General features: G+C 48.9%; 1 protein-coding gene across 1 annotated transcript; it reads left to right on the forward strand.

Annotated features, from left to right (window-relative positions):
* The first annotated feature begins 30,454 nt into the window (after positions 1–30,454).
* Positions 30,455–53,947, forward strand: LOC129386548 (solute carrier organic anion transporter family member 4A1-like). Its single transcript, XM_055074617.2, has 8 exons — positions 30,455–31,204; positions 32,452–32,622; positions 37,278–37,367; positions 39,556–39,751; positions 42,164–42,311; positions 44,444–44,649; positions 49,188–49,252; positions 53,430–53,947. The coding sequence occupies exons 2-8, from the start codon at positions 32,511–32,513 to the stop codon at positions 53,741–53,743; spliced, it is 1,131 nt and encodes a 376-aa protein (XP_054930592.1). The 5' UTR covers positions 30,455–31,204; positions 32,452–32,510; the 3' UTR covers positions 53,744–53,947.
* Positions 53,948–72,089: the final 18,142 nt, after the last annotated feature.

A 72,089-nucleotide genomic window follows, 5' to 3' on the forward strand; every position in this document is an offset into this window, starting at 1 on the left:
CGCACGACTTGCACCATGCTGTCGACGGCGAGAGCTTTGTGTAGTGCTGCCAAAGGAGACTTCTTCCGGCTTTCTTTTCTTGCTTGCGCGGTGGCTCGTCATCTGCAGTTGATGCCGTTCTCGAAGAACACGCTTGATCGAGGGCTGTATCACCACTGAGATAGTTGCAAAGAGCGCAGTGGCGAAGTTAGTGTGTTTTGCGTTTGTCTCAGGGAGCAGCAGCGCAGCAGGTAGCAAAGAGCCGGCGATTACATGAGAAAAGCGGGAACGCAAGGCGGGAGTCGTCGATGGCGACGCAACGTTCTCATCGGACATGTTTTTTTTTTTCTTTTTAATTTACAAACATCTAAAAATTGTCCAGGTAAAACTTTTGGGATACATATTTTATCGCATATAGTTACAGAGCCCTAAAGAACATCATATATGGTTATGAAAGAAAGAGCTATAGATAGAGCTTGGTAAAAAGAAACTGAAACTGATTGTCTCACGGGCGTCATGCAGTCGACTGAAACAGAGCATACAAATTATGAGCCGGTTATGCGAAGTTCTCAGTGAATAAACATGTTCTTAGGAGAATGCGGAGCAAGCATGTAATTCGTTACTTGCTTAATTATTCAGTCTGTCAGAATATTCGCCGTTTCTACCGTTATTCGGCCCTCTTCGAATATTCGGGAATTTCCGAATATGCATTTCTCGAATCGAATACGCTTCGAATAAGGAAAATATTCGATTCGTATTCGAAATTTCGCATATTCGCACACCCCTAAAAATATCAAAATAAATAAATAAATATCCAAATAATTACTGTAGCCTGAGTATCACTCGAGGTACTGCTCAGGTGACATTGACATTGCAGTGAATGAATTTAAGGTACAGATTGTTATTGCCGAATAAAAGTGAGTCTACATATTCGAAACATAACTTATTGCTAGAAACGCTTTGCCTTGCGGATGTGTTCAGTAGTAAGTGATCAATCGGCCACGAAGTGTATTGCTAGGCTATTGTTCTATTAATGTTCTACTGAACATTTTTTTTCGTGCTACATTCTTTATTCTAGAGTCCAGAAACATCAACTGGAACAGCAGTGCATTCCGGCGCAACTTTTAAGTACTTATTTATTGAAACTAATATAAGGCGGATACAGTAACACACTCCTAACTCATTGTTTAAGAACTGATATTTTAATCTTTGTGTTTTATTATTGTATTGGCGATTATACGGCCGTCCAGAGGGCTCAGGAAAGGGCGGAGGCTCACGGGCTTCCCGTCCCAACGTGGGTGCGGCCCGCGACCCCTGCCGGCCACTAAACCAAGAGTGGGTGGGGAGGGGTTCCTCAGGACACAATAAAGTTATTTCCTCCTCCTCCTCCTCCGACGCTGCTATGAATCCCGGTTGGTAGAAAATGACCTTTTCTCGAATCCCCTATCTTTATTAATCTGAGAGAGTTACAGGAACTAGCGATATATATATATATATATATATATATATATATATATATATATATATATATATATATATATATATATATATATATATATATATATAAGTGCTATATTGTTACGAGTACGTTGAAGTTGGTGCTATAGTTTGAGCCTTGCATATTCGTGCTGTATGTACGAGGATTAAATGAAAAAAAAAAAGCATATGTAGTAGAGCCAACGAGATAAAACCATCACGGCGGCCATTACTGTTTATTTCTGTTCTAGAAACCTCCACTTGAGTTCTTCAGGATCATATTTTTCTTGCTTTTTCTACTTGCTAGTTAGCCTACACTGCTTCCCTTTTCTGCGTCACTGCTCCTTTGCTGATAACGAAGAACGTTTTGCTTATGTCTGCGCATTCTAGCCGTCGTTCATCCATGTGGCCCACAGTCTCGAGTACGACTTAATGTGCCGATAACTTGACCACTTGAAAAGGTGGACTCTTAGCTTCGCTTGCCGCTAGTCCCTTCCGAACGAGCACAAGGTCTTGAGAGTCCAACTTGTGGTATATGTCCTTGACGTCGCGTGTGAAACTGAAACTTCATGGCTGTTCTATATATGCAACGCTTCTGAAAGGTTTAGAAGCGCTCAGCCAGCAGTAATTTGCCTGCTATCCCAAGCTTTAATCGCAGTTACCTTTGGAACCTCATCGCAGGCAACAAAATACAGGCTGAGCCCAAAGCTACTTCTTGGTGCCCTGTTATGATGAGCCACGGCTGCTTCTAGGCAACGTTTCTAGCCACCCTTAAAACTTCAGTATATCGACATGAATTGTTTGAAATTACGCATCACCCTTTCCGCCATCCTACCGGCTTCGCTGACAACTTCATCCGTATGTGGCACCGGGAAAGTGAAATGTGCTTGTTATCTGTCTCTAATCGGCGCGGAGGGAATACGTTCAGTCTTCTTTGGGTGTAACAGTGATGGGTGACCCAAACGTGGACGTCGACGGGCGGGTAACACTGGCGTCGAGCATATATGTGGGGCTTATTAATTATTTCAACCTTATTTATTTATTTGTTTATTTATCACAAATACCCACACAGCCCTAGTGGGCATTATCGTAGAGGGTTAATAAGAAACGTAAAGTCAAAAATAGAACGTCGCAAAAGATAAGCAGCATCAAATAAGATTAATACTAAACATACAATCATCCTGAGTAAAGAGGAAGACAGCACATCCAATACCAAGCATAAAACGTCCCATTATAAGATTTATTGCGCAATGCATAAAACAGTACACTGCAAGCATTATTTAAAACAGACTCATGTTATGTTCCTTGCGGCAGATGAAAAATTGAGTGCAGACACTATGTCATCCCGGAGCAGATTCCATTCTGCAATTGTTCGCGGAAAGAATGAAAACTTAAATACATTCAGACGACTTTTTCTTCTGCGTGTTGATGTCGCGTGTTTTCTGCGATTATTTTTCTGCGTGTGGACAGCGACTTCCACCCCAGATTTTTCTTTATTTGAGAACCTCTAATTTTGTAGTCGTAGATGAGTATGACGAATCTTGCAGCCCTTCTCGCTCTAACTTATCGTCAAGAACATTTGTGAAGGAGTCCCACGCTGCGCGTGCGTATTCTAACACCGGCCTAATATCAGTAAGGTACAAAGTTTTCGTCAAAACAGTGGGCGCACACTTGAAGTTCCTCTGGAAAAGGTGTAAAAGGCGACACGCTTTAGCGCTTGTTATGTTAATGTGGGATGTCCAGCCCAATGTCGCAGTTAAAGTGGCGCCCAGGTATTTGACCTCGTGAACGCATTGCACTAAAACATTATTTAGAAAGTATGAACTGGATACCGTTTTTTTTTTCGTTGGTAAACTGAGCATGATAACATTTTGCTATGTTCGAATCCGTCTTCGATTTAGCACACCAAGAACGAATTCATTCGAGATCAAACTGCAACACACTTGTAGATTCGGCACGTGACACATGATGGTATACAACGCAATCATCCGCATGCAGTAAGACATTCGAAACAAGGCCTTCACTTAAACCGTTGATAAAAAAAAATTGGAGCACGCTTAAGCTTCGCCTTTAAGAGGGCAACGCGATAGCATTCAAAGATCCCTGACTGCTTCTCACGCTTCGCGGCAACTGCAGCTTAGGTAACCGTCAAGCTTACCGGGAAACGCTGGCGACGAAAGCTATGCACGAAGGCGAGCTTTCTGGTAGAAACGCGGCCTCTTGCGTGGGCCACGATGAATGGCTGGATGGATGGATGGATGTTATGAGCGTCACCTTTGGAACAGGGCCGTGGGTTACGCCACCAAGCTGCGGCACGATGCGATGGAGGCAAGCGCCATCAGGAGGTGTTACAAGGAACCGGGCGCGCCTCTTAATGGTCTTTGAGATCTGCGCACGCCGCAAATCTCGGAGGCAGTGGCCGCTTTATGAATTTTAGAAACGCTGGAAAGTGGGTTTGTGTTTGAGTTTCCGCGTAACAGAATTATGTTTTCTCGTATATTCAAGTCACAATCCGGCGCTATCACGTCTGTACGCGTTGTGTTAAGTCGTACTTTACGATTTTTCTGACGCAGTTTACTTTGAGACATTCAATTAGTTCAGTAACTTCTTTGTACTACATGGAGGGCCTGCGTGGTTGGGTATGCGTGGTTCGGTATAACTTTTGCCATAACTATGGTCGACGCTGGACGAGGACGACGGATTTTCTGCGATACGGAGCCTCTGAGGCACACCTGATAAAATATTAACCGTTCGCGAAGTCGCACCGTTCAGAGCCACTTTCTGTTGCCATTCGTACAAATAATCTCTAAGCCAACGGCAAAGTGAATCGGAAAGACCAAGAAAAGGACGTTTGTATAAAAGTAAGTTATACGGCTCTATGTCAAACACCTTTAGAAAATCAATGAAATTAACATCTATCTTTGTACTATTGTTAAAGCCGAGTGCAACGTCATGCATGAATTCAGTAAGTTGAGCGGTACAGGATAATCCCATGCGAAATCCATGCTGGGTCGGCATGCAACCAACCATGGTCATGAAGGTGTTTAATAAGACAAGAGTAAATAATATGCTTCAGAGTTATAAACTTCTTATCTCCAGATAAGTTACAGCGCTTGTATTTCCCAACTGTCGCATAGGCCAAATGGTACTTTGCAATTGAATGTAGCCTAAGGATAACCGTGGCGTCTTCCACTCGAACGCTCTCACTAAGTATGAAGAATAGACTTGTAAAAATTATGGGGTTTTATGTGCCAAAACCACTTTCTGATCATGAGGCGCGCCGTAGTGGGGGACTCCGGAAATTTTGACCACCTGGGGTTCTTTAACGTGCACGTAAATATAAGTACACGGGTGTTTTCGCATTTCGCCCTCATCGAAATGCGGCCGCCGTGGCCGGGATTCGATCCCGCGACCTCGTGCTCAGCAGCCCAACACCATAGCCACTGAACAACCACGGCGGGTTAACAGACTTGTACACGTTACAGAAAAAAAGGTAACCGAGTTACTTCTTTCAAAAGTAATTGTTTGCAGCTACCAAATACTGCCCTACGGAAGTAACTGAACAATTCGTAAAGAATAATTGATTACTTTGACGTTACTTTCCTCCCTACCTTTATGAACATTGCACAAATAAAGTAAACAGAACGAGCTGGCCTGGTTATTTCAGTGTATCCTTTGCAGCCCTTCACACGTTGTTTATCTTCACAAACAAGTGCTTTTCATAATTTTCTTTCGTCAGTTGCCCTCGTTTTCTTGTGAAGACATCTGCAGCCACACTTAAAACTCTCTCTATATGCGCGCTGGAGAAAAGGACTGTGTTGTAACGTACCAACACCTTTCGCACAAAACTGTGGTTACTCAGGGCCATATGATGCTCTGGTTTGGGTCCTAAATGAAGCGCAGCGCTTCGCTGTTGAGGAAGGCGCTTCGGGCACGTCAAGTGAAAATTTGAGAAATCGTCCATGGGTGATTCCCTGGCATCAACGTCCGCAATGGCCATCGCTGTCGAGCCATAGAAACGCCGTTTATATTTGTAGGCCCACATCGGGTGGACCTCGTCGCGGCGCTCTTCACTCATTAGCCATTTAAGAATGACAAGTAATGTACGGCAGCAATCGTTCACGTTCCTTGAAAATGTGGCCAGATGAGTAGTATTTTTGTTGAGATAGCAAGTATACCGACACTCCAGGCGAATTTCTGCGTCGGCGTCGCCGTGAGGTTCCACATAAAGTTCACGGGCCATAAAATCGTCGCGGCGCGCCGTATGCTGTATGTGCGAGTGAAGGCGTGCGAAGGGGAGCCAGCAATCGCCCCTCAATCTCGCACACGCAACGGCGGAAAGCGGGGAGGAAGCGCGCCGCCTTCAGTCGCGCGCAGGGCTTCGAAGGGAGGGTAGGGAGGGGCGGGGGCGCGTTGTATTTCGGGCGGCCGCGCGCGCCTGGCCGGGACACTGTATCTTGAAAGGCATCTCCGACGGGTAGAGTCCGCGCTGCGCTGTGTTTTCAAGGCGCATAGTTAGCGTTGACGCGAGCAGCTAGCTGCACGAAGATCAATTCGCTCGCTGCTGCGGCCGCGTTTCCTCACTGCAGCGTTTTGACAGCGCATTTCCGCGGTCATCGAGGGAGATGTGTTCATGTCGGCTTGTGCGCGCGTGAAACCATGCGTGTTAATTTAGCTATACTAGCGTACAACTTTCTGTGACAATGAAGGGAAAACTACGGAGGCAAAGCGCGCACGAGTAAGAACGCTTCCGAAAAGATTTCCGCGTTTTAATCCACGTTCGTTTAGGCTGGGGAAGAGAAAACATGAGCACCTTATTAGCAACAGTTAAATAAGAAAGAACACACCCCTGACTGTATAAGTTTACTTATGTTGCGGCTTTTCCCTAACGCGTCTGGGCAAACGTGAAACCGTCGCACGTGGTCTGTCGGTCTGAAAAACATTTATTTACATAAGTTTTGCACCAACACTAGGTGGGCTCCCCCTTACGGGAGCCCATTGGCGTCGGCCGCCGCCCGGGCCCGCTCGACCAAGGCCCGTTGGGCCATCAGGTCAGAGCAGCCGAGCAAGGCTGCCTCCCAGGAGTTACAGGGCTAAGCGCAGCAACCTCCAACTTCACCTACAGTCCCCGCCCACAATCATAGCACTTCAAGAAACACAAGGGCCCGCAAAACTCCTTAATTACACACCTTTCGAGATAGCCAATGCGACCTCCAGCAGAGTAGCCACATTGGTACACCGAAATTATACAGCCACGCTCCATCCACTTGATATTCCGAACATTGATGGAGTGCTCATAGAACTCCTTCCCCAACACAGACACGACACCAGTCTGTTTGTTCTCAACATCTACAGCCCCCCCAAGGGCCCTGCATCCCCGCTAGTAACGGCGATACGTGAAACCTTAGACATTTGCGGAAGGAACCCATTAGTAATAGTGGGCGACTTCAACGCAAACCACACTGCCTGGGGATACAGAAAGAACTGCCGGAAGGGTACCACGCTGTGGACGCTCATCCAAAATGAGAGGCTCTCGCTCCTCAACGATCTTAATTTTCCCACAAGGATCGGCAACAGTGTCCAACATAACACAAACCCGGACCTTACTCTCACTAAGCACATACCCAATGGTACATGGCTCAATACGCTAAACTCATTGGGCAGTGACCACTTCATCCTTAGCATCTACATCCCTACCCGTGCGCTCTCCAAGACACAACGCCGCCAAGTCGCCATCACTGACTGGGACAGGTTTCGAAGGATTAGAGCAGCCGCACCTGAAACCATCGATAACCTGGACACGTGGGTGCAGCAACTAATGGCAGATACCACAAGGGCCACATCCCAGGTACCAACCGCGTCAGACTCCGAACTCGCAGACAGTAGGCTATTACACATGTGGGAGGCACACAACAGTTTACAGAAACGCTGGCTAGCCAATAAGCACAATCGCAAACTCAAAACCCAAATCGCGGCCATTGTCAAGGAAATAGAAGAGCACGCAACACACCTAACACGCCAACAGTGGGGGCAGCTATGCGACCGCATGAGTGCGAATTTAGGCCTAAAGGACACGTGATCATTCCTGCGATGCCTGCTAAACCCCGAAAATAACAAGATCCAACAGCGCAGGAGTCTTTCGCGGCTGCTGCACAGCAACCCAGCGGAAGACAAAGCACTACTGGACTCTCTGCAAACCCTATATCTGACGGACAGCACAAGGGTCCCCTTACCTCCTTACACCGGCCAGGACAATTCAGAACTAGATGCAGACATCACTGTCTGGGAAGTCCGCGCAGCTTTACATAAGCTCAGAACCACATCCGCTCCAGGGGAGGATACTATCACGAACAAAGCCCTTCGAAACCTTGATGACAGGTCGATACAGGCGATAACCCAACTCTTTAACTCGCACTGGGCCGCAGGAACCCTCCCACCACAGTGGACCCATGCAAAGATAACCTTTATTCCCAAGCCAGGGAAGCCGCTAAATCTAAAGAACCTGCGTCCAATTTCACTCACTTCATGTCTATAGGTAAGCTCTTCGAACATGTAATACTAGAAAGACTCCAACAGCATATGCAAACACATAATCTCTTCCCTCACACAATGATTGGCTTCCGCGGGCATCTATCCACGCAAGACGTCATGCTTCAGCTCTCTGAAGAAGTCCTGCACCCCCGGCATGCCAAACGCACAAGAGCCATACTAGCACTCGACCTGACCAAGGCCTTTGACAATGTGGAACATACCGCAGTGCTGAACGCCTTATCCGATCTACACGTAGGCGGGAGAACTCACGCCTATGTCACAGCCTTCCTACAGGCTAGGACTGCGGCCCTTACTGTGGGAGAACTGACAACAGACAAGGTCCAACTGGGTAGCAGAGGCACACCGCAAGGGTCAGTGCTCTCGCCACTCCTCTTCAACCTTACTCTCATTCCCATGGTCAGGGACCTGGCAAATATTCCCAACCTCTCGCACTCCCTGTATGTAGATGATAGTACCTTGTGGACCACTACAGGCAGCATAGGCGACATGGAGGCGACCTTACAAGCAGGGGCCGATGTGGTGGTGGAGCGGGCTATGGCAATAGGTCTCGCGTGCTCCCCCACCAAGTCGGAACTTCTTGTTATTCACCCCCCGAAGAGTCGCACAGACCCAACTCCAAACCACAGCATCCGTATCCACATGAGGACGTACTCCATTCCAGAGGTCACACAGCTACGAGTGCTTGGCATGGTCATGCAGAACAACGGCAGACATACGGCGACCTTGAAGAAACTCACCACCACAGTACATCACACTATGCGCCTGATTAAGCGGATAGCCAATAGACGCAATGGGATGAAGGAGCATGACTTGAGAAAGTTAGTGCAGGCCTTTGTCATAAGCAGAGTACTATACTCCCTTCCATACGTACATCTCAACCGGGCGGAAACGGAAAAAGTGGATGCCCTTATACGTCAAGCGTATAAGACAGCACTTAACCTCCCCAGGCACACGCTAAACGAGCGCCTCCTTCGCATGGGGGTACATAACATACTTGATGAGCTCACGGAAGCCCATCGCACAGCCCAAATTGAGAGGCTGTCCTCTACCACCACAGGTCGGCACATCCTGGACAAACTAGGACTAATCCCGACTTCCAAGACCCATCAGACATGTCCTTTACCATCGTACATACAAAACTGCATCACTATTCTCCCCCTGCCTAAAAACATGCAACCCGTGCATCACGAGGCACGCAGGCAGACCAGGGCAAAAGCCCTCTACAAACAACACCAACACGACCACCTCACTGTATGTGTCGACGCCGCTAGCTACCCACAGAAACCAGCCTATGCCGTAAGTGCAGTGTCACATCAACTTGGTTACATCACAGCTGCCACAATACAGGCGCGCACGTCCATAGAGGCGGTGGAGGCTGCCATAGCGCTGGCCATCTCAACCACCGCTGCAGAGGTTATCCTTAGCGATTCCAAAACTGCAATCCGCAACTACTCGAAAGGCCGAGTTCATGAACCGGCACTGAAAATTCTCAATCATCAGACCCCCCTCAGACCAATTAAGCTCATCTGGGTGCCCGCGCACGCAAGCCATCCAGGCAATGAGATGGCCCATTCTATCGCTCGAGTAGCCGTCAACCGAGCCACGCCGTCCGATGACCTGGATAACGCCAGAGACCGATTGGTCGAATATCACGAGATCACCCTCCACTACCGAGAAATGCGGTTGAGATATCCCCCCCCCCAGATAAATCCTTAACAAAATTCCAACAAAGTACCTGGCGCCAGCTTCAGGCACAAACTTTTCTTTCTACAGCTTTTCTCGCCCTGGTTCATCCAGGCCTATATCGACAGGAATGTGCGCTCTGCGGCGCGCCTAGAGCCAACTTCCATCACATAATGTTCTTATGCCCTGAGCTCCAGCCACCCTCTGAGTGGCAACTCACCGACGTCGAGGGATGGGAGACCGCGGTGTCTAGCTCCAACCCAGCCGACCAAATACGGCTGGTGGACTGGGCTCTGAGGGTCGCCGAGGGCCACAACCTCCCGGACACCCTACGCGCTCCTGAGCCCCCTCACAAGTAATGTTGTAAAAAGGCTCAAGTAATAAATGTTTACCACCACCACCACCACCTCCCAGTCCTCCCGGGAAGGGTTGGGTAGGGGGGGTTAGATTTGGGTTTTTTTGACATGCCCATACCATGTGGAAAATTTCTGAGGACTTTTCCCCACAGAGCGGGCTCTCCCCCGTGCGGGGTCAAAGTATTTTAAGGCTGCCGGGCACAGCAGAGTTTTGGTATAAAGATCCTTCAGCTCTACCAATCTGGCCATGCCATCTATCCCAAGCCCTGTAAGGGTCTCACAAAGGCGGAGGAGCGCATTCTCCTTCGCACGTAGAAGCTGCGTCGATTCAGCGTCTGTTCCGAGCAACCAAAAGCACTGTCAAACGCTGCCGGTCTACTTGGCGCGGTAGCACATGTGCAGCAGCCACGCGCCCGTATAGCTTTCCCTTCATAGCCACCGAAATTTGTCCGCGAGTATAGTATGCCTATGTTAACAAGTAGTTTGTACAGCCGGTAAAACGACTATCGTCACTTCGTATAGCTGTCCACTAATTTGCTATAACAATCAATGCTTCGCCTCTCGGGCGAAACTGCGACTTTAAAAAAAATATATAGCTGTACATTATTTAGCCCTAAACATACTGCTCGTGTAAAAATAGGTGTATACAAGTGACGTATATATCATACAGATAGAAACATACGTGTTTAACGGCCAAGAAATTCTGTCTATATATATCAGAGAACTCATAGACTGCACTAAGCGAAGAAGAATTACGAAGCTGCTCTTACCGCCTATGAAGGGCGCCTAAAAGCCCTTGCAGGAGAGAGAGAGAGAGAGAGGGAGAGAAATTGATTATAAGAGAAAAGCTGAAAAGCTGACATGTTGGACTTCAAAGAGAAGAGTGCAAATCTGCAAGCCCGCCATGTTGAGATGATTGAGGTGTAGCTGCAGGACTCTCATTGGGGGTAGGGGGTAACCCATGTACATCTACATCCCTTTGGATACTGTTAGTTCCGGACAAATTCAAATACTCAAAGCTGCGTCGCCTGTTATACCTTGTATCGTGGAAAATGTAACTGGTTACATGTAATATATTGTTGAAGAAAACTAACTAAACCACAGCGAGGGCTACCCAGTAAACAAAGTAATCTTCAAATCCCTATATTACCAAAAGAAGAACGTAGTTGATTACAATTAACTAATTACATGTCATTCGTTGCGTACGAGTCAGATGGAGAATGATGCTGACTGTCACTTTGATGGGTAATTTGGCCATCGATCCCAATAAACATTTAGACGGAGCTTTTGCATCACTGAGACGGACAAAGCGTTCTATAATTTGCACCATCAAGTACGTCAGTGCTCTTGTCGTGTGTACGTTTGCCATGACACCTCCACCCACTTATTGTGCGCTTGATTTTTGCTCTTGTATCCATACACGCTGACTGGAAAGTACTTTACTAGGTTCAGGTCTTAAATATGTTGCTCGATCACAGCAGTGATGAAAGCTCCACTGTCAACCGACGCACCGACATGTTTTCCATTTACGTGCACCCGAACTTGCACCAAGTTGCCACGCTTTTCAAGAAATGTTTTGATTGTTACGAGTGGTGACCATATACCCGTTTAGCTGCTTTCCTGCTCTCCTTCTGATTTGCGATTTCTTTACTACATAAAACCGGTTCATTTTGCGGTTTCATGCTGGTGTACTGGCCATGTAACGGTGCCGCTCCGCATACCTTGCCGACGCTATCGTAAGTGCTCGCAGGTTGCTCATCATGAGAACGCTGCTCTTACATATTTTGTAATAGTTGTTATAAGCTGTGTGATGTTCGAAATCGAACACTATGCCGCATGTCTTCATGAAGTCCTATACATAATCAGCGGCCCTGGTAAAGACTGTGATAAAGCAGAGCCTCTTCTTCAGCAGTCTCCACATGTCAAATAAGTAGTGGAGAACGAGGTTCGAGCTGAGCTTGTAGGATATAGGTCTGTCCGAGCTTTTTGACTTGTTCCCGCCGAACGAAATTAGAAAGCTCCGTTTTCACTCATTCTACGGACACTCAGCTTTTTCAGGGGCTCGAAACCAGTGCCGAATCATTGCACTGCTTGCCCTAGTACAGCCTTTACAGCCGCATGTTCATCACTTTGTCGCCATCTTCCCGCCAGCAATTTTTGTCGCTGGCCTACCCGTAAAACTAGAACCATTCCTGGGAAGTGCCTGTGGATGCCTCGTCGTAAACGTCCGACCTAACAAATTTCGTAGGTGCCCTGCCAGGTTGCCTACAGTGACGGCCTCATGAGGATACGCTGTCAAGATACGTGACGTCACGGACAGCTTCAGCGGGAACTTCAAATGGGCGTCGACAGTATGGTGTTTTTTTATTTTTCCGTATTAAGCCTCCACGCGTGGTAATAGCGCTGCTTTCGCTATTCTAAAATAGCGATGCGTACTGTATGTTTCTCTTTAGTGTCCACTTAAGGCAACTAAAGTGCGTGGGAGGGAAGACTGCTTACGAACTTTCGCACATTCCGAGCGTTTTCAAGTGAGCAGGCTGTTCCGTACACGGCGCTCTTCGGAGGGCGTATCCAAAGAGCAGTCCTGGCTTCACCATTGTCTTGTCTCGGTTTGTACAGGACGGCGACACTTGCTGGCGTCCTATTTGAGGCGTATTCTATGGAGGCGCAAGCCCGAAGGCGTTTCCTCGGCGTCGGGTCCCATTAAGTCTCCAAGCGGCGAGGACCACGCGACCGTCCCGGCCTTCGTAACCGCCTCTGCCACGATGACGCCGTCGGGGGCGCCAGCGGAATCGGGCAAGTCGTCCGCCGTTTCTGCATCGACCACCAGAGAGTGAGACACAGGGAACGCATATTCTCAATGGTTTGTGGGAGTACGTGGCGTAAAGACCCGTGTAGCGGCCGCATCCCAAACTCTGAATGAGTACTCCCTCCTCACCCCCATTCCAAGAAAAAAAAAAAAACGCCCTTATGTTTTACGCGCTTGAGCCGCATTCCTACTTCTGGAGCTTGTAGGAATGTGAGTTTGCCGACTCGGCCGTGACCCCCAAGAAGACACCGAGACCGGAGCGTGCGAACTTTAACCTTCTTCCCCTAGGCTAGCTCTGACCGAATGGCGTTCCGAGCGCGCGTACGAGAGCTCGGGCCGTGCCGCGCGCCACGGCCATTCGTTCTCCGAGCAGCCGCAGCGAGACATGCCCCCATAAGGTGAAAAGAGCGACAAATCCAAATTTTAACCATTTCGAGTCAAAACAATTGTCGAACGCCGGTGAGTTTGATGCTTGCCGGTGCGATATTCTGGACACTGACAAATTCCGTCACTAGTCGTCACATTCGCCATCTTGTCAGCCTGTGATTGGCTCCCGACGCGAACGCGGAGGAATTCGGTGATACGCCAGAATTCAACAGTTTTGCTAGAATAGAAGCTCCGAAGTCATTGATCTCGCCGTTTGCAGTTCGATATAGCTTCATCTTCCATAAGCTAATACTTCAATGATGAAGATTATAACTAAGGCAATACAACAATTGTGCGTCGTTTCCCGCAACTTTGCTGGCGAAGTCAGTCTTGGGCAAGTTCGTCGCTTGACGGCGTCACGCAGTGTCACGTGCTATTCTAAAATTCTGTTCCTAAATATTTATAGAAAACAAACTTCGTCTTTAAATACTAGCGGGCGGAAGTTGGAAGTTTGAGGCAGTTGTAGAAATTGAGTTAATAAAGATGACCAGGAAGTTGCGCATGAACATACTGAATTAAGGCTTGTTAAAGACGTTGCTCAAGACATGATACGCTTTTACTGCGATTTCCTCGACCCTTTCTGCACAATGGCTGGCCATTCTGGCCGGTGCTCCACGCGTCGAACTGTACCAGCGCTGGTTTACTCGTCAACAGGACAAACACTACAGTCACAAGGGAATGGTTATAACGTAGCCCTTTTAATCACGTTGTTCGGACCTGTATATCTGTCTACCAGACCTACTCAAGAAACATTCTGTTGAAGAGGAGGAGGGACGCTCTGATTAAAGCCATTCTGATTATCGACAATGTTATCACAGCCGTCTTCCCGGGTTGAAAGTAACACACACACCTAAGCCATGTTGTACCCGCGCATTTTGCACTTACCGCGGTGTTATGCGTCTTACCCTTATAAATAGCGAGTATTCGTTTCCTGGAGAAAAAAGGTTTTCGAAAGACAAAAAAAAAAAAAAAAGAGAGAGAGACAGACAGAGAAACTGAGTTTTTGCCATTGTGATAGCTGCACACAGACTCATAGCGCATTTTTCTAAAAAAGGAAAGCGCACTATTTTGCAAACTGACATCAAAAGTGTTTACATTTGCGGAAAATTGCTAATCGTCATTTGCTAATCACCATTTGTTAATAAGCAATTGTGGAAATTGCTAACCTTTGCTTCCTTGTAAAATGGCCGGCGGGGGGGATTGTCCGAATCTCTCGAACGACGTGTCACACGAGAACAGTTGTAGTGTTTTCTTTTTAATCGGCACGCAAGGCCTATATGTGTCATATCACAGTTGTCCGAATATCGAACAGCAAGCCCGTGCACAGTCGCTTCCGCAAGAAGAGAACTGAGCGTTTGTTCGCTGCTTTTCTGTTCACAAGGGCGGATTAACTCATCGAGGGAGTAACTGTACAGAGGGAAGATCCCCAGGTGGTGAAATTTAATGCGGATCCATCCATTATATTGTCGACCTGTTACAGCTCCAGTGCTGCTTTGGGAAGATGGCCCAGTCACTTAAATTTTTCAGCAAGGTTGTGATCCGCTGCATTTGCATATTTTGAAGTGTAAATCGATACCACGTGCATTGCAGTTCGTGCGCTGCGCGTTATACGGCGGCACTGGGGCGATGACCAGCGTGTATATCCCTTAGGCATTATCGGTGAATCGATGTAATCCATAGCTATATTTTTAACGCGTAAATATGTAAAGCTGCACGCCCACACTTTCCGCCCCTTATATCTAATCTTTGCGTAATGATGGTGAAGGCCATGGCTGCGGTTATAACCATTGATCAAGGCATGCTTCGCAATCTTTGTGCAGACATGAATGCTTCTGTAGCAGATACATCTTATTGCAGCTACGTTATTGTTAAATTATAACGTCACACGGAATGCACGCAAAGAGCAATGTAGGGAACATCGTTGCCTAATATTAGGTGTACAGCTTCGGAGTGTTATCGAAAATGTGTTGGGGATTTATTATTTATGTTTTTTTGTTGTTGTCTCAGAGCTTCACTCTACCGTTGGCTCACTTTTCCCACTTGAACTGTGTTGTGTCAGCTTAAGAGCTCCTCTCCCGCTTTGCTAAATTTAGGTACTGACACAGCCCTTTTTTTCTTGAACAAAGAACTTCCGGCATGGCGACTGCGGTGACATCTCCGCCTGATCCGGAAGGAACATCGTCAGAGCAGGGCCAGCTGTCGAGCCCGCAGCAATCACGATCGCAGCGGACGCAGAGCCCGTCTCCACCGTCCGATTCACGTGGTTTCGAATGGACACCGGCGAAAAGCTCGTCGACCGGGAACACGCAGCAATCACGATCGCAGCGGACGCAGAGCCCGTCTCCACCGTCCGACTCACGTGGTGTCGAGCGGACACCGGCGAAAAGCGCGTCGACCGAGAACACGCACGCCGCCGAGCAGCCGACTTCGATGTCGAAAACGCTGTCGCCACTTTCGTCGCTTTCGCAGCTGGAAACAAGCCACCGGAGAACAAAAGAGACCGCCACTGAAAGCACGGGCGAATTCCTGATCTCGATGAGTTCGCCCCCGAGTTTTCCCGCTCGCGCCACGGAGGCAGAAGCCGCGAAGACAAAGACAGACGTCCTGTGCGGGCTGTTCGGCTTCCACCCGGACTTCCTGCAGAAGTACGGGACGCCCCGCTGTGCGCTGACGGTGCTGTGCCTGGTGTCGTTCACGCGCAGCTTCTCGATGAACGGCGTCATGATGGTGGTGCTGCCGACGCTCGAGCGGCGCTACCAGCTCATGAGCTACGAGAGCGGCATGATCCTGAGCAGCAACGACGTGGCCAGCTGCCTGACCATGCTGCCCGTGGCCTTCCTGGCCACGAAGCGCAACAAGCCGTGCTTCATCGGCTATGGCATCGCCACCGTGGGGCTGGGCAACTTGATCGTCGCGATGGTCCACTTCCTGTCGCCGTCGTATGAGCTCGGGGCTGCCGGCACCGACACGTGCCCCATGGTGGACGTCGAGTCCGCGTGCACAAAGTCCGGCAACATCAGGTGAGCAGCGTACTATCCGAGACAACTGCACGAGAGAAGCAAATGCTGGGAGTAACTGTTCGGCACTTGTTTCCGGATGTGTAGGAACTTAAAACCCATTCTGATGCATGCAGTGTGAGTACAGTTTTCCAACTGGATTTAATTTTGTATAGTATGCTGAATTTTAGGTGCGTAGGCTTTCGTGGCATTGCTTTGCAGCTTCTGACAATATATGCATGAAGCAACAGTTTACAACCCCCCCCACCCCCCCAGGCCGTCTTCCTGTACTGGAATCTAGATGAAACACCAACTTTTCTAGTGAAGAAAGACAAAGACACCCACCTAGATGACGAAGCACAAAAAAATTCGACGCTTCAACCCCTACACGGGAACCCTCTTCACAATGGTTGAATAAATTAAATATTGTGAACAAGGCTGTCGTGTGGTGTCCTAAACATCAAATTCTCCAGTATTTCACCACCTTCGTCGACGTCTGTTTTATTTTTCTTAATAGAGCGTTTTAGAATAGGGGCCCCAAAAGTTTGAGTGTTCAAAGAGTTTTGCGGATGTTGCTGTTGGAGAACGATGGATTGAAGAGTATTAGAATAGGGCTTTGCTTTAGCGGATAGCGTCTTGCGCTTGCAGCGCTACTACGGCTTCAAAGAAACGCTATTATAAATATAAAATAAAATACACATCTTATAACAAGAAGAGTAATTTTGGCTTCCTTATTCTCGCGTTTAATTACCATTCCGTTAGCAGCAAGAAATTTGTTGCCTCTGTGTTTTGAGTAACCAACTTTACATGCTTTCACCAGCCAAGTTAAGCCATGTTAGGCCTATATGAGCTATGAAAGCGACAGTAGAATTCGGTTTCAGCGGCGTCTCATGAATCTATCTTCATTACACACGTTAGCTTAAAGGAAACGATAACCGCAGTTACTTCTGCTGGCTTACGAACTTCACGCGCTACCACGAATCCAGCCTAGTTTGGTCTAGTTTCGCAAACGCTGTAAGCGTCTTGTGCATGCGCAGTTGCTTCGACAGTAGAGAGTTTCAGATTAGGGGACGCAAGCGGCTTGCGTACGCAAGAACTAGGGGCCACGGTAATGCGCATGCGCACACCCCGACGTAGGGGTCTGCGTATGCGCAGTACCGTCACCCCTTGTTCTGGCATACGCAAGCCGCTTGCATGCGTCCCCTAACCTCAAGCTTTCTACAATTTCCTTGGGGTCCCTATTCTAAAACTCTGATAATTCTTCCCCAACGTACGAGGTTTCGCCAGGCTGTCGACTTCATCACACTTTTTCAATGATTGATTTTGTATGTCATTCGTGCGGCACTGCTCGGGACAAATCGAAAGTGTAGATCCCATTTCGTGGCGACATCTAACGCAGGTTTATTTCTCTCAGGTATGCGCACATGAAATGAAGTTAGTTTATTTAATTGCCACCATGTACTACAACAACTTGGGATGGTACAGCAGATAAAAGCTGCATTTCGGCAGTTTGACGAGCCCACAGCCCTAATACAGCGCATACAATTATCACAAAACCAGCTTACACAATCAGTGAAATATAACAAACAAATAGAAGCTATAGGCAAAGTATAACATATTTCATCTCAGAGTAACATTGCTAAGATGTAGTAGTCAAGTTAAGGCATACATTTCACGTAGCCAGCTATACTTGCAAGCAAAAATATTTTCGTTGTCCGCGTTTTTTTCCCTGCTGTTTACAATTAAAAATATCAAAGTTGTTATGATAGTTGTTGAGAAGCTAAGACAATCTAAAGCGCAGGCACTGTTTGCTCGAATTCAGACGAGGTGTACTTGAAACCAAAGCCTGATCATGCCCTTGTTGGGTATAATTCACTATATTTTGCTCTAAGTGTGCCAGACGTTCCAGATTATGTACGTTTCTTTGCGTATCTAGTTCAAGTTTTACACTGATGTGATATCTATATAAGTTATGTATGCTAATTATCTGGCCTTTGTGAAAAAGATCGGTAACCCATATGCTGGTTTTAAATGTGAGAAACACACTTCTTTTTAATCAAGTGAATTCGGCGCAAATTAGAGTAAGTTGTTGTTCCCGTACACAGGTTGACAATGATTTATATACGAGTAGAGCCATGAAGTATACACGAGTAGTTCAATTCTTAAACTTAACTCATATCTAACATGACCTATTGCGCCGCTGATTTAAGCTGGTTTTATTACTAAGTGGTTGACATGGTTCTCCCTGGACATATTGGACGAGACTATAACGCCATGCAAGACACTTAAAACTGTGAACAGTGTCAATATTACGAGAGTTAAGAAATATTCCTTGGTGCAAAGGGGCTAATTTATTTTTCGGCCTATATGCATCTTTTTTCTTACCTTTATGAAATTACTGCTTAGCCGCCGTGGTTGCAGTAGCTGCTTTGGCGTTGCGCTGCTACGCCCAAGGGTGCGGGATCGAATCCCGGCCACAACGACCGCATTTAGATGGGGGGGGGGGGGGGGGGGAATGCAAAAAACGACCATGTGACCATGTGCCGTGCATGAGGTGCACATTAAAGAGCTCCAGGTGGCGAAAATTGATCCGGAGTCCTCCGCTACGGCGTACCTTATAATCATATCGTGTTTCTGGCACGTGAAACCCCACAATTTGATTTTTCATAACTAATAATAATAATAATAATAATAATAATAATAATAATAATAATAATAATATTTATTATTATTATTTATATTATTACATAAAGCTTCAGGCTTCAACGCTGGCGTCGGTGAGCAGCATATGGTGGTTCCTACATCTACTGCTGTGTTGTTTGTTGAAGAGCTCATCAGCGAATGCCTTTAATATATGCTGTTACGTTTCGCCTACAACGCGCGGTAATGCCGGCGCGGATGCAACGGACGCCGGGGCTTCGTTCAAAGCGGCGGACATTTTGGCCCGTTCGACGCCGCCGCAACGCCTCCCCGCCAAGCGTGTCCAGGCGTGTTTCAGTGGCACGTGTCTTCGTGTGTGCGTGTGTGTGTGTGTGCCCACGCTTGTCAAAGCGCGGCAGCCGGGGAGCGGAGCTCCCCAAGTGAGGAGCCAGGAGGTCTGTCCGTCGGCGGGTTGGCGATGCGTCACTACACTCGTCTCAACATGTCTCTCAGCTCGTCCGTGCTCCGCCGTCGCGTGGGCTCCGTGCTCCGCCGTCGCGTGGGCTCCGTGCTCCGCCGTCGCGTGGGTTCCGTGCTCCGCCGTCGCGTGGGCTCATCCCGTGACCTTCCTTCTGGCCCGCGACGCCGAGAGTATAAGAGCAGCTGCCCCCGGACGCCGAGAGAGAGGCTCCGATTTCTTCTGTTGAGTTACGTGCTCTCCCGTCTCTCCACTTCGGTCGACCTGACCGGCCGCTCTTTTGGCTATGTTAGAATAAACAAGTTGTTCTGTTACCAGTCTACTCTTGCTTTGCCGGGACCTTCGGATGCTTCCAGTGCCCCAGGCCGCCAGGCCAACGCTACCCTTGGGGCTTGCGACCCATTTGCAATAACGGGCGTCAGCACCGAGTCCCCAACAGCTGGTTGCCAGCGGTGAGATCGCGACAACGGAGGCCAGCAGCGAAGAGATGCGGTTGAATGTATGCTGAGCAGCACAACGACCATCCGGGAGCAGTGCAACGAGCCCTGTGTGATGACTGGTTGCCTGCAGCGGAACGACTGCGCTGAATTCTTGGCTGCGAGGTTTGGTGAGTGCGGGACTTTCTTCTTCTGAGTTTTGCCAGGCTTTTGTTAGTGTCAGAAACAGAGCTGGTAATTGTGGTTGTCATTGCTGCCGGGTTAGTTTGCGGCAAGACAATAGTAGACAGTAGAGAAAGCAGCATTCAGAGCAGCCATGGATTTGAAGTCGTTGCGCAAACCGAAATTGCTGGAGCTTGCAAGAGAGTTGGGTCTGGATGTCTCAGACAAACTCAGAAAACCAGAACTGCTAAGGGCTATTCTTGAGTTAGAAGCTGAGGATGACGAGCTGTCGGAATGCCTTGAGACCATTGAGGAGAGGGAGCGTGAACTTAAAGAACAGAAAGAGAAAGATGAGCGTGAACGAAAAGAACAGAAAGAAAAAGAAGAGCGCGAACACGCTTTGGAAATGAAGCGTCTCGAGGTAGAGATGGAACGCGCTCGTAATGGAAGTCAGGCACACGGTGCAGGAGAACGAGTATTGTTCAAAATGACTGACCTGATACGGCCGTTTAAGCTTGGAGAGGACATTGGTTTGTTCCTGGTTAACTTTGAGCGAACGTGCGAGAAGCAGGGGTTCTCTCGGGAAACGTGGCCACAGCGCTTGCTCACTTTGCTACCCGGCGAGGCGGCCGACGTAGTCGCTCGCTTGAATAGAGAGGAGGCAGAGGATTTCGACAAAGTGAAATCGAGTCTGCTAAAAAAGTACCGGCTGTCAGCGGAGGCGTTCCGTCGGAAGTTTCGGGAAAATGAGAAAGGCAAGAGTGAGTCATATACAGAGTTTGCCTACAGGCTTATGTCAAACATGCAGGAGTGGCTCAAAGAAGAGAAAGCGTTTGGTGACCACGAGAAAGTTCTGCAGTGTTTCGGGCTAGAACAGTTTTATAGTCGGTTACCTGAGAACGTGCGCTACTGGGTCTTGGATAGGCCAGACGTTAGTACGGTGGCTCGAGCCGCTGAGCTAGCCGAGGAGGGTGAATTTGGCTCCAAGTTTGAGAGGCCGAAGTTCACGCCCATGAGAAAGCGGTTCGAGACGAGGCAAGCGCGCGTGTGTTATACGTGCCAGAAGCCGGGTCACTTTTCGGCGCAGTGTCCGACCGAACGTGAGGAGACGGCGGCAGCCGAAGCCGAACGCAGAAAGCGGTTCGAGATGAGGCAAGTGCGCGTGTGTTATACGTGTCAGAAGCCGGGTCACTTTTCGGCGCAGTGTCCAGAAACAAAACCAAAAGTCGTGTTTTTGTCTTTATGCAGCACTGACGAGAACATGAAGCTTCTCGAGCCTTACATGCGAGACCTCCTCGTGAACGGGAAAGAGTGCCGAGTGCTTCGCGATTCCGCAGCTACAATGGATGTAGTTCACCCCTCTTACGTAGAACCCGATATGTTCACGGGCGAGTGCGCATGGATCAAGCAAGCAGTGGAAGCTCATAGCGTGTGTCTGCCGGTAGCAAAAGTGCTTATTGAAGGACCTTTCGGAGCACTTGAGACGGAGGCCGCAGTGTCATCTATGCTGCCCCCCCAGTACCCGTACCTATTTTCGAACAGGTCCGATCACCTCCTGCGCGAGAAGGGGCTTTTGTTTGGTGAGGCTAGCGTTCAGGCCTTAACCAGATCGAAGGTTCGGGAGCTCGCTGCAAAGGCGGTAGTTGCGGGACCGACGTTGTCAAACAATGAGAAAGGGTCAGAGGTGCAGCAAGCTGATATTCAGAGCACGCCCGAACTGAATAAAATTGCGCCTGTAGCGTTAAAGGCACCAGATACTGGAGAGGAAATTCCCGGTGCGGGAAAGTTAGAAGAGCTTCCGGTCGAGCTTCCGGGACTAGGCTCAGTGACGAACAGGAAAGACACCGATCAAGTCATTAGTGACTTAATAAGTAAAGCATCGCTGTCGCCTGAGCAGAAAACCGAACTACACCAGCTCTTACAAGAGTTTCAAGGTCTGTTCTCTGAGAGGCCTGGTAGGACTTCTGTCCTTACTCATGACATAGAACTTACCTCCCCAGAGCCAGTACGATCCAAGGCGTACCGGGTGTCACCCCGCCAGAGCGATATTATGGAGGCTGAGGTAAAGAAAATGCTACAGCTCGGTGTTATTGAAGCGGGTGAGAGTGATTATACCTCCCCTTTTATTTTAGTTGAGGTACCGGGCAAGGAACCTCGTCCTTGCGTCGACTACCGCAGGCTTAATTCCATCACTAAGGATCAAATTTATCCGATCCCTAACATCGAGGAGCGCCTTGAGAGAGTGAGTAGCGCTCAGTTTATTTCCACCCTAGATCTTGTCAGGGGTTATTGGCAGGTTCCACTTACAGAAGAGGCTAGTAGGTATGCGGCGTTCATTTCACCAATGGGGACATTCCGTCTTAAAGTTTTGAGTTTTGGTTTGAAGAACGCGCCATACTGCTTTTCAAGCCTCCTGGATAAAGTGTTGCGGGGACAGCAAGAATTCGCTTTACCGTATCTAGACGACGTAGCGATATTCTCCGCATCCTGGCCTGAGCATATGGCGCACTTGCGGGCAGTGCTAACCCGCCTGCGCGATGCGGGCTTGACAGTCAAGGCTCCCAAGTGCCAGTTAGCACAGGCCGAGGTTGTCTACCTCGGACACGTGATTGGTCGGGGTCGTCGCCGCCCCTCTGAAATAAAGGTGGCCGCTGTGCGAGACTTCCCGCAACCGCGCACGAAGACCGATATTCGGTCGTTCTTAGGTGTCGCCGGCTACTATCAGAGGTACATCCCCAGGTACTCTGATATCGCGGCTCCCCTAACGGATGCTCTAAGAAAGACAGAGCCGCAAACAGTCGTCTGGGACGAGACAAAGGAAAGAGCTTTTAGCGCCCTAAAGAGCGCCCTAACAAGCCAGCCTGTGCTACGATCGCCCGACTACACAAAAGGGTTCGTTGTTCAGTGCGATGCTAGTGAGCGAGGCATGGGCGTTGTACTGTGCCAACGGGAAAATGGAGAAGTAGAACACCCCGTCCTGTATGCTAGTCGTAAGCTGACGAGTCGTGAGCAGGCGTACAGCGCCACCGAGAAAGAGTGTGCGTGTATCGTGTGGGCCGTTCAGAAATTGTCATGTTACCTAGCTGGCTCGAGGTTTATCATTGAGACGGATCACTGCCCTCTCCAATGGCTGCAGACCATCTCTCCCAAAAATGGCCGCCTCCTGCGCTGGAGCCTCGCTTTGCAACAATATTCCTTTGAGGTGCGTTACAAAAAGGGGAGTCTCAACGGTAACGCCGATGGCTTAAGTCGAAGCCCCTAACGTGGGAATCAGCCTCAAAATTGCTTGTTACGGATGTTTTTCTTCCTGAGGCAGGATTTTTTTTAACTTATTGCTTTTGTGTAGTGTTTCAAAGTGATGATGTGCTTTCTAGTGCAATTTTCCGATTTGTGGACGCGTTCTGAGTGCTGCTAAACTACTGTAAGGAACTAGGCAGCAGTATAAAAGGGGAAAGAGCCTGGCAGGGCTTAGTGAGGGTTGTGCCGTGCTTGCTGACTGAGCGGTTGACTTTCGGCGTAGTTCTAACGCTTGCCGGAAACGAGAACAAAAATGTCAACTCTCCCGAAGTCACTTTGCAGTGTCCTGTGTGAACCTGAACGTGAGAACGAGGCCTTCTCTGTGCGCTGCGCTCAAGAAATGCCAAAGGACGCCCGACTTCGGTTATAAGCATCATCGAGCGACATCCCTCCGGACAGCGGATGCAGTCCCCTGACCATCGGGATCTCCTTCCCCCGGCGGGGCGGTCTGTTACGTTTCGCCTACAACGCGCGGTAATGCCGGCGCGGATGCAACGGACGCCGGGGCTTCGTTCAAAGCGGCGGACATTTTGGCCCGTTCGACGCCGCCGCAACGCCTCCCCGCCAAGCGTGTCCAGGCGTGTTTCAGTGCCACGTGTCTTCGTGTGTGCGTGTGTGTGTGTGTGCCCACGCTTGTCAAAGCGCGGCAGCCGGGGAGCGGAGCTCCCCAAGTGAGGAGCCAGGAGGTCTGTCCGTCGGCGGGTTGGCGATGCGTCACTACACTCGTCTCAACATGTCTCTCAGCTCGTCCGTGCTCCGCCGTCGCGTGGGCTCCGTGCTCCGCCGTCGCGTGGGCTCCGTGCTCCGCCGTCGCGTGGGTTCCGTGCTCCGCCGTCGCGTGGGCTCATCCCGTGACCTTCCTTCTGGCCCGCGACGCCGAGAGTATAAGAGCAGCTGCCCCCGGACGCCGAGAGAGAGGCTCCGATTTCTTCTGTTGAGTTACGTGCTCTCCCGTCTCTCCACTTCGGTCGACCTGACCGGCCGCTCTTTTGGCTATGTTAGAATAAACAAGTTGTTCTGTTACCAGTCTACTCTTGCTTTGCCGGGACCTTCGGATGCTTCCAGTGCCCCAGGCCGCCAGGCCAACGCTACCCTTGGGGCTTGCGACCCATTTGCAATAACGGGCGTCAGCACCGAGACCCCAACAATGCGTGCGTCAGTACTGAGACCTTAGGGTTGTTCCTGGGCAAGTTAAATAAAGATGATTGATTGAGTATTATTACTCTTATTCTTGTAAAGAACTTTATTTTCTATAACACCTCGAGCAAGGACAAGATGGTCGTGATGATGACATGTACAGATTAAGGAAGATGAGATGCAAGCATTGCGCTCATTATAATTTCCCCTTCTCGGCGGAAACGCGGCCAACTTCGCTGCAGAAGAGTAACTTGAAGGGCGTCGTACATAAGGCTTCAAACTAGATGCACGTACAATCTGTTTTTCATGGCAAACGCGATTGGTGGGAGTATACGAAGGCGCGAGACGCGGTAACACGGGAAGTTCGCTCACTTGCATTTCAAGGTCCACTGAAACGGCTAAGAGATTTGCCACACGTTCGCGCAGTGAAATTGTATAGTATAAGCTGTGCACGGAAGCGTACGGCGCGTCTTGCGTGGAACCTGAAGTGCATGCTTTGCCTGCAGAAACTTCCGGTTCATGATGATGGCGGGGCAGCTGCTCAGCGGACTGGGTGCCACGCCCATCAACACGGTCACCATCGCGTACCTGGACGAGAACGTACATAAGCGCAAGTCCAGCTTCTACATCGGTGCGTGCTTGTAACATCTTTTCTTATATGATCTACTGCTCGGCGAAAGCAAGCGTGACGCTTTAACTGTGACGTCATTCCACTCGGTCTGAGCGCAGTATTTGAACGCTTCAGGTAAACGCAAGGTCGCCTTGACGCTACTGAAGAGATTAATGGGCGCGAAAAAAAAAAGACGAAGACAGAGAGAAACTCGCTGCTTTCCGTTTGACAGTAAATTTCTATCATGCACCACATGAGCACGCATTTGCATAAACGGTGCACAATGCTGTTGCCTCGCTTCCAAATTTTAGGATTTCAGCTCCTCGCTGCTCTTTTTGCTAGCCGACAACACGATAACTGAGGCGTGCGAATCGAAAAACTTAGTAGAATCGAACATGTTAATAGTTAAGGGCCAGAAGAGAATCCACTCGACTCGAACATTGAATACTTTTCGAATAGTTTTCGAATAATGAAGGCTGGTTTTCACCGTTATTACAAACGACGTTCACATCCTGGTATTCATAACGTTAGTAAGTTTCTGCCATTACGTTGCACGTTATGAATTGGTCTCTATTAAAATCCCAAAAGAGCGTTACGAAAAAAAAAAAGAAAGCCACTTTATTTGTAGCATAGGACTCTTGGAACAGTGCGAAGCAGCGCAGTTTAACTGGTAAAGTCCGGCACCTAGACCGACGTAGCGTGCTCCACTACGTAAATTGTATGTTCTATGCATGCATTTTATCGTAGTTTTGCTCCCGTCTTTGTTTAGTTGCACAAATATCGAAGTATTCCAAAAGGATTTGAAAGATATTCATACTTAGGAATACCGACTATTAGATTCCTAGATGGAGTCGAATATGACACTAGTTGATTCGCTGTTCAAAACTTTTGTACACTCGCACACCTCTAATGATAGCAAGTACGTTTGTGAGAATTAATGGCGTGTGCGAAGTGTTTTTTCACGGAAATAAGGAAGATACGGAGTGTTGCACCTATCCTCACGAGGCCTAAAGTTCATTTAATTGTGTCAATATAATTTTTGTCATTTCTCGGTTTCCGTCTTGTTTGACGTCGTCGTAAAGCTATTTCTGGTCGTAATAGTTGGTTGCAGTGCTTGGTATGTTATTCAACGATGCACTACGAGTGGGGGCATGAAGCTTGGCATGTACGCGTCAGCGCTTGTTGACTTCATAGGGCACGCTGGGCGTGGCGTTACTGTACTGTCAGAAAATACGCTCTTTGTCAAACGTGTGCTGGCTACGGTACCTCACTACGGGTTGTTTTAAGGGAGCTCCAGTGGTACGCCATAAGTTCTTGTGCAATGAAAAAAAAAACTCTCGTGCTCGCCATTCAGATGTTTATGGTGTCATGCTTCACGTTGGGATGCGGTCCTACACAGCCCCAACCTCGAAGAACAGTTATGGGCTGTCCAACGGGCCCGCGACTCGGCGGAGGCTCGGCCTCTCTGTCCCGACGTGGGAGCGGCCCACTGCGCGCTAGTTCGCGCCCCAAAGGACCCCAATAAAGTTTTTCATCCATCCATCCATCCATCCATCATGGGCCGCACAGGAACCACACCACATAGTTGAAAGTCATGCATGCATGAAGGCGCGGGGCGGCCTGTATACATTTGACAAAGGCTCTACGAATGCATTTGACACTCATTGTTAGCATATCTGCTTCAGTTCAGATTTCTTTTAGCTTTTGCTAATGCTGGGAGTCATGCAAAAAACAAAGAAAAAGGAACGTGCTTCAGTAAGGTAACAGTTGCCCTGTGCGTCAAGCTTCTGTAGACAAATAATATATATATATATATATATATATATATATATATATATATATATATATATATATATATATATATATATATATATATATATATATATATATATATCGCGGTTCGTGCAGAAGAACCGTGCGCGCGGACCGTGACGAAGTGAGCGGCAGCGGCTCTATAGGCATCGGCTTCACAGTGCGTCGGCATCTTTGGCGGTGGCACGCGAAAAGGAAGCGTCATCGTCCCTGATAAGCGATAGACTCGATGCATGGTTGAGAGCACTGCAATACGATAGTGCGCGAGCGCAGTCACGTGGCTTCGCGGGCTATAGCTTTCCTTAAACGCTGAAAAAAATCGCCACGCAGCATGTACAGTCGCGGACAGAATATTACGGACCATGAAATCTAAGAAAAAGCTGAATATCTCCACAACCTCACAACGCAATCTGGTATTTGAATTTGGGCCTCGACTAGAATATGCTAACAACGTTGTCGTGGGCAGTTTTACTGGTTACTGCTACAGGCTGCTCGGGAATTGAACGTTTTCGAAGATCCCGTGGTCCATTTTATTCTGTCCGCGACTGTACGTTGCCACAGAAAATTGGATCGGTCGTTTCTGAACCCCCGCCACAGCACAGCGAAACGCACTTGGCCCGAAATTGAACGTTAAAAATTTCGCATAATTCATCTTAGTAAATAACTAATTTGGCGGAATATTAAAAAAAAATGCTCTAAGGAGCGCCACATGACGGCAAACCATATGCCATTAGTTTCATTCAGCTGCGGCTAACCACTTTTTTTATATCCTTGACGCAAGTTGCGTGAAACACCTTGTATATCTGACTGACTACATATGTTTGATGGAACTGTCTGACGGACTTACTATATATATATATATCTCCTTTCACCAAGACTATAGCCCAGCGGAAATGCGCGCTGCAAGCTATAGTCTGTATTCTTTGCCGTTCTTAGAGGCAGGATGTTTTCGTAAATCGCACGTCGTTCGCCGCTGCTTGCGTGCAGGCATCTTCAACAGCATGGCCATCATTGGGCCCTCGTTCGGCTTCATAGTGGCCGGCTACGCGCTCTCCCACTATGTCGACATCGGCACGGACGTCTCCGCGTACGTTATCTCTTCTCATTTGTACGCGCTGTGCGTGACATGCATCCGCAGTACATGATGTCGGCTCATCAATAAGCAATGCCTTTAGTAGCTGCGAGGTCGACGTAGGCAAACCTTCTGTGCTTGCGGGATGACGTTCACCGATGTTACGGTGACATCGCGCACGTGTCGAAACACACCTCTCCTAAACAGAAGCGGCAGAATGGCGTGAGTGTGATTGGTTGCAAAAGTAAGGACGGCTGGGCGAGTTTGAGTGGTGACAAACATGAAGGGGAAAAACAACTAGAGGCCGGCGCGTTGACAAGACAGCCGCAGGACTCCGCTCGCTCCTGTCGTATTTTTTTTTTTCTTTCCCCCATTCGCGAGGGACATACGCGCCATGAGGGACGGCTTATATAGTGGAGGGTTCCGAATTGGTTTTGACCACGTGGGGTGACTTAATGAGCACATAAATTGAAGTTAACTAGGGTTATCGGATTTATTTCCCGTCGGAATGCGGCCGCAGCGGCAAGGTATTGCACCCGCGACCTCTTGCTTAGCAGCGGAGTGCCATATATCCCACCTGAGCCACCTCGGCGGCCCACGACGATCATTATGCGGCCGTGACATTTGAAGAATATTGCAACTTAAGCAGCCAATTTGTTGTGGAAATAGATATAGAGTAGAATTTATTGACAGGAAGGACAGAGAGGTCGACCTGAGCAAGTGTGCTCTAGTCGGCTACTCTGCAATGGAGAAGAGGGAAGGGGAGTGGAAGTACTGGGATGGGTGATGATGATAAGAGAAGTGGTGAGTGCTTATATATATGAGACAGTTGCCCTGCTAGAGCCGCTCGTCTAGCTTGGTGTACTGCAGAAACTTCAACAGCGCTTTAGTCGCCCGCATTGAAGTTGCAGTGTCAGGGCCGAGAATAGCGTCCTCCGACAGTCGTTGCCTGCCACGCTGGCTAGGGAACTTTCCAACGTCCTTCGCTCCAGCATATATGCTGGACAATCGCACAGTATGTTTTCCAGCGTTTCAGGCGTCTGGCAGTGTTCACAATCGGGGCTGTTCGACTTGCCGATGAGGTGCGCATAGCGACGGGTGAAAGCAACGACCAGCCGAATCCTGTGTAGCAATGACGTTTTGCTCCGCGTAACCTTCGGAGGCAAACAGAATTTACCGTCTGGGTCGATCATATATAGGCGTCTATGGATGTTGCCACCGTGAGCTCTGTATGCCTTTGTAAGGTCCTGCATGAGTGCCTTAATCATAAAGTAGGTGTCAGGTCGCGAGTAGGCAATCAGTACTTCATCAGAGGAAGCAAAGGCTGATCTTGCCTCACTGTCAGCGAGTTCATTGCCAATCACACCACAATGACTAGGCACTCACGGAAAAGTGATCACGTGGCCACCTAACTCGGCACTGGGATAAAATTCGGCGATTTACAGAACAAGCAGGTAATATGGTCCTTTCTTTAAAAAGCATTTTAGCGCCTATAGCGCTGATTTGGCATCGTAGAACACTGTCCATTTATTATGTGCCTGCGTTCTCATAAAGTGAACAGCCCCCCTTATTCCCGCACGTTCCGCAGCTGTAGATGTCGATTTGTGGCCTAATTGAAATCGCCGAGTAATTCCAAGTTGTGGGAATATATGGGACAGGGTGAGCTGTTTCAAGCCAATAGAAGAAACGTGGGATTTCTACATAATGCCGGGTATCTGAAGCCTCACTAGTGGTCTCAATAATGTCCATGGAGGTGTCTCCGCGATGTTGGTGGCCTGGAACCTTGCAGGTATAATGCTTTCGTGACATGCCATTGCTTTAGAAAAAGCTCAGTCAAGGTTGGTTCTTGGAAGTGTTGACAGAGGATGGTGTGAGTGTCTGGTCAGCAGGCGAAGATAGGTTCGCACAGGTTCACAAGACCTGTATGTGTCGATTGGACAAGCCCGTGCTTCCGCTATTGTGTCCTTAGTTGACGTGCAGCGTGGCAAGCTAAGGCATATCCACAGTGCATGTGCCTGAAGGCTCTCCAGCGTGTGCATACAAGATGATCCCACGTTAGACAGCACAGCCATGCTGTAGCGTATGTCGCCCACAAAATGTGCCTGGTACACTTGGAGCAAACTTCATTCAGAGGGGCCCCATCTCACTCCAGATTTTACACGATCGAAGAACGTGTATGAAGTTGGTCAGTTTAGCCCTAAGCGCAGTAACATGTTTGGTCCAAGAAAGATTGCGGTCTATTATCACACCAAGAAATCTGCGGCGGTAGTGTTCAAAAAATTCAAAGGGGTAGTAAAGGGAACGAGCAAATTAGTTTAGAATGATAAAGTACTGTATCAAAGTCCTGTTTTCGATAGTTTCGCGGTAAGACGCTAAATACAACGGAAAATGAACGTTAAATTATCATCTTATGAACTTTTCGCGCTGAAACGCCAGTACTGATATATATATATATAGGGTGTTTCAGCGAACACTTTCAAAAATCTTTAAGAGTTGCCTGATATCACAATTCTAGTTCATGAGCTGGTCTACTCGAAGCGGCGAAGGGGCGAGATCTGCCTTTGTGTCATCGTTGTGGCGATTCTTTCGACGTAAAAAAAGAAGTTTCCGGTTCGTCGTTGAAGAAACAACAGTTTTGTAACCGTAAGGTTCCTGTATCACAATGCATATAGAGCGGGAGATGGAGAACACATGACTATGACTTGATCTGTAATAACTCAAGCGATACATAACACACTTGAAAAAGGTATGCAAACATGTAACTGTAGTGAAGCAACATTCGTTAGCGAAAAGAAGCAAAATTTTTGTAACCAAACTGAAGAGAGCAAATTACGTTACATCAAAAAGAAAATAAATGGCCAAACATTTAACATTTCAAACATTGTCAACGGTTCCCAGATAAGTTAACTTCACCGCGGTGCAGCTGAAGTGCTTAAGTTGTGTTCGGTGGCGTAGCCAGGACTTTTTTTTTTTTTTTTTTAGAGCGACGAGTGGGAAGGGGCACGCACTCGACCGAGGAGGAAGTAGAAGTGGGGAAGCCAGGGCGGGATCCTGGTAAACAAAATTTCAGGAGAGAGGGGGGAGTGCCCGGTATGCCCTACCCTGGCTACACACCTGGTGGTGCTAACTTAGCTTGTGTGAGATGTCCTTATGTTGCAGACTCGGCCTGAGCTCCAAGAGCCCCGCATGGGTCGGCGCCTGGTGGCTGGGTTTCTTGGTGGCCGGAGCCATGGGCCTCACGTTAGGCCTGATCACCTGCTCTTTTTCCAAAACACTTGCCTGGTACGCATGCGCCCACGTAGTGTGCTCAATCACCTAGTTTTGCGGTGTTATTTGACATGCAACTCATGTGGTGTGAAGTGTGGGAAGCCGGTCACATGGTACAGGTGTGTGTGTGCGTATATATATATATATATATAAGTCACTGACGGTCTGACGGCGGCCTACTCCAGACGAGGATCAAAAATGATTTTTGATGTTGTTGCTTGGTCTTGTTCGTCCCATCCTCTAAGTCGCACTCACCTGTTTTACAGAGATTATGTCCCCACAAATAGCCGCCTGATTTTTTTTTAAGCGATCCCCTTTAGATATTACTGCTTTACAGCGCCACAAGGGAATGCTCAAACACAATACTTACAGTATCATGCCGGTTTACCAACCGCAGTGATTGCTGTGTTGAGCAACGCCATCGGCCTCACACGGGAGGTTAACGTAGACGTAACATAGTGATTTCAGGTCTAGTAAATGCATGAAAGCGATGCCGATTGCACGCGCACTTATTTTATAACCATTGGCACTTAGATGTTTCAACGTTGCATTTAGTCGGCCGTACACAAGCACTCTTATGCTTTAGTTCTTACGTCAGGCGACCAGACAGTGAGAAGACTTTTGCAATTCACGCCGGTAATTTAGAGACGCCGCTGATCTTCTTTGAATAAAAATCGGTACAGCCAAAACACTTCGCGACAAGCGCACGCACTGCGGCTGGTGATCCGCGTCGCATGTTTGCGCAGTCAAGAGAAATTTCCGCATACTGTATTTGCCGCTGCCACCGAAAGGCTCGATTCCTCGACGACCTCTTATGAACTGAAATGACGTGAATTTCACAGTCAGCGAGCTAAAACACCTCCGAAGCGTTCAGTAGCACGCGATGGCAACACATTCAAGCAGCGCCCCGCCGTCTCGCGCAAGCCAGAAGGGAGCAATGGCTCGCCGCGCGCCCTTTGCTCCTCGCCCGATGAAAAGGTCTACATGGAAGCCAATTAGATTGAGCCGGAATAAATGACCGATGTTCTTGTTCAGAATACTTGTGTTCGAAACGCAATGGGCACACAACCGGCGAACCAGCATACCGAGACACGCTAGGATAAACTGGAACGTCGAATGTTCCGAGAGTTGAATGATCTCAAATCGGGCTGTGGTTCTAAAGAACGAAGAAACACGTGCATACGCAGTTTCTGCAGCTCGCCGTCTTCTTCGGCGTTCCGGCAGTTCTCCTGCCACAGTTCCGGTGTCGTGTTCTGTCGCAGAATACGAAGCTGTGCGCGCCGAGAAGAATGCTGACCAGTCGGCTGTCTCGTTGGTGAGCATGCTGCTGTCGAGCGAGTTTGGGCAGCGCATCAGCGACCTGCCCAAGGCCATTCGCCGGCTGCTGACGAACGTGCCCTTCATGCTTCTCTCGTTCGCCATGTCCTTCAACCGTGAGTATCTCGGAAACAACAGCTCATCACGTGACACCCGCGAGATGTCAAAAGAGACGTTTACTACATAGTATGCAACTCGCGCGCCTCGGTGGCCCATCTTGTTCTGTTACTGAGCACAACGTACGTTACTTACACTGCCACCGCGGCCGGGTCGCATTTTGATGGGGGCCCAAAGTAAATGCGCTCTTGTGGACTTAAGTGCCCAGTAAAGAATTATATTGTTGGCCAGAATATATATCCGGAGTGCTCCACTGCGCCGTCCGTCATAGCCCCTGTATTGTTTGGGACTCCAAGTGCCACAAAGCACTGCCGCGAACCTTTGTTCGCCTATTCAACCGGGGTTTGACATGGCTTGGTCGGATCCTTACTTAGTAGGCTTAGAGGGAGTTTAATTGAAGCTGTCACTCAGTATCAAGCGCTAAATGCAACCAGCGGGGACTAGTGGCCATGGCGAGAATCAGTAAATCACGAGGCGCTTTTAGACGCACTCACGCATGTCTAACGATCAATTAATGTTTCGATCGTCGCAAAGTGTGAGCTGCCACGCAGAAGCAGAGTTTTGTTGAAGAGGAGTGGTGAGGGCGAGAAGTTCTCATGAGCAATTCACATCTTCCGCGCAATGTGGTCGTCTTTCTTTTCAAAATTTCAGCTGTAATAGATACCGCCACGCACGACAGTCGCACTATGATCGTTCAGCTGACATTTTGAGTCGACATGATTTATGGAAGCGCTATAAGAAGCGGCCTCCATGGCTGGCAATCAAACCAGCCAACAGATGCGACACACCTATATATGTATGCGAAGTCAGACGAGCCGGTGCCCTTTCATAATTGCTACATTGTAGACCATATGGCAGGACAGCTTCTGTTATCCGTCAAATTTGCTGCGTGTAGCCACAGCGAGAAAAATCCTTTCAACGCGCCTCGTCTACAATCTACAAATCTACAAATCGGGCAATAAAAGTTTGCCTTTGAACTACCGCCCCATTTCCATCACGTCGGAGACCTGTAAGATCTGTAAGATCATGGAACACGTCATATACATTCATATAGTTAACTTCCTTGATGCTAACAATTTCTTTGACCGATTCCTGCACGGATTCCGCAAGGGACTAACTTGTGAAACACAATTGGCTATTTTTCTTCACGATCTACACTCAAATCTCGATATTAACATACAAACTGATGCAATTTTCCGTGATTTCTCAAAAGCATTCGACAAAGTAGCTCACCAGCGACCGCTACCGATACTTTCACGGTTAAACCTGCATCCTGCAGTTTTAACATGGATAGAACAATTCCTCATTAATCGCATGCAGTCGGTGTACGTCAGTAACAATGCTTCTGAATCCCTACCCGTAACATCAGGCGTCCCTCAGGGCTCGGTACTAGGCCCCCTCCTATTTTAAATATACATTAATGATCTACCATTATACGTGTCGTGCAAAATCTGCATGTACGCTGATGATTGTGTCATTTACCGGTCAGTTACTAACGATAATGATCAACTCGCCCTTCAGGACGACTTAAACAACATTCATAATTGGTGTCAACGTTGGTTAATGGCCCTAAACCCTACTAAATATAAAGCAATGTCGTTCTCTCGCCGTTCTAACCCCTTGGTATTTCAATACGAAATCACTAACGAACAAATTCAGTGTGTAAACAATTATAAGTACCTGGGTGTTAGCGTCTCAAATGATCTGGACTGGTGTGTGCATGTGACTAACGTTATCTCTTCAGCTAACAAATAACTTGGGTTCCTACGACGTCACTAAAGAAACTCGCCGCAGCATGTGAAACTATTAGCTTATAAGACACTAATACCACCCAAACTAGAATGCCCATCAGCCATTTGGAGCCCTCGCCAGACTTTCCTCATTACCGCCCTTGAGGCATTTCAGAATCGGGCCATCCGGTTCATTCACTCCGCTTTTTCATATGATGTCAGCGTAACTTCGTTAAAAGCGGAATCTGGCATGCAAAGCCTTTCTCACCGCCGTTTAATTGCCAGCTTATAATTACTTCACAAATTATATTACAGCATACTCAATCGTGCACCATATATCTTGCCACCATCACGCATATCCAATCGCATAGGACATTCCTTAAACCTAGCTCGTCCACGTGCGCGTACTATCACTTTTGCATCTTCTTTTTTCCCTCGAACAGCCTAAGACAGGAATGGCCTTGCGGACAACATCGTTTCTATACCCAGCTCATCTGCCTTCATAAAAGAAATCGCCTCGCATTATGCCTTGTAACATTTTGATATTCTTTGTTTCTCATATTCTTTGTAACCCAACCCTTATGTAATACCCCCAAGTGGGGTCTTTAAGGAAATAAAGTGAAAGTGAAAGTATAAACCAAGCCCGTCAATATTGAAGTCGCCAGAAAGCACTCACGAGTTTGATATAGCGTAATTCTATAAAAAGTTTCTATAACAGGAGGAGGAGGAAGAAGAAATAGATGGAAAGACAAGGAGGTTAGCAAGCTTCTGTAGCATTTGACTAATAAGGGGCGGGGGAAAGGGACACGTCGTTTGTAAGAAAATTTAGTTTGCCGAGAAGGACACTGATTGACTGTTATCTGAGCCTGCAAAAGTGATGAAATATTGTGTTCATTAACTGACCAGACGGGTCCGCACGCGTTGTGCTAACCGATAAGACCTGCGATTTCCTTTGTTTTCCCCTGGGGCCGTTCGTAGGACACATCTTAGGGCGCGCATCTCAGTGCGTGACAGTGAAGCCAGGGCCAAAGGAAAGCAGTTCTGTTTTACAGCAGCGCTTTTTTTTTTGTGAACTCTGGTAGGTTTTGATGCTTTCGATAGCTCAACCTGATTACCGCGGAGGTTACATTTATAACGAAGCTTTCTTTGTAGAGTACGACGGTTTATATGTTGTGGTCGGTGGTGTTCGTTGTTGAACTGTGGAAAGGAGGACGCGGACGGTAAGGAGGTGGAGAGGGGCGGCGCTGAGACGAGGAAGGTGGGAGTAGAGGTGTATAACGCGCACCGATTGGTTGGTGAAAGCGATGACGTCATGAGGTCGGGGCTGTGGAGTGCAGACAGCACGTGCCCAGGGGCTGGGATTATGCGCCGATGTTCCGTTTGTCACTGTGGCAGAGTGGACGCTTCGCTTACATCGATTCCTACAATGCGTGCAATCTACATGATTTTCTTGTACGCGCGGGAAAGCCAAGATAAGAATCTGTTTGGCGCTGTGCAGTTTCATCTATCAGCTGCGGATACGGTTTCCGTTCTTTGTAACCGTACATTTTGCTTTGTATTCTTGCTACAGCCTTGCAATGCGCATGTATTTTCTACATATGCAATCATTAGATATAGGTTAAATATAATGTAGTCAGATTGTGCCGCGAAAGCAGGCCGTGCGCTGGCCAGAGCGTTCCGAAAAACCAAGCGCCGGACGTTTGTGATAACGGATACATTAGCGAAGACGGCGGACGGCAGACAGCAGATGTTAGCGAAGACGGCAGATAGCTTTTAAGGAAGAAAAACTTCGTGAATTAGGGCCGTGATATTAAACATTTAAAATAAATAATAGTGCTCATAAACCGTAGAGCCGCTCGAGTGCAGCCATTTCAGTTTAAGAGGAGTGTGAGATGTTTTTGGTGGTCTTCGTAGTATACAATCATCCACGTGAATCCTCATGCTAATATTAGAAAGAAAAAAGGAAGAACTGTACAATGACGTCTCCTGCTCTTCAACATTCGAGAATTCGCTATTCAGAATGTACGTATGTGGTGCCGGCTTTCGTGTCGATTAGAGGAAGCCAAGTAAAGGCTACTATACTGCCTAAAGAATAATGAGCTATTGAAACTGTCTTGCGCGTAGCCATACACAAAACCTGATGGGGAGCCATGTGAATATTTATAATGCGGAGTTTTTTTGTGTGTGGGCGTTCGTGCAGAACGCTGTTCTTGTTGCAAGTATTGAGCGCACGACACACTGTGACACATGTCGACAAGAAAGCGCTTCCCTCAACGTAAATATGGCGCTGACTGCTGTCTTTGACGATGTGTCTCGGAGGGCCGGGGTTTGACGATTCCTCATTCGCCATGTCGTAGGGATGTTGGGCTCTGGGATCACTCCAGCGCAGCAAAACTTTCCAAGCGAAGCTATTTCCTCTTTGCCCTACTTTGGTGCTTGGTGGGGGCCGAAGCTTGAATTAGATGCAGAGACAGGCTCGGAAGAAGCGTCGAACGGAGCAGGAACATCTTCGATATGCAGCGTAGCGTGGCCCTTATGCAGGATGAGACAGTAGGGTAACCGGACCAATTCGTCTACGGGTATAAACAAGGACATACACAAACACAATATGCCGGGCAAGTTCGGTTAGGTACCCAGTGTATGCGATGCCCTGGTTTGTGCCAATTAAGCGTGTCCGCTGTGTTCGAGCACAAAGCTAAGCGGAATCGTTTTTCGGTGAAAACGGGTACAACTTCATCGTGTGCTCCATGCTTGCAAATGGTGGCTAACCAAGACAAGCCTTTATTAGAAACACCGAAGAAAGTTTCGCCTAAACAGATTCCTATAGCGCGTGGAATCCGTAGCTTTTTTTTAATTATAGAGACCTTCTTCTTATGCACTCTAAACACTATCTGATATTATTTTGTTGTATGCGCGATGTGCAGAGATGTTCGCCATCGGCATCACGTCGACGCTTACAAAGTTCTTCGAGTCTCAGCTCGGGATGTCGTCGGAAACCATCGCCTACCTTACCGGTAAGCTTGTAGCCTATTTTCGCGCAGTATTTTTGATTGGGACATGCCAATCTGAATTTTGCTGTGCTGGGTGGTGTCTCGTCTATATATAAAAAAAGAAGTCGCATGATATGCGGCTGTTCAGACCCTGCAGACATACTACTGTACCCAAGCAGCAATCATGTGGCTCCTGCAGAAGGACTCTTGCGCATTCGAACGATGCTTGGACGATGCTGTTATACACAAATAAATACTAGCTCATCATTGAAGTCACTCTTTTTCAGAATATTACTTAACAGAAAACAACAACAAAAAGACGAATGACACACATTGACAGACCTTCGAGGCCTCCTTATACATCCGTACAATGACGCAGTTAGGAAAAAGCTTGTTAAAGAACGCCTCACTATTTCCGATGGCAAATTTCGGTTAAGCACTGAAAGTGGTACAGCGCCTTTTCATGAAGCATTTTACCACGAGAAAGTTTCAGTGTGGTTCATTGTTGCGGGAGTCGAGAGAAATTGAAATGTCGCTTAGGCATGCTGCCAGGAAACGAACTTCATTGCCAACATAGACCGCCTTTTCCTCGACTCACGTCCCCAGGTGATATAAGGTGATATAAGAATAACTGAAATCACGCTTTAAAATGGTTGTTGCGCTGCTTTTTAGCGCATCTCGCTCCTCGCTTATATCCGGCGAATGACTTTACGGGAGGCACTGTATATACAGCGATTCGCCAGTTGTTCAATAGGCATTGTGGTCATGCTTATATGCTGTTGGCATTACGCTTTACCATATCGCTGTGAGGCGCTCATGTGGCGCTGCAGCATTGAACGACGCTTTGGATTATGGCCACATTGTCCTACCACCGTAATATTACAAACAGTGTGTTCTGATGGCCCGCTTTACGGGATTGAGGTGTCACAAAAGTACACGTCTGTTTGCACGTACTTCTGCAATTACTGAAGGCCGAGTGAGGTCAATCAGCACTCACCAGCGCACCACGCACAACGTCATCCACTCCAAAAACCACCGTCATTGCCGGAACATTTCGCGAGTTTCTTGGCAATCTTATTATGCAATCACCGCACAGAGTTGTCCAGTCGATGAAGATGTCCTAAAAATTGAACAATGTAAACACTAAATGCTACATCGGGCAAAATCCGTCCTCGCTGGAGGCTCCAAACAGCCAGTGCCAAGGCTATAGGTGCACAGCTATTTTATGGTCCTTTCGGAAGAAGGCAATTGCCTGCGATACAGAAAAAAAACGAACAAAAAAGAAAAACAAATTGCCATTTTGTGTTGCATAATAATTAATACACGATTAACACGGCACATTGACCTGGTGAGTTTTTGCGGTTTTGTGGCGTCGCGTGACAAACAGGCAAAGTGGGTGCAGTTTGAAAAAATTTGACCTATAGCAAAGGGCTAAGCGGCAAAGATATATCGTTGAAAGATATTTTTTTTTTCTGTTGTTGGACGTAATTCTGCATAACAACAAATTTCTGAGAAATGACATTTCTTCTTCCATGCGGGCCTTCCAGGGCTGGCGAACGCGCACGGTCGAATGTTTATAAATCAGCATTGAGAAATTTCGCAGAGATAGGTATCTGTGTGTAAATGCCTTGCATGAACCGGAAAGTTCACTGAAAGGAGTCCCCAGCTCTCACTTGTCCAGACACTGTCGTGAGTGCGTGTGCGTGCCGTCGTTCCGCATGGCGTCTGTAATCCCAAGATGTCAATGCTTCGCGATTAGGAGAATCAACACGGCCGCAAAACCTTTCAATCTTCACAACGCGAGTAGAACGAAACAAGGAATTCGTTTACATGAACCCGACAAAAGCAGGACGTTCTAGGACCGTGGCTCAGTCAACCCGACATATCGTCTACATGAATTCGTTCTCGACGGGCTGACGTTCTTGGTCATCCTGCGTCGAGGTGTGGTAACATTGCTTCCTAAACAGCGCGTCCGGCACATCATTGCTGAACGCAAACCGCTGACACGTGCAGTCGGCGTTTACATGCCCCTCTCAAGTGGTTCAGGCTGAGTCCATCTATTCCGTGCAGTAGGACTAGCTGGACCTTATTCGACCCTCGCACGGGAGCACGCCAAGCAAATCTGGACCTGCATTCGGAATAAGTTCTTAGGCTAAAATTGCTCGTAGGAGAAAATTTCAGCTAATCGGGATGTTGCACACTATGCGCGCAGGGCCCATCGTGCTCGTCGGCGGCGGTTTCGGCGCCATCTGCGGTGGCGCCCTGGTGGGCCGCTGGAACCTGGACTTCGAGGGCATCATGCGTCTCTGCATGTACAACTGCTGTTTCTCGTGGTTCGGCGTGCTCGCCTTTCTTTTCAGCAGTCCGGAGAGCACCTACGCGACGCCCGAGGGATACGTCGGCGCACCGTGAGTTCCGTCGGGCGCATGCGGCACACGCACGTTCCGAGCACGTTATATATCGAGATGACTGCACGAGCGTACACCCCTCTCTGGGCAATTGCCCGTGAGTAAAAAAAAAAAAGTCCGAGTGCTGTCATTTTTCTGCAGCACGTGGTAACGCAGGCTTGCACGCTTTACAGAGGTCTTTACAATGCATAGTAGACTGTGTATAGGTACGCTCATGGTAGTGTCATTTTGTCATGTTGATCCTTCTATTCCCTTTCAATACATATTCCTAGGGGTGGGCAGCGCAACCAGGACGAAGGACAAAAGGAAGTACACGATACGAATTTCATTTTATTTAATTCCCTTTCAAGTTTTCACTGATCACTTGGCCAATTGAATTACGGATCGAAAACGCTGACTAATGCAATATAAAGCATCTTCACGTCGCGACGGCAGGTGACGAAGGTGCTGGAGAAGGGAACATGTCAGGAAAGAGAGTACAGTAAATGATTGCCGAATGAGCAAAAATTGGGGAACAGGACGGACGCCACACAAGGAGAGACAAGCAGAAAGATCGAACGCAGGATATTTCTACAGGAGCGAGCGGGATCTCGCATGCGTGGTATGTGAGATCCCGCTAGCTCGTGGAAAATGCCACGTAAGGCATACGGGACCCCACGTAAACGACCACGCACGGGAGCATCGGCTGACAAACAAAAATAATGAAGTGGTCATTTTGCTTCCACACTGCGCTGCCTGCGCCTGTGAGGCGCAATTTCATCTTATCAAGATACTAGCAAGAAGCAAGAACGCGTGTGCCCGATAGATTTTGGAAGCATCTTTTGTCAAAAGAAGAGGTAGCGCGTTTGTGTAAGTGATACATCTATATCTCTATTCAGTGCGAAATGCCTTTTTTTAGTTAATCAGATGCTTCAGAAAGTTCTGCGAGGATGCGGGGAAGGGTACCTATCTTTATGTTTCTATGCGCCTGTGCATTTGGGCTCTCTTATAAAATGCTATATTTTGTAAGGCCCCACATTACAATAAACGAATTGGTAGTCTGCGCTCGATCTTAACTGTGGGTCTATTCTTGTGTGATGTCCCGTTTCCAAATTTTGCGCATTTAGCAGTCAGTCGTTAGAATGAACCAACTAGCCTTCCAAGACATTGTAAACGGAGTAGTGTACTACTTGTAGTGTGAATGGAAATTCTAGCATCTATATAAGAATATTTATTTAAGCGATTTTACAAACGAAAAAAAAAAGAACACTTAAGCAGATGGGGCATTCGCCTGTTGTCATACTAGTTCCTTACTTAACTCGCGGTGCTAATTTAGCCAACAGTATCCGCAGCAGAAATTATCCGCACCGCCCGTATTCCCGATCGCAGTAGCCCCGCTCCTCGAATGAAATTTTTACAGTTTCATCAAGGCAGTGAGAATATTACGTCATCTGTTACAGGGTATTCCGGTCACAGTCCCTGGCTGCCTGCTATGACGTGAAATGAATACGTGAAATACGCGTAGGTAGCATACTATGCATAATCTAAGTGTACAAGAGCCGTGTTGCGCTATCATGTATGCCCAAGTTTATGCGATGAAAAAAAAAAGACCTAATTAACAGTAGAAAACCTTACAGCGCCAGCTTGACATCGAAAGTACCAGCCCCCCAACCCTCCTGCTCTTTTTCGTTTCTCTTTTCTGTTTGCTGCGAGCGACCACTTTGTTTTTTCTTGAGCAACCGAATTTTGAGGATCAATTCAGCCCACCGAATGAATATTCATGGAGACCCAAATGTGTCATGCTGTGGTATTCGTTAATAAAAAATAAAGTAGTCCTAGCATAAGTACAAAGCATGCGTTCGCTATGCACATTTAACACCGCGAATCTGTCAACAATTCACCTTGAAGTATCATATAGGATACTTCAAACACCTTCTGATGCGAGTCGCATTAGAATGGAGAAAGTCGCTTCACTGCTATCCCTGGATAAGGAGGCGCGCTAAGGTCAAAGGAACTGTGAATGAGCCATATTGGAACAAACGCGTGAAAAATTGAATAGGAGAGAAAGGCCGGGCGTGACAAAGTACTTTTGTGTCCGTTCCGACTTCGCTTTTGGTTTCCCATTTTTAGGGATTTGTTCCAAGATATATATTTTCCAAGACACCCCAGCTGTGATATACTGTGAGGGATTATACAGATTAACTCTATCGCATGAGCTTATAACTCTATAGACTAAGCTTTGTATACTCTGTTTGCTTCAGTTGTTGTTGCATGTTTCGAAAAATATTCACCTAATTGCAACTCGCTGCTCGGGCTCCCAGCTCACGGTCACAGTAGGGAAGAGGATGCAAATGGCGGAGCAATTCCTTCCATACCTTGCGTCCTAATCGTTTGCCACATCGTTCTACATTGGACTTAATTGCTCGGGTGCAGGAAACCGACGAGTTTCAACTTCGGGTGCAACGTCGATTGCAACTGCACGCTGAGCTACGTGAACCCAGTCTGCGCCGCTGATGCGGTGGTCTACCTGTCGCCGTGCCTTGCAGGCTGCCGGAGGGAGCTTCAGCTCGACAGGTTGAAGGTAAAAACACGGTTCCCAAGAGAGAAGAAATAATCACAAATGGCTATATAGAGCATTGAGCTTCTAGCTTTTCAAACTGCCGTAAAGGGTATTCACTTCCGCTGCATGCCCACCTGCGGCTATTTAGTTGATTTCACGTGAAAGCTGCAGTAGTTCACCTTGTTACACTTGTTCGGGCGTAACTGTCTAAATCGGACCTTGTGCGTTGATACCATGGTGCGTCGCGCCCCGTTCGTCGAAGCACCACCTAGCATTGCCTGCAATAACAATGCTCCTGCTTGTGTGCCTATATACACGCGAGGCGTCTTTTTGCATAATTGGTTAAAGAAGACTCCTTCAATCTACGTATCCCGGGTAAATAATGTTGTGGGATGCCATTATCTAGCTCGTGATATTGTTTAGCGGTGCGTTAAAGAAATGGATTACTGCTGCCGCATTAAGGCATATGCGGATGTGCCTGTATGATCTTGCCATGAATAAACACCGTCTAATGCACTACAGGTGAATTTACCGCTGGTTAGCTGTACTCGTGAACCAACCGTCTCTAGAAGTTGGAGCTTAGTATGCCTTATGCTAGCAGGAAACGCGGCACTGTTACAGCGCCCATCATACATCGGCTATGACACGAGTCTGAAGATCGGCATTTTCTTACAAACTACAAAAGTGAGTGCCCACGTTTTGGAATTTCGTGTGCTCGCTAGCTACGTGACAATACCGTGTCGAGCCCCGCGGTCGACTTACCCTGACTTGACCTGTTTCCTGGTCCACTGTCATTCAATCTGTGTACTGATTGATCGACTGGATCACTCAGCTTAATGTCAAAACGCAAGATACGCCTTGTGATAGCCGTTGTGGAAGGCTTACGATTAATTTTTGCTACCTGGGATTATTTACCATACGCCAAGAGCGCTGTAGAGGATAATGTTATTGCGATAGCAAGTAATTATATGGGCACTGCAGTCGGATTTTTGCCGTCGCCGTGATGTTCTGTATAAAGTCCAAGGGCGATATAGCACCGTCGCCGCGCACCCTACGCTGTATGTGTGAGGGAAAGCGTGCGAGGGGAGCCGACGATCGGCAGCTGTCTCGCACGCGCGAGAGAGGAAAGCGGGGAGGAAGCGCACCGTCTTCTGTAGCGCGCAAGGCGCTGATGGGAGGGAGGGGGGCGGCGTTTTACTCCGGCAGCAACTGCGCATCGCCAACACCACCAAGATAGCACAAGGCCTTCTCACTCCGATTCATGACGTCATGTTACCTGGCCCGACTGCCATAGAATCTAATGGGGATGCTCCCAAGTAGGCAACAGTGATTTTGACGTCACCGCTTTCTTCACGCCAGCCTTGTCAATGGAAATTTCGGGCCAGGTAGTGTGACGTCATGGATCGGAGTAAACAGGCCTTGGGCTATCTAGGTGGTGTTGGTATTGTGCGGCAGCGCGCGGTCGCGCGCGCCCTATCTTGAAAGCGATCTGCTTTGGGGCAGAAGTTAGGTGCACCGACCGCCCATACCTTTGTGCGTGCTGTGTTCTCGCGCGTAGTTTGCGTTGAAGCGATAGACAACACGAAGGTTACTTCGCTCGCTACTGCTGCCGCGCTTCCTCACGCCAGCGTTTTGACAGCGAGTGCCAGCGGTGATCGAGTGTGTGTGTTTGCCTGTGCGCGCTCACACCGTGCTTGTTAATTTAGTTAGTAAGCGAATGTTTGCAAGTTTATGCGGCCAACAAAACTACTATTCTCTGACATCTCTGGCCTCCTTGAAGCCCTTGGGTTCACCGAGAGCAGGGGGAAAACCAACATGTCCGCAATTGAGATTAGTATAAAATGCGATTGGAAGATTGGTGGAAGAAAACTAGGGAAGCGACAAGCAACGGAAGTGTACAAAAGCAAAGTTCCCAATAGGGGATCAGAAAGTTTGGTGATGGGAATTCTTCGCGCTTTTTTTTTTTTTTGAGGACAGGTAGGACATTAGGCAATATAATAACAAGGGCTTGGCGGCGCAACCCACCGCCCCGTTCCAAAGGGGACGCTCATAGCATCCATCCATCCATACATCGAGTTGAGGTGGGGTGTCTTGAGTGGAGGAGCATTCTATAGATTACGGGGATCGAATCTCCCCTTCGCGCGCGCCTGCAGATGTACAGCGACTGCTCGTGCGTGAACGGCACGCTGACCAAGTTGGCGGGCGTCAGCACCGAGCGACTCCTGGTCGAGGGCGTGCAGGCGACCCGTTCTCGCTGCCCCGTCGACTGCCCTCTGCTCTTGGTCTACCTGCTCGGCGTCTTCCTGTCGCTGAGCTCGACCTTCCTCAATGCAGCGCCGGCCACGGCGGCGACAATCAGGTGCGGGCAGCCGGCCCCTGCGTCCTCTTTTACTCGTAGTGACCGGTTGGTATTGTACGCTGTATGGTGGAGCAGGGGGGGGGGGGTAGTATCGGAACAGGTGGTGTCCAAATCCACGTCCCAGTGAAGACTCTCCCCTCTGCGTACCAGAAACACATCTCCAAATCTACGCGTTCGTGGGCTGCATGCGCCAGACGTAATTGCAGAGCCAGAAACACCTCACGGCCGCCATGTTTTAGACGGCACCTATAGCGGTGTTTAATGTCGGTGGCAAGGATCAAAGCAAAATAAACTAGCAGAAAGTATGAATCAACAGTGGCAGAACAAGGTAACTTGACCCTGAAGCCATTGTTCTGACTAGACCATTTCGTTTTGATAAGCGCACTCGTAAGCAGACAAAAGTCCCCTTGTCGAAGCGCTCGGTTCAGGCTGAAGCACCCTTTTTTCGGCCATTTATTGATCACCTCGAGTCTCCGTATACCTTTGAACCCTTTGTCTCGATCGGTTTGATCGATGAGGTCTAACATCCTTAGGTAACGCTACTGCTATGATAGGTGCCGTTGGAGGGGATAGGAGGAGGAGGGAGACGGGTTTCGGAATAATTTTTTACCAGCTGGACTTCTATAGCTTGCACAGAAACACAAGTACAGGAATGAGTTGACCTTCGGATGTCGTGAGCATGTAGCCGTCGCGACCGGGCATACAACCCGTCACCTGTGACCTTGTGCTCAGAAGCGTATAGAACGCCATAGCTGGAGTGTTTGACAGGGGCGAGTCGCCGCAGACGATGTTCACTCGGGTTTATTGTTGACGAAACTGGTAAACAGTGCTCGCAAACGTTGTAATATAGATGAAACTCACTGAAAAACACAGCCTCTGCGCAAAATGTGAGCCCGAACGAGCCAGAAATTGAGCAGGAAGTGTCGTGTGCAGCAGACACTAACAATTTGTGCAAACACTCAGTACACGAGTTAATAAAAGTGCCTCGCGCCTCGTAACATTGTATACTTAGCAGACAACGTGACGGAAGCTACGTTTGCAATGCGGCCATAAAAATCTGACTCCGCATACTCTGCAGTACGGTTGTACGTTTCTTTATGACGTTTTTTTCTGCGGAATTCGTATATTACAACTGCAACTTGTAGACGTATAAAGTTGCGTGGAATCCCACATTAATTATGCACCTCCTTGCTTTCAGTATGTGACGTACTATGCTTTGGTTGCGAGCCCTGAGGGTGCATTGTGGCTGCTGGTCGCAGAAGCGTGTTGCTCAGCGCGTTCGGTGGTGCTTCAGATCGGTGATGCCTTCCGTGTCATAATTATGATTGGATCGGAGCAAACTTTCTTTCTGCCTGCAGTTGGGCGCCATAATTGTGAAAAGTTTGGTACATAAAATTATGACATAATGCTACATCGAACTTCTAAACGCGTACCCGCATCTTTCCTTTACAGCTGACTCGCTACTTTCTGGTCGCGAATGCGAGCACCGAGATAAGTGTCGATGTGCTTCTTGGTGTTGCCTGCTATTCTACGCCAAAGAGAGACACGTTGCCAAATGCGCGCTGGTCTGGCGTGTACAGGACAGTCCAGTTTTACTCTGTAAAAAACAGACATATAACAAAGGACATTGAGGATCCCACGTGACCCAAAGGCCTAGGAGCGTTGTGTACGAAAATGCCCATCACGTCGCATCAGCATATCAGTATGGAAAATTGAGCGCTGGTATATGTTAACTAGAACATCAGTGCATTCTGGCCACACAGTTCGATTATGTGTTCCTCAAAACTGGAGATGAGCGCAGGATTTCTGCCACATGAACATTACTTCATTACTGATTGGCTTCAATTCCGCAGTTGAAACTTGTGCTCGAATTATTTATAAAGTTAAAGAGACCCTGAAACGGTTTGACAATATTCTGCAAATGTGCTGAGCCTTTAGGGTAGGACCTTCTGATCATTAAGTGACACATTCAAACGCTCCGCCTAAAGCGTGCAATTTGTTCTAAAGTTTCAAAAATGTACATCGCTACCGATCGCAGCGGCGCCACTACCCTGAGTGTTCAGCCGCCTCGCTTACAATTTACATAGTTAGCACAACTGACGTCAGTTGGGCGAGCTATACGATTGCCTAGCCAGGATCCGCCATCGATAATTTTTCCATCATTATGGTGAAAAAATGTTGTTCGTAATCGTTGGAATGTTGGTTAATTTGTTTCCATAATAAACTAACAGAAAGAAAATACACAGCAATTCATCACTACACTCAAACACTTCTGGCACACAGCAAGTGTTGACTGCCTGTGTTACAACGTGCTCCGTGTGATCACGCGAGCTGCGCGGTCAGTGTTGTCTCGACCGAGGTTTCTCTTGGCGAGGACCATGGGTCGATCGCTTTTGTTGAGCTGTGGGGTGCAAATCTAGCGACTGGCGACGTGTCAAACTGCGACATCGTGTCCCCCTGCAAGGCAGCAGACGAGCGGAGTGGCTGCAACACAGCGGACTGTCGGTATTCGATCGGCGCCAGGATCTACGCGTTTGCGGCCGTCAATTTACGCTGGAGGAGTACTACCATTACAGAGAGGTTTAGCGTGCCCGGTATTCCGGTAAACACAAACGGACAGGACTGGGTGGCTGCACCGCGCAGGGCATTCACATTTGCGCCTCCGCTCGTCCGGAAAATGTCCAGTCCGCTTGCGTTTACCGGATGAGCGGAGGTGCAAACGTGTAGTCACGGTGCAGTCTCCTGGTGGCGCAGAGTTCAACCAGAGAAACACAGGGCTAGTATTGCAGCAACCAAATGTATTCTACTTCGCTGCTGGTGTAAATTTAGGCAGTGGCGTAATCGTGTTGCTGCCGAAAATTTTCGACAGCAGCAAAGTAAAATACACTTTGTTACTGCAATATTAGCTGTGTTTCTCTGGTTGAGCTCTGCGGCGCCAGTTGGCTGCACCGCGCAGGCCGTTCATGTTTGCACCTCCGCCCATCCGGTAAAACGCCCAGTCTGCTTAGCTTTACCCGGTTGTACACGCTGGATTGGCTTTACCCGGTTGTACACGCTGGGCATTTTGCCGTATGGGCGGAGGCACGAACGTGAGCGGCCTACAGGATGCAGCCACCTGGTGGCACAGAGCCAGAGCTCTGTGCTCTGGTTGAGCACAAAAACAGAGCTAATAGAGCAGTAACTAAGTGCATTCTACGTACTTTGCTGCTGGCGCGAATTTTCAGCGGCAGCGTTATCGTGAACACGATGTTTTGTAAATGTTTTAAATGTTTTACATTTGGCTACAGCAATATTAATTGTGTTTGGCTGGTTAACGTCTGCGCCATCAGGTCGCTGCACCATGCAGGTCGCTCACGTTTAAGCGAGAGCCCCTTGATCACAGAGATGATAGTAGTAGTAGTACGGAGGGGCTTTAGTTTACTCCTCTGCCCATACGTAGAAGCGCCCAGCTCACCTTCGTTTATCGGAATACCGGACACGCTCGGCGCTGCGACAAAACACTTGGAACGCACGATGCTTTGAGAGCTCACGTTTGGGGTCAACGGCCAGGCGGCTGGTGGAGAGATAAGAGAGGCTTCGCGCGCTGGCTCCAAGACAACCGGAATTAGACGACACGACATCCCATCATGACACAGAGCCAGTGAAGGCGGAGCTTAGCCCCGATCACTTGGCGAACGAGTTGAGGAGGAAAGGCATGGCTACGGAGAAGGGTAACTTGTAATCGTCCGTAGCTGTTTTAATATGAGATGCTACACTTAAATTTTGGCGCGAATGTTTTGCTGTAGCTGCACCCTACGCGTATACAAAATTTATTCAAACCGTTTCAGGGACCCTTTAATGCGTGAAGCTTTCTTAATAAGCTAGCATTACTGTGCAGTTCGTCTTGTAATTAGCATTAGCTACTTCAAGTAATCCAGCTGATGCAACAATATTGCGATATATGCTACAGAATACTTTCAATAAGCTTGTTTTTACACATCTGCATTATTATCTGCAGTTCTTCTGTTCCCGCCCGCAGTAGAGTTGCATAGCCTCCTAATCTTCGGTTAAGTGTCGAAAGTGTGTCTTCACCATCCAGGTGCTTTCCAGGCCAGGTGATGGGCCATGAATACAAACTCCTGGAGTTCACTCACCCACTTCGCAATTTTTTTGTCGAGGAGCGAGTTTGAGAACCATAGATAAAGGCTTTTGGTGGTCGGTAAAGCGCCTCAAGCTCCTGCCGTCCAAGCAGAATATCGAAATAGCGTGCGGCCTATCAAGACTGCCAAACCTTCTTTCTCCGTAGTCGAGCGATTGAGTTTGTGCTTTCGAAAATATGTACGACTAGTATTCCACAAACTTTTGTTGCTAGTTCTGTATCCCTTTGGTAAAACACGGGATCGATCGATCGATCCATCCATCAATCAATCAATCAATCAATCAATCAATCAATCAATCAATCAATCAATCAATCAATCAATCAATCAATCAATCAATCAATCAATCAATCAATCAATCAATCAATCAATCATGTATGCATGAACGTGCGCTTTCTGCAGGTGCGTCCAGCCCGCTGAGCGGTCACTGGCACTCGGGATCAAGACCATCATCGCAAGGCTCGTGGGTGAGTGCTTCGACCTGAGGACTGGTATAGCCTACAGCCGCGCTCTTCCATTTTTACCCTGTGGCTTCTCGGTGAACGCTGGCGTTTGCTGGCCCTTGCAGCGCGCGTGAGCTCCAACAAGCGATTGCATGCGTCGCTGAATGGTGCCACGGAGATGAAAAAATTGTTTTACTGCAATCTCTGCCGCTGCAGGCATGGATAATTACAGCGGAGCAAGGTATTTGACATTCCCGGAGTGTTTTTAGAAACTGAGCGTGCACTAAAGGTGTTTCAGGTGGCCATTATATTCGTGCAGCATACGGATAGTGCACGTTTGCTTTGTTTGGAAAAATTCGGAACGCCGCATTTGGGACGAACCGGCTCGCAAGATACTTATCACGCGACAAAGGAACAGTGTAAACTAATATGAAGATGACGTGGAGGCCTAACGATGTTGATGCGTTCTGACATGGCGCAGATCGTTTCAATGCGAATACGTGCGCCCATGCTTCTGTGGGGATTTGTTTCCCCTGCGCACGTATTCGACTAAAGGAATTCACGCAGTCACCCTCCCCCGATAAACACAAATGCATTTACCTAAGGTAAACCAGTTCCCCTATTATTTTGCACTGTATATAATTAAGTTTAGTGAAACAATTTTTGGCTTCACATGCTGAGTTTTCTTTTCTGGTTTTCTTATTCTTGATTTCTTGCAGTTCCTCCATTATTGTCATTTGAAGGATGCTTTATTAAGTTTAGAGATTTTTGTGGCACTTATAGTGGCACACACACAAAAAGAAGTGTTTTAGCACTACCTTTTCATTTATTATTTGAGCTTAATACTTTAAAATTTTTTTGGTATGAAGAATGTTTTATTTACGAATCAATCATTCTACGTCCGTCTGCCTTTCCATTTATTTTCTGACATTTCTCCCCGTTAGTTTTCCTTTTTGCCCTGTCTTATTCTGTGTCCCCTGCATGCACGATGCTGCATGTCGTTTGTTATCTGCTTTTGTGATATGCTACGCAGATATGCTTTTTTTGAACACTGTGCGTTTGCCAAAGACTTTCAATTAAAAAAGAGAGAACAGAACTTCGCACTGCCGTCCAAGTATGCGATAGCATATACTTATATTGTGGCAGAGTACAGAGATACTGTACATCTGTATACCGATGGCTCTGTCACACCATATGCCTCCACAGCAGCCTTCATCATTCCGTCAGCGCCGCATGTGGCTCTGTTGTCCCACTGCTTGACTCTTCCCGAAAGTGTAGCGGGAGCCTGGCACTGTTTCAGGTAACGTGGGACCCGAGCAAAGCTGCTTTGTGGCTCTGAAAGTTCGCTCGAGAACAAACCGCCTGCCCCCGCTGCGCGCTTGCAAGCCGTGAGGCAAGACGGCTGTAATGCACCGTGAAGCCCTGGCAGCTTCACGGTGCACGGTCCGCCTTTGTGACGGCGGTTGCAGACCAGGAAGGCAATACCGCAGAGAAGTACTCCCTCGGACAGGTGGAGACAATGGAGCGACCCTCTGCGCCGGGTGTGACTTACATTCGCACGGGCGCCTACCATTGGCCGAAAATGACGCCACCAGAGCGGGTTCGCCGATTGGCCGAAAATGACGCCACCTGAGCGGGCTCGCCGATTGGCCGAACGTGACGTGACTTCGAGACACCGAAGGGGTTAAACGCCAGAGACCGGTAGCAGCAAGGAAGCATTCCTTCATTCATCTCTTTCGAGCTTCTTGCAACGGGCCGCAGCGTCCGAGTTGCTGCCAGCCCGTAATGACTTTATGACTGTTAATTTCTTTGTACTCTGACTGTAAATAATGTAAATAAACCTCCACTTTTCATTTCAAAGTCCTCCTCAACCTCGGCCAACTCCCGCACCCAACGGCAAGGTCGAAAATCTGGGGGACAGCAATTGGGATTGTCCTCCAGATCCAACAGGCTATAGAAATTACAGAGCGTCTCGAACACGCAACTAGAAATGGCCACAATGTCACCCTTCAGTGGATACCCTCACACTGTGGCGTGATCGGGAACGAACAGGCAGATGCTGAAGCGAAAACTGCTTTAGATAATGCTTGTGAAGTACACATTCCGTTCTCACGAACAGACACAAACGCCCTGCTTCGTCGCGTAATACGCAACCGCACGTTGGAACACTGAACCCAACCAGATAGACGACACAAGCGATTACACAAATGGGACCAAGAAATGAAGTTTCGTAAGCCTCACAAGTTAAAAGAAGTCACACGAGCATGGTGCACCGGATTCGCGTTGGTGTCGCATTCACCAACCGTTGCCAGTGATACTAGCCCAAACTGTGAATACTGTGAGGTGCCAGAAACACTTGAACATTTATTTTTCGTGTGTCCCGCGTACGCGCAAGAACGACAGAAACTTCTCTCTTCCATTGCAACGATCCATATATGAGATACCGCTATCAGACGAGTTTCTTTTAGGTCTTTGGCCTAATGCAAACAGCGCAGCCCTGGTAACACGTGCCGCTATAGCTTTTCTCCAAGCCACTGGGCTGGACGCACGGCTTCAGAGATGCCACAACTCTGTGAATTTGTATATACGCATCTCTTCCTTATACCATCATCATTCGTCAGACCTTTCCCTACCCGTCCCTTTTCTCCAGTGTAGAGTAGCAGGCCAGAGCAAGTTATAGCTCAGGCCGACCTCTCTGCCTTTCTGTAAATAAATTTCTCTCTCTCTCTCTACAGCTGTGCGCCGTGCTCACATTCATCGAAGTGACCTTTTGATACCTCGCATCTCTCTTGCGATTTCTTGCGCCCCGAGAGGCGACTGCGTACGCTCAACCCACACCTCAAGTTCTCGATTAGATACGTCCAAAGCGGTTCGAGTCGCCCTAAAAAATGGCATAAAGAAATGCCTTACCGATGGTGGTATCGTACCACTGTCTTCCAGCATAGCAGCGCTATGATCTATTGCAGCCCTTAAAGGGCCCCTCACCAGGCCTGGCCATCTTGAGCTGACAAGCGCAGAGCATAGAATGCGCTCCAACGATCGTGTTTGCAAAGAATTACATCGCTACGCGACGCGGAGAGGTCTGAAGTTTCAATCCGAACGCCGTTTTTTCCTTCTCCTCGCGGCCGCTGCGCTCCAAGCCGAACGATGACGTACTCGCGTCCCTGCGCCTACGTACTCGCGTCCGCAGTGTGACGTCGCTCGTGGTGACACGTCACTTCGAGAATTATTCGAGGCACCATCTGTTATTTGTGTGATATATCGCTTGAATTGACGAATTGAAGTTTATAAAAATAATAAAACACACAAACGGAATGCCTGCGGGTTCTTTTGTTTTACTTCGCGCCTAAGCAATTAAGAGACGTACTTCCGCTTTGACCGCCTGTTCGCACAGTCGTGTGGTCACGTACGCAGGTACCGAAAGTGTGCCATTTTCTACTGTGTTCCAGCGCGTGATCATACTGTGCGATCCGCTTGTTATGCCTCAATATTCGTGTAGCACTGAATTATACCGTTAGTCATGTGTCCTTGGGCACAGCGCGCAAAATCGTGCGCTGCGCGAAATCAGCCAATGACAACAACTCGTGTGCAACGCCGCAAAAAAAAACAAAAGAGAGGAAAGAAAGAAAAAGACAAAGAAGCGTGGAGAAAAAAAATGGGAAGACGGGGCTCTTGACGTATACGTCATGCGATCCTCGAGGTCCTGTATGGGAGAACGCAGGGAAGGAATTCCGCTTGTGGAGGCTAGACGGGGCGAGCGGAGAAACTGTCGCTATGCAGTGAAGCTCGGCTCCTGAAATCATGGGTTCGTGGCACTGAAATATTTCTATCTGGGCTATTAATGAGCCGATTTGAAAAATTTTTGAGGCAGAACGCACCCTAGAGGACACGTAACAACTTTCAGCGTATAACCAAAATTTGCTATGGATGGGGCCTGGTGAGGGGCCCTTTAAGCCTACGACCGATCGCACGCATGCTTCTCTCAGGCCACAGACTCGCTTCGGGACGTCTGACGACTGCGCCACTTGCCAGTTTGTCGCGTTATTCCCTCGTGATAGCTAGCTCTTTGAGACGCTGCGATAGACTGCACGGCCTTCGAGATCGGCCCACATTTTTCATACCTGCAAAGTGTATGTGGCGTACTCCTCTAATGCGATCGCATGTTATGATGCGTCATTGGAATTCTCGCCCACACTGATAGGTTCCATCCCGGCTCCCGTGATCTTGGGTGGCATCATGGACGGGATGTGCTTGGCTTGGCACCGGCCGTGTGGCTCGAGCGGCAACTGCATCGCCTACCAGAACGAAGGCATGGCCCGGGGCATGTTCTACGCGCTGGTCGCCATGCTCTCGATGTCCATGCTACTATTCTACCTGTCTCTGCTGGCGCACCGCCAGAGAGCCCGGAAGAGGGAGGCCGCCAAAGCGAAGCAGGCCCCGTCCGTAGGGCCCGGCACTAGCGCGCTCAGAACCACCAAGGAGACTACGGACGCCTCGTCTCCATTTCCGCGATGAGTGACTGCAGAGATGCGGTTGCGGTCGCGCTGTGACCCGCGCCAGACGACACCTGGCCGTTAGACCGCCGTGTGGATTTCGAATTTTCTCTATACGCGAACTGGCCTGTACCTTGGATGGCGTCTATATCTCTGCCAAGCTGTCTACGATGAAAGATTTGATGCTGATTAAAAAAAGAATAGAGAAAGAAACAGGCATTAGAAACTGGCGAAAAGACTGGTGCTTGAGCTAGTTTGGTTTAAATGCAGATTAGAACGGTACACAGATGCAGCACAGAGAAGGACCCCGAAACGCGGCACGGGCAATGTACTTACACACACACAAACACACACACACACACACACACACACACACACACACACACACACACACACACACACACACACACACACACACACACACACACACACACACACACACACACACACACACACACACACACACACACACACACACACACACACACACACACACACACACACACACACACACACACACACACACACACACACACACGCACACACGCACACGCACACGCGCACGCGCACGCGCACGCACACGCACACGCGCACGCGCACGCACACGCGCACGCACACACACACGCACGCACGCACGCACGCACGCACAGTCATGTCATAAGAAGCCAACACTGACACCAAGGACAACATAGGGGAAATTACTTGTGCTGAATAAACAAAATAAACAGTAAATTAATGGAAATGAAAGCGGATGAAAAAAAAAATTGCGGCAGGTGGGGAACGATCCCACAAGTGCGAAGGTTCGATATATATATATATATATATATATATATATATATATATATATAGTCATATGAGAAGCCAACAAACACTGACACCAAGGACAACATAGGGGAAATTACTTGTGTTTAATAAATGAAATAAAGAAACCATAAATTAATAGAAATTAAAGTGGATGAAAAAACAACTTGCCGCAGGTGGGAACCGAACCCACAACCTTCGCATTTCGCGTGCGATGCTCTACCAATTGAGCTACCGCGGCGCTGTTTCCCCATCCACTTTCTTGGGTATTTATGTGTACTAGTAGAACCCTGGGAGTGTTAGCCAGCGCCATCACTCACATACCTTGGCGGCTGACGTGGAACGTCTTTCTTGCCGCAGGCGTCACGAGAACGTGATCTTTTTGGGTGAAGGCAACTGGTCAATAAACTCACACATGCTACCTGAAGGCATCAATGTTGCCGGATTCGAGACCCTCCGCCAACAGCCGTCCTTCTATTTGAAATGGACAACAGGGGACGCCCACTGACTGCAAGATGGCTCGCTCGATAACATCTTTAGTCAACATCTTATTGACTTCCCGCTGTATCATTTGCCGTTCAGCATGTGAAACACGGTACGGTCGGCGGCGTATCGGATTGGCGTCTCCGGTGTAAATACGGTGGGTGATCACCGATGTCTGGGCTAAAGGGCGGTCATCCAGGTAAAAAATGTCGCAGTAAGTTTCCAAGAGACGGCAGAGGTCAGCAGCTCGTGCCGGAAGATCAGGCGCAGTCATCTTGCTCAGTTCGTCTGTGAGAATTGGTGAATCGGAGGTTCCTGTAGAGAGCGACGGAATTTCGGCGTCAAGAGCCGATGTCTCGCAATCGTTCACAGGCTAGAAGTCACCCACAGACACGCCTCTGTGAAGAATTTGAGTCTAGCAGTTAAAATTAAGGACAGGGAGCGAAGTCTGATTGCCTGTAACGGTGAGCGCGGTATGGGGAACTGTCAAATTTCATTCAAGCAGTACATCAGCGGTGGGACATAGCACAAAGACGCCGTCAGGAAAAGATGAGAACGACAGTAGAGTGACGTACGTTGTGGATTGAGGCGACAGGCGGATGTCTTCGGGAGAGCATAGCTATGGTTGTGTGACTGGTGGACTATAGAAGCCGTGGCGCAGTTCAATGTGAATGACATTAGACGTGCAATCAAAGATGGCTGAATGAGACGATAAAAATTCTAAGCCAAGTATAACGTCGTAAGGCATTGTTCTAAAACGGCAAAAAAAAAAAAAACAGTTCTGAGGCGCCCCGCAATGCCAATGCGAGCAGTGCACATACCAAGCACGCTAGGCGTTCCTTCATGGGCGACGCGGAGGGTGCGTGATGCAGCGGGTTCGAGAACTTTGTTCAGGCGTCGGAGCAATCGGGCACTCATCACGGATACGCGCACCAGTGCCAATGAGTGCTAGGACACTGACGCCATCGAATAAAACGTCCATCAAGTTCTCTTTGGTCAGCAAAGTGATCAGAGGCTCTTGCGGTCGAGTCCTCCATGCAGTGTCACCTCCGGGAGCTGCATCGCTTAGTTTTCCAGAGACGGGTGTCGGGGCTGCATCGGGGACGGTGGGCCACGAGCCTGCGGCGATAGGGACGATGGTCGAGGAGTTGGTGGCGAACGCGACTGGTGACGTCGGAATGACGACGAGGGTCTGTTCCAAGGAGCATGGGCGTCATTGTTGGCTGTTAATTGCAGTGCCAATGGAGGCTGGTAACGACGCTCGCTCTGTTTGGATCGATAATAACTGGTGAATGGCGATCGCAGAGGGGAGGAGACAGTACAGTTGTTACAATGGCGAGCAACGGGACTAATACGCCGGCAGATAAAACAGATTGGCCGATCGTCTGTGGTTCGCCCCACCGCTGCATTTCGGTAGCGTGCAGGATACCGCGCACCAGTCGACAGACCTGGAGCATGAGACAGCTGTGAAGCGGCAACGGCGCATACACAGAATGAACTCCAAGATTAGCGAGTTCTTCGTGGAATATTGCTTGGGCAAATGGCGCTGTAGGCAAGTTGTTCGGCTCACTGGGGCGGGATAAAAGCACTGCCGGAGCCATGGCTTCAATTTCCCGACGCGCTATCCGTGTCATGTCGTCTGGTGATGATGGTCGCTGCATTCATAGCCTGTCGTCAGAAGAGGATGTCGCAACTGTGTACGGCAGACGTGCGAACGGCGTTGCAATCCGGCGGCTCTTGGCCTGCTGAAAGTGTCGACAGTATTTTATGATGTCCTGTAATGTTTCACAACTTTTGCACATGAGCAGGTTGAAAGCATCGTCAGCGATCCCCTTCAGTACATGCCCAACCTTGTCTGACTCAGCCATATCACTGTCGGACTTACGGCACAGAGCCAGCACGTCCTGGATGTAAGAGACGTATCATTCTGTAGATGTCTGGGCGCGGTCTCTAGTTCTGTGGTAGCGGTGCCCTTCCGTCCGGCGGGACGGCCGAACAAGTCCCTCTGATTTTGTTTGCACGTGTCCCAATGGTTAAGCTCTTCCTCGTGGTTTTTATACCACACCCTCGCCGTGCCTTGTAGGTAGAGGACCGAGCTAGCCAGCATAATTGTCGGGTCCCCTCTGTTGTGGGCACTTATACTCTCATACGTGGCGATCCAGTCTTCCACGTCGAGGTAGTCGGTGGCGCAGAACGTTCTTTGATCCCGTGGTTGAACCAGCAAAACCGCCGGGATTGTAGGCGTTGATGTGGGCCTCGCTGTGTCGAGTCCTGTTTCGTCCGTCCTGTTGTCCAGTCCGAGGTGACGACCACTGCGGAATCCCGGTCACGGCGGCCGCATATCGATGGGGGCGAAATGCGAAAACACCCGTGTACTTAGACGTAGGTGCACGTTAAAGAACCCCAAGTGGTCGAAATTTCTGGAGTTCTCCACTGCTGCGTGCCTCATAATCAGAAAGTGGTTTTGGCACGTAAAACCCCATTATTTAATTAATTTTTAACGCCCACTGCGGAGCTCTGTTGTTGTTTCTCGTGGATACACCGCAACCCTCGCCAATTTGTTACGTTGCAGAAGTCACATATAAAAATCTATTTACAATATTTACATGAGAGACAGCGATGCATAAACAAGATGGCTGTCGAGACCGATTCTACCTCTACACGTCAAATCGTCTTCAGACTGGCGCATACATATATATATATATATATATATATATATATATATATATATATATATATATATATATGGGAGAGTGCCATCGAGTGACTGATATTTTGAAACTATTTGGAGAGAGTGGCTTTGATTAGCCCTTTACGTGCAAAGTACCGGAAAATAAGGAGTAAAAGTTTTTTTTTTCCAGATTTAAAGTAGAAGTTTCTGACTGGAGTTATTATCCGTGATCAGCAACAGTCCGTCCTGAGTTCTGCTTCCTGCCACTATAAGATTGCAAAGAACGGCATTATCGTGTCTTGCCTGTGGCCGAGGGTAGATACCACTGCTTTTAAGATCATGGTCATCATCATTATTTTTGTGCCTTCATATGTGACAGAGCGAAGAGGCAAGAACTCTATCTTCTGTGTTTGGTCACCCGCACGCGAAGGATAAGATGTACCTGATAAGACGTATGCTGTCTGCCTCCGTTTTTATACCATAATATATATATATATATATATATATATATATATATATATATATATCCTAATATGCCATGGTTGATTTGGATGTTGAGTAATGAAAGATGTGCTCGTTGCCCGCGGTTTATGTTCATCTTCTCTGTACTTTCTTTTTCTTTTTGAATGCGAGGATAAATGCCTCAGGGCATACAAGGGTATGTGATGGGGGTGAATAAGGATGATTAAATGAATGAAAAAAGATTTGCTGACTTAATGAAGTCCAAGACTGTACTTTCTTTCTATCCATGTGTAACTAACAAAGGAACGATGGAACACGGAGCGTGAAAAAAAAACACACCCACCCACACACGCAAGCATTCCCGCATATACAGCGGAACGCACATCCCGCGTACACAACGGAACGCACATAGAGATTACGGATTCTCATTTACCTGCCGCTGGTATGTCTAAGCGTCTCATAGTAGCGCGCAATACAGGATAATGACATCGTCACGATCTGATTAAGGACGTCCCGCAGCCCAACGCGAGGGTCAAGACGCATGTTTAAGGTGGCGTTTAAGACAGCCCACAACGTAACCTATCTAACCAAACCTACAAGAAAGTAAACGACGCTTTGCCATGCAAACTCTATCAGAACACCTGGGAACTTCGTCATCCCGGTGAAACGACAAACTTACGAGGAAAAAACATCATGAGCCATTCCACTCTGGGAAGGTGGATGACCAGCGAATCTGTTTAGCACACGACACATAATGGCATAGCATTTTGAACAAAGGTACGAACACGTTTATTCTCGTGATCGATGGTCATCGTGACGCACACACATTCTCGTATTACGTCAATCATTACATGCGTGCGTCACGTGAGACAATGAATGACTTGTCAGGTGTGCATTATATAGGAAACAAGTGGAGGTGTGCTACGCCTGTGGCCGCCTCGGGCATCGAGCGGACGTCTGCCCCTCGCCGGACGAAACTATGTGCAGGGGATGCGGCATCGCCAACCCGGACGAACAACACAAGTGCGACCCCAAATGCAGGCTGTGCGGAGGCCGACACTTCACCGCTGCCAAGGAGTGCAAGCAGAGGTACCAGACGCCGTACCTCGTCAGACGCAGGCGCCGGGACCGATCCCGAGTCAACAGAAGCAAGTCTCCGGCCCTCGCCATGGGCGAGCGACAACTCCCGGCCGCCGCCGGTCCCTCCGCGCCTCGCGGGAGCTCTAGATCCAGGAGCCCCTCTCCACCTTCCGGACGCCGTTCCAGGTCCAGGGGCAGATCCCGGTCCAGGGGCAGATCTATGTCCAGGGGCAGATCCGGAAGCCGCTCCAGGAGCCGCTCTGTCTCATGGGCCCGGTATGGGTCCAGTGCCGGCCAGCAGAGGAAGAGAAAGTCGACGCTATCGTGGGCAGATATGGTTGCTGGCGGCGCCCATGCGAGATCCACCCGGGGCCCACGCGACCCGCTTCCAGAGCAATCCAGGGAGGCAGAGGTAGCGCGCCTTATGAAGGAAAACGCGGACTTAAAAGAAATGATCAGAAAGATGGCTAGCGAAATGATAGAGATTAAGAAATTAGTAATCAGTCAGAATGTTACATCCAACGCGTCGGCGCCGACCGCCACAGAAGCACCAGTTCCGGCCTGCGACTCGGCCGGCGCCGCCAAGCGTAGGGCAGTTTCCAGTAAGGACGATTCAGATTCGCAAACTTATGAGATCAAAGGCATGCTGGCCACGCTCACTAAGAGCGCGCAGCAGTTAGAACAAGGCTTAGCACAGGTGCAAGTCGCCCTAGGAGACCCGAGGAGAGGCCTAGGCGCGCTGGCCGATCGCATGGACGCCCTCGAGCGTCTGGTGATTCCGAATAATACGTCCGTAACTCCGACGCAGGTCGTTGTTCCGAACGCGTCGGGGACTCAAATCAGGGCTACGAGCACATCGGCACGTCAGAGTGGGTGGAACTTCTTGCGTGCACCTCTGCTTATAGCGGGTACCCCGGACAATTTATCTAATCATGGATAGTGCCAAAGAGGAGTTCAAAATTTGGCAGTGGAACTGCAGGGGGTACTCCAATAAGAGGGCTCCTTTGCAGCAATATTTAAGGTCGCTACGTAACAAACCACAAGTAATAGCATTACAGGAAACCCTCGTCTCTGCCGCATCCCTCTCTGGTTATCGTGCCGTCTCCGTGCAGGCCGAAGGTCGGGGAGTGTGCACGTTAGTTGACAGGAGGCTTACACACTTGTCTCACGACCTGAAGCTGGTGAGTTGCAAGGTCGAATACGTGATGGCGGAGGTTCTGCTCAATACGAGACAACGCAACCAGCGGAGAAACAGCGTGTTCATACTAAACATCTACAGCAATCCTAGGGACTCGCAACAGCAGTTCAAAACGATACTCAAGAAGTCCGTCGACCTGGCCGGCACCCATCCCTTGGTCGTCGTCGGAGATTTCAACGCACCGTACGGCGTGTGGGGCTACGTCTACGACACGAGCAAGGGTCGGGGTTTGTGGCAGAACGCCAACGAAATGGACCTCACGCTCATCACGGACAAGGCGTTCCCCACCCGAATCGGCAACTCGGTTAGCCGGGACACCACCCCCGATCTGGCGTTCGTGAAGAACGTCAAGGGAGCCGAGTGGAGCAACATCGCAATAAATTTTGGTAGCGACCATTATGTGCTCGAGACCCGCTTCGAAGTCACCCGAAGTAAATCCAGACAATTCACTGTCACGGACTGGGACCTTTTTCGCAAGCTCCGCGGCAACGACAGCGCACCCGTCCCAAAAGACCTGGAAGATTGGTGCGAGCGAATCAAGAGTGACGCCGAGTCATCCACTAAGAAGATCGTCAGCGACCTGGAGGTAGAAAAGATGGACAGTAGGCTGGCCCATCTGATCGAGGCCAAGCAGGCGCTGCTTTTGAGATGGAAGGGACAAAGGTTTAACCGAAGACTGAGGAAAAAGATCTCCGACCTTAACAAGGCCATCGAAGATCACTGTCGGACCCTCGGCAAGCAGCAATGGGACGAGGTCTGTGACTCGATCGACGGGCAGATGCGTAACGGCAAGTCCTGGGGCATGCTTAAACATCTTCTCGACGAGGGCAGCACCAGATCCAGTCAGAGGCACACGCTCGCCAGAGCCTTTCACGAAGCTACCGTATCCTGTTCCGGAGACGAGCTGGTTGCCAAGCTCATGGAGAAATACCTTCCCATAAAGCATGGCGACGAGGAAGACCGGTTTCCCGACTACCTCGGACCAGCCCGTCCGGAATTGGACGAAGACTTCACCGTGGGGGAAATTAGGCAAGCCATTTTCGCGCTCAAGGGGAAGTGTGCGCCAGGTGCCGACAGAATCACCAACAAGATGCTGCGGAACCTTGACGACGGTTCGATCGCATACCTCACCGAGAAGATCAACGAGACCTGGAAAAACGGCAGCGTACCAGAGCAATGGAAGAGCGCCAACGTCGTCCTGATCCCCAAACCCGGCAAGGCTCCGAACGTGGACAACCTCCGACCGATCTCTCTCACCTCCTGCGTTGGGAAAGTGGCGGAGCACGTCGTCCTCAACAGACTAAACAGATATCTCGAAGAGAACAACATCTATACTTACAACATGATTGGCTTTCGTGCCGGCCTCTCGTCGCAGGACGCCATGAAGATGATCAAACATCAAATCATCGATGGCAGTACCAGAGACACCAGGGCCCTGCTCGGACTCGACCTCGAGAAAGCGTTTGACAACGTTCTCCACGAATACATTCTGGCCTCCGTGGCAGACCTCAAGCTGGGCCCCAGACTATATAACTACGTCCGTTCGTTCCTGACGGGGAGGAAAGCGAGGCTGCGGATCGGCGACTTTGTCTCCGACGAGGTGCTCCTGGGAGCACGGGGCACGCCGCAAGGCTCGGTCATTTCGCCTGCTCTCTTCAACATCTGCATGATCGGCCTCTCGAGGAATCTGGCCCAAGTTGAAGGAATCAAACACACCATCTACGCAGACGACATCACCATCTGGTGCACCGGCGGTAGCGAAGGGCAAGTGGAAAGCGCCATGCAAGAGGCGGTAGACGTCACAGAACAGTACCTGCTACCCACCGGACTCAGATGTTCCCCGACCAAATCTGAGCTTCTCCTTTATAGAAAAGAAAAAGGCCGCAGACCCAAGGGCTGGAAACCGGTCTCAGAAAGTGACATTCACCTGTTCACTCGGAGCGGTGACCCGATACCCAGGGTCGACACCATCAGAGTCCTGGGTATGTTCATAGAATCACGCGGCGGCAACGGCACTGCGTTACGCAAGATAATTGCGAAAACCGACAATGCTTTTCGCCTCGTCCGAAGGGTCACGAACAGACATCGTGGCCTCAAGGAGGACAACCTGCTTCGGCTCATCAACGCCTTTGTGCTGTGTCACTTCACCTACACGGTGGCCATGCACAACTGGCTCAGAGCCGAGCGGGAAAAGCTTAATGCCCTCATTAGAAAATTCTTCAAGAGAGCCCTCGGGCTGCCCGTCAGAACGCATACAGAGGACCTCCTTCGGCTCGGCATACACAACACCATGGAGGAGATGGCCGAGGCTCAGGAACGGGCCCAGCTAACTCGGCTGTCCACCACGCCAGCCGGCAGGCGTATCCTCGAGGAGATCGGACTCGCACCAACCAAGAACTTGGCTGAAGACACCCAAATCCCCAGAGAAATAGGCGAGAAGATCGTGGTCGCCCCTTTGCCCCGCAACGTTCATCCCGTTCACAACGCAGGTCGTCGCAAGGCAAGAGCACTTAATATACTAAAGCAAATAAACAAAGACAAAATCGCAGCAAGCTTCGTGGACGCAGCTGCATACCGAGACGGCAAGGCTTTTGCGGTTTCCGTCATTGACACGCTGGGCAAAGTCATCAACTGTGCTTCCGTCCGGACGACGAACCCAGAGGTGGCCGAGCAAGTGGCCATTGCACTCGCCATGCAAGACGGTCGGAGAGACAGGGTGTATAGCGATTCGAAAGCCGCCATCAGGGCATTCCAGAAAGGCCGGGTAGCCCGGCAGGTAGTTCACATTCTGAAACCTACATGCACTCGATCCTTTGGTTCCCTGCACATGTCGGGGCGATTGCGGGGGTTCCTCTGAACCTCAACGAGTCTGCCCACGAGGCTGCGCGTGGCTTTACCGACCGCGCTGCCCTCGGATCGGGCGACTCTCTCCCCGGACACAGAGACGCTCCTCTCACACACAACGAAATCACGAAATTCTTTTACTTAGAGAGAAGGGTTTTCCCCCCGCCTCACTCCAAGCTAAGCAGGCCGCAGGCGGTCACACTAAGACTTCTACAAACGAACTCGTACCCAAATCCGGCGTCCCTTAATAGCATATATCCAGAGATTTATCCAAATTGTTCTTGCGTGGCCTGTGGTGAGGTAGCCACGTTGCCTCATATGCTCTGGGAGTGCGGGTCGCTGGGCCCGACGTTCACCAAGGAAGAGTGGGACGCGCTCCTGCGAAGTCCTGTCTTTGAGGATCAAATCCTGGCCGTCCAGCGCGCCCGCGATCGGGCCGGCAGACTAGATCTGTCAGTCCCGTCGTGGGATTAGCCGGGTGCGCGTTTTATCGCGCTTTGCTGGACCAAATAAAAGTTTATTCACTCACTCACTCACCGTGAAGCAATGGTCCATCATCATCATTATCAGCCTATTTTTGTCCACTGCAGGATGAAGGCCTCTCCCTGAGATCTCCAACTACCCTTGTCCTGCGCCAACCGATTCCAACTTGAGCCTGCAAATTTTCTAATTTCATCATCCTACCTAGTTTTCTGCCGTCCTCGACTGGGCTTCCCTTCTCTTGACGCACATTCTGTAACTCTAATGGTCCATCTTTTATCCATCCTACGCACTACATGGCCTGCCCAGCTCTATTTATCTCTTGGTGTCACCGCAAATTAAAAAAAAATATTAACGCGGCCTCCCCATTACGACAGGAGAAATTGAATTCTACGCTGAAGTGCTGGGCGACAACGGAGCCATCTGTGGAAGAAGATGATACTCGAGCTATTACTGATGATGATAGTGGGTGTTCATGGTGATGATAGTTTCTTCTTGCCAATGAATGGCTCATACCGCCTCAAGCAATGAGTGGCAAGGGAACCAGCTGTGGAAGGAGATGACGACGATGAACGCGTGGGCAGTGGCACAAGCGCCACTGCTCACGCTTTCTTGGCCAATCCCCCATCGTGGGTAGGAGCCGCACGCACCACAGGCTACAACAACAACAACAACAACAACAACAACAACAACAACGACAACAGCAACAAGCGCGTTCTCGCGGTTGAGCTGAGGGGCGCCAACGAGCTAGTTCGCCGGTGGTTCACGGACGACAGAAATGCCATAGCCATATGCAGCATCGCTTTAAAAAAACATTTTGCCACATGTCGCGACATTGCCTTCTTTTTTTTTACTTGGCTGTGCACCCACTACAAGAAATGAAAATAACAGCGTGCATTGAACAGCCACAACGCACGATTACCCCCCAAGCATTATCATCAAAACATTTGAAGCACGCGAGCAGGTCGCTTGTCACCGCATGCTTCGTGTTCGTGACAGTGAAACTCACGCTTGCACGAGTCACGCGATACGCGCCCAACGTTCGTGCTACGAAGAAGAAGGCAGCAGGTCCCAGAGCCGTTCGCTCAGTAATTTTCTCTCAGCTGTTCATCCGGTAAGTGCACGAACAACGATGGCAGCTGCATTCCGCGGTCGTATGGGCGTATATATGTCTACATCACGGGCATAGATGCCAGACCGCTTACGTGGACTCCACAGCTGCAACCGTGTAGGTCGAGTCGGCTCGACCCCCGTCGGAGTCGGCTAAGATTTGCCTGTCGCATTCACTTAAAGACCTCACGGTCGGGCTGGCCCATTGTTGAGTCGGGTTGAGCCATCCAGACTGAACCAGGGTGCCATGCACTTGCATCGCGCCCTGGTTCGGTCTGGCTGGTTGTCCGTATTGGGCCGTATCAGTTGATTCATTGGCCAGCAACGAAGCGCAGCTGTGTTACCTCGTCTCGACGCATTGTGTCACCGCGATTTCGGCCAGACTTGTTTTATCTATGAACCTTAGGCCTAATGGGAAAAAGCCTACGTAAAAAAAAAAAGTTTGGTTGGGTTGTCATAGCCCGACGTTTCACTCGACCTGCTCGTCTCGGTTTCACCTAAAAGGATGCCTAGACGGAGCGGCCGACTCGACTCGCAAGGTGTTCCCGCTACTGTCCTGATCGTGGCTTCGTGGCGCAAGACACAGGCGGAGCATACACATATCCGCGGCCTCGTCCAGGGGGTTGGGGTGGGGGAGGGGCTATTCTGTAATCGACTGCTGTCCATTTCGGCCGCCTGAGGTAGGCTGGGAGTGCTTGGCTTGTCTCTTCCTCGCTTGTACAGCTCGAGCCAATCAGCACTTCAGCAGCGGCCGTAATGGACAGTCCACTAGGCGATTAAAGTTGGACTGAACGTGTTGGCACAGCATACTATACTAGATCTAGCATACTAGAAACGAGGGGTATGTTCTTTTGACGCCGAAGACTTATATTACTTTATTCATCACAAAGAACACCTGTTTTGCATTGAACAATGCATTGATAAATATGGAAACGTTGCTTTTCAATATGATTCACAGATGCAAGTTTAAGCCTTCTTAAAGTTTTCGTCTATGTATTTAAGGTCCCCCTACGTGTTTCGGAATGTATACATTTTCCTTCAAAAGCAAGGAATATGTGTAGACACGTCTATCGCAGCGATTCAGAGTGACTTGTTTATAGCAAACATGAAACCCTGCAGAGGCGCCTCAAGAATTCGCGAGTTGCTCGCGTGTTCAGATTTTTGGACGTTATTTAGGCCTAGTTGACTGTGATGAAAATGGCACTCAGTCGCCATTGAGACGCGCAGAAAGAATTTTAAGTGAGCTTCTAGAGCCACTGGTCATCACACGTGAAGAGCCAGAGGGTGGATCCATTAAGTTCCTTTGCTTAAAACTAGGGTCTCCGCCCGAGGCACGCTTGTTGGCAATACGAACCATGCGCAGTTAAGCCTGTTTTGCTATTCAAATCTGCGCATTCTGAGGAGGTAAGACGAGCCATAGTTAGGTCTTGCTACGGTAATGCGTTAAAAATAATCACGCCACGATAGCGTTGCTGACAGCTTTCAGGAGCGAACACACTTGCAGGCTTACGGCAGCAAGCTACGTTTCCCATGTTTTGGTATCTGTCGCACAGTTATTGCTAAAAAATAAAATCGGAACCAGGCATTCATTATCTGGGCAGGAGCCCTGCGGCCCAAGCAGGCGTAAAAAAATAGTGGTGATGCCGTACATTTATTCCATTGCGCACTTTGTAAAGAAAATTGCCAAACGGTGCAATGAAAAAGCAATCTTTCGGCCTCTGGAAAAATTGCTGAGCATGTCTGCGAAGGTAAATCCAGATGCCGCACAGAAACGAGGCTGTGAAAAAAGAAACACAGGAAAAGTTCGTCAGGTGCACTGAGGGAGTGGTACATACTGTACTAATTTCGTGGGGCAGAAAGTATCGGACATACTGGACGCTGTCTGAACGCAATATTAAAGGAATATGACTACCGTGTGTTTCAAGAGCGGTCGCCGGACACCTTGGTATTTATTGTAGAGATTGCGGATGTAAGCTGATATTTGATAATCGCACGATTGTGAGCAAAGATGGCAGTCAATTGACAACGCGAGAGATTATCGAAGCCGCCGAGACTGTGCGCACGGAAAGTATGCCGTCTGTTTCCCTTGGGGCAAAAGAAATTGATTTCCTCAAGCCGTAATCTGAAATATTGCAACCTTGTAGTACCTTTTCATTGCAATGTCGAGTGCAGCCAAGTGATTATGTGACAAAGCCGACTTGGTATTGGTGGATGGTCCTTCTTGTATTTCTTTTTTTGCATTTTTGTGGTCCTTTCCTTCGAGTATCTTGTATTCATTCCGTTGACAAGGGAATAAATCGATGTTTTCAGGTAGCGCTCCGTTGTGTGTGTTTTTCTTGTGTAACCCGCCAAAATGTTGCGTAATCGAACACCTAGTATACCAATAGGTGGACTCTTATGGCGAATTCGGCAAATCCCACCAGTGCGCACCGGGGTGACGATGATTGAATCGAACGAAATCACAAAATGTTATCTGTAATGGTGCAATAATTACACTATAATTGGCGGCGTAAAATATTGTGTCTTAACGTTGTGTCGATTTACATGCCGCATGCCTGTATTTTTTCTGACGTGTGTGTCGCACTATCTTTTTTTTTTTTTTGTCGCGGATGCGCGCAGTGAGAGAAGTCTTTCTGTAGCTTTCGTAGCGTTGCACGTTGTATATGAAACATTGTGTGGCGTTCCCGCCGAACGGTTGTGTGCAGACTGTTATAGAATACGCCGGGGTGCTATTCTTGCTATTATGTATATTGCCAAAATATTCGAATCTGCCCTTTTTCGCTGATTGCCAGCAGCGGCTAAGGGAGCAGCGGACCATTGCGGAACACCTTGTCCCACGTCCGGCTAGAGACCTGCAAACGCGGCCTGCTGATGCTATAGGTTATAGCCACGAAACAATTACCACACCCACCCTTGCCCGACGCGGGAACAATGAGGCACACGGTGCCAGTTCTCACTGTTCACTGCGCGCATGCTCGCAGGTAGCAAGACAAGCTGGCGAGTCCGGCGCGCGGACAAGACGACGAGCCCGCAGGGGCGGCGTCGGTGGCCGATGTAAGCGCTCCCCACGTGGCGCCCAAGGCACACAAGAAAGGAAAGAAGCATGGACACAAAGGTAATTTCACCATTGCTTACGAGGAAGGCACGGCGGAAGCTATATCAGCTTGTAGCTCGTGTTTGGACAATGCTATAGTTTTGGTCTGTGGGCGCCTCTGTGTTGTAACCCGTGTGCTGTCGGCAAGAGTGCTTCCGGTGTGTTAGGCCTTGTGGCAACAATCGGCGCACTGCGTGCTACAGAGGCAGGCACGTCTGCGCGAGCACATTCCTGGCCTCGAATGGTCAGGAAGTGGCCCCAAGGGCATCGCGTCGACAAATGGGTCACGCTGTTATGCATGACTTTCATCCTTGCTTTGTAATGAGTCCGCTGTTTTAGTAATATAGTGCATGATCGTGTAAAAGCTGCAGTAAATTTAAAGAAAAGTAATTTAAAGGAAAGCTCATATGAAATCCAATAGGATTAGATTGATTACGTGCGTTAACCACACACGGCGAATAAATAGGAATTTGCTGACAGGCATCACATACGGCCGAAAGCGGTCCCTGAGGCCCACAGGTCGGCAAACGGACTCATCAGTCGACTCGCTCAGACTCACTCAGTCTGACTCCTGAGCCTGAGGGAGTCCAGTTGAGTGAAATTTTGGTGAGTCTGAGTCCGAATGAGCATGGTTGAGTAGGATTTTGGTTAGTCTCAGTCCGAGTGAGCCTTAAACAAACTTATTACATAAGTATGTATTTTGTGGCTGAGTGTGAGTCGAGTTTCGACTATTTTCTCGACCCACGCGGCAACCACATGTTGCCGGTAGCCGGACGCGCTCGCATGAAGCTATAGCGCTGCACGCTTGGTGGTTGGGCAACGCCAGGACCGGGTGTGCCGGCGCGCATCGCACGGATTCGTTGAGATAGCATCTGTTATGAAGGCAGCGGCGAATAGTAAGCTCACGCCGACGTAGCTAGGGCCGTCAAGCCCGGTAAAGCCTCGTGGCTGGTGTCCACCTAATTATCAATTGTCCTGGCTCTTGAGTTCCAATGTGCTGAAGTATAAGGAAGGTGTGGCACTCTTAGATTTCTTGGGCTCTCGGAGCGAACAAGCTGTAACGGCGGTATTTTCGAGGAATACACGTTTTCTCCGATGAATACGCATGCACAATCACTTCACAACGCGTTTCCTTACGCAGCCAGCCGTTAACACCGCAGCTCCATTGCAGCTCCATTGCAGCTCCATTCGCAGTGATTTAGGCCCTAGAGTAAGACGAACAGGAGTATATAAACTGGAGAGATAAGGTCATCAAACTATATAGCGCAGGCACCGATCTCTTTGTCTGCCAGCTGTGGCTGCCGAGCGACACTGCTGTCAAAGATTGGACAGTACAACGCGCGCCCATCATCGGATGGGCTCGAAGCCTTCCCGGGATAGTTCTAATGGCAGTCATTCTTTCATTCCTACCAGGCACTCTTCGGTTGGTACATACGTACGTTTTTGTCTATCCTCGCTTGGGGCCTCTTCAATGAGAAAAAAAAATATCCCTTGATAGAATTTCAACCAGGATCCGCCCCGGCCGGCTGCTGTGCCTATTAGTCCACCAACGCATGCGTGAAAGCAGTAAATAAGAAAGTGCGCGTTAGTTGGCCAAGTCCTTTCCTGGTGTCTACTCGTTAGCTGTTTAAAACGTTGTGCAACATTATAGCGCCTTGGCGACCAGAACAGAAAATTGTAACGTTTCTTTCTCGACATACAATAAACCAGTCCTCATTCCATCGACGTCGCCGTGCAATTGTCTTCGCTGTAGCATATCCCGCACGTGCATCTACTTTATTTATTTTTTGCCGAATGTTCGTCAGTATGCTACTACAATTTTTTTTCAGGTGCACATCTTTTCATGCGGATTGTGATTGCATATGATTGAATATTTGGTTTTGTGTTAATATTTTATTATTGATTTATATTACTTATTCCTACGGTAACGGCATTGATTGTATATAAAATTATCTTGTCTTGAGTTTTGGATAGGAAATGTTGCTTACCTATTTGCTTGCTTGCCGAGATGTTTCGGAGCTAAAGCCTCCGTGAGGCTGTTGAGCCTCTTGGTTTTACTTCTATTTCTATAAGCCTATAAATTAAAGAAAGAAAGAATGAAAGAAGGAAGGAAAGAAAGAAAGAAATCAATGTATTAGTAACAGTAGGGATCTCATCGAGATTCGTTTTCGGTTTTTCGGCGCTTTAGCCTTCAAGGGGCCCTGAACCACTCCTCGAGCTTGGTGAAATAATAGTCCACATGTAGCATGCGCTTCTGTGAAAATCTCGGCGAAGTTTTGCTCTGGGACGCGGTGCGTGGAGCTCGCAAGTGGAGCGCGAAATCACTTTTCTCTCAAACGCTATCTTTTCAAACAGAAGCCTGCTCCTCACTACCTTCTGCACGCTTCATTTCGTGATAAAGCGGATTCCAATACGCGGCTGCTATTGGTAGCTGCGGTCGGCTACGTAGCGCAGATACCGCGGCCGCCGCAGGGAGCCGCCACGAGTCCACTGGCTAAGCGCACTGCGGCTCGCTGTGGACAACCGCGTTTGGCTTACGTTTAGCGCGTCGTAGACACCAAAGGCGGAAGTCGTGGCGTCTACGTTAACAACCAAAATGAAATTTGAACTGCGCGCAACGGGGAAATTTAGAAGGCGGAGAGTTGTGGGCACGCCCCACACCGTCGTGTCCTTCGCGGTCAGGGTTGCCAGGTTTGGTGATTTCTCGCCACTAGGCCTGCGTTTAGGGGCTCCTGGCGACCTAAAATCGTGCTTGGCCACTTGGCTACTTTCTGGGTACTTTTGGCGGTGGTAATTGGTATAGGCAGTGTCCGAATCACACTGCCCCCGACGACTCCATCGAAGCAAGAGCCCCAAACACCAGATCTTGAAAGCAAATTCAAGAGCTGAAAATATATCATAGCCGCCGTATGGCCAGTGGGCCTATTCGACTTGTGCTGGGCTGTCCAGGACTGCCCGAGATGCTTCATATGCAACACTCGTTGGCTGAAATCAACATTTAGGGCAGCCCGGGACTGTCATGCACGGATAATTCAAATAATTCAACAGGCTCCAAGCAGCTCCCACTGAATAACAAGAATTAACCAGTCTTAAAGAAAACGCTTTTGCGTCCTTCGTGCGACGGAAGCAATAGGTGGTGTCCAAATATCACCCCAGCGACGGTTACCTCTGCAGAGCATCTCGAAGACAATGGTTCTTCACGCCAGACGCGACTGCAAGCGAAAACACGTCATGACATCCATGACTTTACAGGTGTCGATGTCTTTGTGACTATGCGACTGCGTACAAAGGAGAGAAATGTGTGACGTCATGCAGTTCGCACAGGAATGTTTGATGTGGTCATAGTGGTGTAAGGACGGCGTGCAGCGAGTTTATTGTTCTGAAACTGGCAACATCGTTTCGGCTATGAGAAAGTACGAAAGTGGGCGGCGAAAATAATCAAAAAACGTCAGCTAGTCATTATGCTAAATATCTCACAATAACATATATGATAACCTTTGTTATGTTATTTTTGTTTGCTATCAATGAAGCAAGAAACTACAGGTCTTTCTAGCCTTTTTCTTATTCTCGCATCAAAAATGGGCAATTGTTGGTTTGTCGCACCGGGGCTACTTTTTTGGCTACCAGTTAAAGCTTTTGCCGCTTTTGGCGACTTCTTTGGCCACTTTTCGAAATTTTTCGGCTACTTTTTCCCCTCGAAAACCTGGCAACCCTGTAATCGCAGTGCAATGCATTGAAGAAACGGGAGCACAGCGGAGGCCGCGTTTTGTTGCCAATAACTGCGCTTCTGCTCAACGCATTGAAGTAGTTTTTGCGGCAAAGTATTTCTGAAATAGCCTATTTTCACGTCAAATGTCTTTCTCCACTTCGACAAAATTTGGTTCAGGGCCCCTTTAACAAGAGAGGATCTACTAGTTGTACATGGTCTCCATGCCACGCGCGCTGCTCTATCTCGGAGGTCAAATGCTCTGTACCGAATACTTCGTATTTGGTACAGATGGAGAAATACAAATTTCAGTGATGATCATGAGCATTTGCGTAAATCATTTGCATGAGCATTTGCGCATCGTCCTTGGTGCCCGGATAATACGGATACAGCGTTGGATTATGCCGACGCTGGTGTCATCTGGCGTACACTGTGCGTG

The sequence above is a fragment of the Dermacentor andersoni genome, chromosome 4 (assembly GCF_023375885.2).
Source record: "Dermacentor andersoni chromosome 4, qqDerAnde1_hic_scaffold, whole genome shotgun sequence".
Taxonomy (NCBI): domain Eukaryota; kingdom Metazoa; phylum Arthropoda; class Arachnida; order Ixodida; family Ixodidae; genus Dermacentor; species Dermacentor andersoni.

Coding starts and splice junctions, on each gene's coding strand:
- LOC129386548 (XM_055074617.2), top strand. CDS start 32,511: ATGCTGCTGTCGAGCGAGTTTGGGCAGCGCATCAGCGACCTGCCCAAG. Junction 42,312..44,443: donor TTCAGCTCGACAGGTTGAAG/GTAAAAACACGG, acceptor GCGCGCCTGCAG/ATGTACAGCGACTGCTCGTG. Junction 44,650..49,187: donor GCCACGGCGGCGACAATCAG/GTGCGGGCAGCC, acceptor CGCTTTCTGCAG/GTGCGTCCAGCCCGCTGAGC.